At 41.9% G+C, this 72,089-nt stretch overlaps 1 protein-coding gene across 1 annotated transcript; it reads right to left on the bottom strand.

The window, feature by feature from the left end:
• Positions 1-29,943: 29,943 nt before the first annotated feature.
• LOC129720126 (uncharacterized) lies at positions 29,944-30,642 on the bottom strand. The gene has a single exon (XM_055671561.1). It carries the CDS (start codon positions 30,640-30,642, stop codon positions 29,944-29,946), a length of 699 nt encoding a protein of 232 aa, XP_055527536.1.
• Between the last annotated feature and the right edge of the window lie 41,447 nt (positions 30,643-72,089).

Genomic DNA, 72,089 nt, shown 5'->3' on the forward strand with positions numbered 1-72,089 from the left:
GTCCACAAGAGATCCCTAAGATTTTTTCAAATAAGTTTAAACATGTGAGTTGTGATAAAATGTTTTATACTGACGGATCTAATCTAGATGAGTCCACTGGCTTCGGTGTTTTCCACGAAAAAAAATTTTACCGCCTCCTACAAACTCGATGCTCCTGCTTCCGTGTACGTCGCAGAACTTGCTGCTATTCAGTACTCTCTTGGGGTCATCGAAACCCTGCCCATAGACCACTACTTCATCTTTACAAGTAGTCTCAGTGCCATTGAGGCTCTGCGATCGAAGAAGTCGGTAAAGCACTCCCCGTATTTCTTGGGGAAAATACGGCGGTTTTCAAGTGCTTTAACAGATAAAAATTATCAGGTTACCTTAGCGTGGGTCCCTTCTCATTGTTCCATTCCGGGCAATGAGAAGGCTGACTCTTTAGCTAAGGTGGGTGCGATTGATGGCGATATTTATGATAGACCAAATGCTTACGATGAATTTTATAGTATTTTACGTCAGAGAAAACTCCGTAGTTGGCAATTATCATGGAATTCAGATGAACTGGGACGGTGGCTACATTCCATTTTTCCTAAGGTATCGACGAAAGCATGGTTCAAGGGGTTGGATGTAGGTCGGGACTTCATTCGCGTGATGTACAGACTTATGTCCAATCACTACACGTTAAACACGCACCTCTTTCGTATAGGGCTTGTAGACAGTAATCACTGCGTTTGTGGCGATGGCTACCAAGACATCGAGCATGTTGTTTGGTCGTGTGCCGAATTCTGTGATGCTAGGTCCGAGCTCATTGATTCCCTCCGGGCCCGAGGAAAACAACCGAACGTTCCCGTTAGAGACATTCTGGGAAGCGGTGATCTCCATTAAATGACACAATTGTATTGTTATTTGAAAAATGCTGACATTAAAATCTAGAATTTTTTAGTCTATTTGATAGAATACCCGTATACGACGCTGGAGACACGAACACGAACACGAAAAGCCTACATCTATGTTTGAAAAACAAAAAGAACACCAGTTGAAACACAAATAGATATATCTTAATTAGTTTCAAGCAAGAATTGTATCTCCCCTCCTCTCACCTTTAATCACCACTAGCTCGTAGTCGGCCGCGAGAAATGAAAAAAGTGCCTCCCTCCTTTTCCTGCTAATCTTGAATTAATAAAAAGTGTACTTGGCTCAGTTAAACATAAAATTGTATCGTGCCGTGTCAAATAAACCATAATAAATCAAGCCTTTCTTTGCCGGAACCGATGGACTTATCGGAGCGTAGTCCAATAAAAACGAACGCACCGGGCAGAACGAAGGAGATGGAGCATGAGAATGATTTCAACCTCGACAGCGAATCGCTGGTTGGAGGACCCTCTGCTTCATCCTTAATCCTACGTTCTCCACAAGGGAATGACGAAAGTCAAATGGACTTAGTTCCCGGTCCAGAGACAAGGCCCGATGATGAAGGGAAACCCGAATCATCGGCACCCCTTGTCTAGCGACATTCAAATGCGCAAAGGCGGCGACTGAGCAAAAATCTTCGCTCCGGTCTCTCGTACGAAGAAGCCAGGAAGCTGGCCCTCCTTCCGACAGAGCAGCTTGCTCAAACAAACCAAGTCCCCATCAAGCGTCACCAAACACCAGTACTAAGTGTCCACAGCCTAAAAAACTGCGGATCGGCACTGGTTTGGGGTCATCGGGTCCGAAACCGCTCCCGGCGGCCACTTTTAGGGACATGGCGGGAGCTATTAGCCTCGCGGTTACTTCTGCTACCCACCCCAGCTCTCTACTCACAACGGATCAGCTTCAGACTATCCGGACCTTCATCCTCGATCACATAGCTGACCAGGAGAATCCAACCACCAAGCCCAGGTTTAACGGTTGTCATCTAAAAAATGGCTTCCTGCAACTTGCGTGTGCCTACACCGACACAGTGCAGTGGTTGGAAAGGGAGGTACCTTCCCTCATACCGTGGGAAGGAGCACAGCTTCGTGTATACCACATGAAGGATCTGCCGAAGGCCAGACGCTATTTCGGTTACTTCGCGGACAGTGCGAACTCACCGGACGAGAAGATCCTTCGTTCACTCCCGAATCAGAACGACCATCTCTCTACCAAAATGTAGCGAGTCTGTAACCGCAAATTGGTAAAGACATTGGTCGAGCTAGTTCTGGATATTGACGAAGAATCGGCCAAACTCATCGAAAATGGAAACCATGAACTGCACTACGGTTTCGGCAAAGCACGCATCCGAAAGGTAAGCGGAAGGTCGAACGTCACAGGCAGGAAAGACTCCGTCGCAATTCCAGGGAAGGTACGTGCGAGCAACTCCTCCGGGAGTACCCTGCCACCACCCAGACAAAGCGATCCTGCGAATGGGCTAAAGGTTCGCGTAGGAAACTCCTCCGGGAGTGCCCCACAACCACCCAAACGCAACCCTGCAGCTGGGATGGTACGCACAGGATGCTCCCTCGAGAGTGCCCTGTCATCACCCAAACAACGCAACCCCGCGGCTGCTCGGACGGTTCCGCCGAAGACTCGCAAGAGTGTGAAGCATCAACCACCGAACAGTCGCCCCTCCCGGAGTCAAAAACCGCCACAGCGTGCGCGACGACCTTCTGTTGCCAATCGACTGCTGCAACCGAAGAACAGTGAGGAAGAACAACTTTCATCAAACAAATTTTTAAAATTTAAAATTTATTTATTTCGTCAATCAGGGTAGACAACATACAGTTTTACTTACATAATTGATAAAATTGTTAATTTTGTCTTCTGTTCAAAGTTTTCCTTATTGCTGCCCTGGACATAGTTACATCAATGTGTACACAATATTGATTATATGTGTTCATCATTTAGTTCATAGGTCTATTAGTTGCATACATTGCCTCAACGAACAGCCAGTTGAAACAAACTTCTGGTTCTAAGTATGCGTGAGGGTACATAAAAGTTCAAGTTTTCTAGTAGGTTTTCTGATTTCACACGATGAGAGATTATATCGTTGATAAAAGAGACCCTAGCGATTTCTCTTCGTTTTACAAGCGTTTCAATGTTAATTAGCATGCACCGTGATTCATATGATGGGAGGATCAGATAGCTCCAACCTAGCTTCCTGAGTGCATACAACAAAAACTGTTTTTGAACTGATTCTATTTTTGCTACATGTGTTGGTAGATATGGGCTCCAAACTAAACTACAATACTCGAGAACAGATCTTACATACGAAACATAAAGTGTTTTAATGGTATAGGGGTCTTTAAAATTGTAGCTGAACCTTTTGATGAATCCTAACATACTGAAAGCTTTATTGATCAATGTATTATAGTGTTCCACAAATGTTAGTTTTGAGTCAAGTATTACGCTTAGGTCTCTAAACTTGTAACTCCTTTGAATCAACTGGTTTCCTAAAGTGAAACTGAAATCATGATTGGTGCGTTTTTTTCGAGTAGGATATAATGTTGTATGTTGTTGGTTGGTAAACGGCTGGGCAATGCGTACCAGCAGTACACCCGTACTAGTTGACATAAAATAGACCCCAGTGTGGTCCATAGCATAACGCCCAGCAACTCCTATCTCTACCTCCACGTGGTACCGACTGGGATACGAGCAACCAAGGGAAGATCGGTGAACCGGTGGGAGCTTGGTCGTATGCTAACAGGGAAGGGGGAGTTGTTCTCCTTGGAGAGCAGCTTGCCTGAGCGTCTGTTCCCCAGGTCAGGGGCGGCTCAAACAGCGACTGATCCGGAGCGGACGGCTGAACTATGAAATGCGGTGTCTCACCAGCTACACCCAAGACGGCAGCTCCGTCGCGGGACTAGGCATCGCAGCCCTAGTAAGGCAGCATGCTGAAAATAAACATACTACGAACAATCCAGAGAATGATACGAATCGGAACAATCGGTATAGACCTAAGCAAACGAAAAAGGACAACGATTGGAAACTTGGTACTTGGAATGTTAGGACTCTGCTCGAACCGGCACGCGTGGGCATCTTGGCCAGAGAGCTACAGAAGGCAAAAGTGGAGGTAGCAGCCATACAAGAGATGCGTTGGCCTAAAACCGGGGAACGTGAATTCCGGGCGGTCGATCCAACCGCGGGCACTTCTTTCAAGTATCACATCTACTACAGTGGCGGCGATAGAGCGGAACGGGGCGTCGGTTTCGTACTACTTGGAAACCAAATGAAGCGTGTTATTAGGTGGAGGCCTATTAATGACCGTCTATGCGTATTGAGGATCAAGGGCAGATTTTTCAATTATAGCCTTATCAACGTGTACGCGCCGACAAACGATAAAACCGATGACGTAAAAGAAGAGTTCTATGAGCTCCTCGAGAAAACGTATGGAGAATGCCCACAACACGATAAAAATATCGTCATCGGAGATACTAACGCACAAGTCGGACGAGAGAAATTCTTTCGTCCCGTTATTGGTAGGGAAAGCCTTCACTCTACCACCAACGACAACGGCTTGAGGCTAGTGAACTTCGCCGCGGCCAGGGGAATGGCCATCTGTAGCACCCATTTTGCACGTCTGAACATTCGGAAGCACACCTGGAGACACCCCAATGGAGAGGCCTGCTCCCAGATCGACCACATGCTGATCGACGGCCGGCACTTTTCAGACGTCATAGATGTGCGGTCCTTTCGAGGGCCAAACATCGACTCGGATCACTATCTCGTGGTAGGCAAGATTCTTGCCCGGTTGTCCAATGTATTTAAATCGAGATCGGCGAGGAAGATACATCTGGACATCCAGAGGTTATCAGCGGAAAGAGTTGCTGCAGAGTATACTCAGAAAGTTGATAGACCAGCTAGAGTGGACCTGAACGAGCAGTGGAAGCACATCCATGATGCGGTCAGCGAAACAGCGCGAGAAGTGATAGGCATGACAACGGGAACCACGCGTAGTGGGTGGTTCGATGCTGAGTGCCTAGAGGTGACGGAGGAGAAGAATCGAGCCTACACCAACACGTTAGTAGCAGCTAATCGTGTAACGCGTCAGATGCGGGAGAAATACCGGGAGGCAAGAGCTGCCGAAAAGAGGCTTCATCGCCGTAAGAAACGTGAGCACTACGATCGCGTCCTCGCGGAGGCGGAGAATTGCTTCACCAGGCACGACACGAGGAGCTTCTATAGAACGATCAACAGAATCAGGAACCGGACCGTGCCAGCACCTGCCATGTGCAATGACAGGGAAGGGAACCTGATTACCGATAAATCGCAGGTGGCCAGGCGTTCGAAGCAACATTTCGAAGTTTGTTGAACGGCGAGGAAGGGAGGAGAGTCGTCGAGGGGAATAGGATAGAAATTGGGGAGGACGGACAAGCTGTGGACCCACCAACATTGGACGAGGTGGAGAATGCTTGCAAAGAGCTAAAAAACCACAAAGCCGCTGGGATGGACGGCTTACCAGCTGAACTTTTCAAAGTTGGGAGCGAGCGGCTGTGTAGTGCAATTCACCAGATTATCCTAAGGGTATGGTCTGAGGTACAACTACCTACGGACTGGTTGGAAGGACTCATATGCCCTATCTATAAGAAGGGACATAGACTCGAGTGTAGTAATTATCGAGGCGTAACCCTCCTTAATTCCGCTTACAAAATTCTCTCCCGTATCCTGTTCCAGCGACTGAGGCCGTTGCAGGAAGCCTTTGTTGGAGAATACCAATGTGGTTTTCGAGTGGGGCGAACTACAACGGACCAGATGTTCACCTTGAGACAGATCCTCGACAAGTTTCGAGAACACAACTTGCAGACACATCATCTGTTTATAGACTTTCGAGCGGCGTACGATACAGTGAAACGCAACGAGCTGTGGCAAATAATGCTAGAACATGGTTTCCCAACTAAACTGATTAAACTGATACGTGCGACGCTCGACGGTTTCACATCATGCGTCAGGACAGCGGGCGAATTTTCGGACGCGTTTGTGACGTTAGATGGTCTGAAGCAAGGTGACGGGCTCTCGAACTTGCTGTTCAACATAGCTTTGGAAGGTGCGATACGAAGGGAAGGTGTGCAGAGGAGCGGCACCATCATCACTAAGTCTCACATGCTTCTGGGCTTTGCGGACGACATTGATATAATTGGTGTTAACCGTAGAGCAGTTGAGGAGGCCTTTACGGCTCTCAAAAGGAAGCTGCGAGAATTGGACTCACCATAAACACTGCCAAAATGAAGTACATGGTGGCTGGCAGAGAGCGTGGTAGTTCTACGGGTGTTGGTGCTGCGGTGGAGATGGATGGGGATACTTTCAAAGTGGTCGACGAATTTATTAATCCAAGATAAATAAATTCGTCGACCACTTTGAAAGTATCCCCATCCATCTCCACCGCAGCACCAACACCCGTAGAACTACCACGCTCTCTGCCAGCCACCATGTACTTCATTTTGGCAGTGTTCTCGTGACATGTGACAACGAGGTGAGCCGCGAGGTGAAGAGGCGGATTGCGGCGGCGAATAGGGCTTATTACGGATTGCGTAGCCAGCTTAGGTCCCGTAGCCTACAGATCCGTACGAAATTTGCGCTCTATAGGACTCTGATCCTCCCGGTGGTGCTCTACGGACATGAATCGTGGACGTGGAAGGAGGCCGATCGACGAGCGCTTGGGGTCTTCGAGCGTAGAATCCTGCGATCAATACTCGGAGGCAAACTAGAGAACGGGGTGTGGCGCAGGCGCATGAATCACGAGCTGTAGATTAGAAGCTGATATTGTCAAGCTGATGAAACGCGGCAGGTTACAGTGGGCTGGCAATGTAGCACGGATGGCGGATGAGCGACCGGCAAAGATAATATTTGGTAGAGAACCGGATAGAGGCCGACGACTTCGAGGCAGACCGCGCACGCGCTGGATGTGTGCTGTCGACGAGGATGCCAGAGCAGCGGGTGTAAGGGGAGACTGGAGAGTAGCAGCCCAAGACCGAGTTTTGTGGAGACGTTTTCTGGATTCGGCATAGGATCTTAATGATCTGTTGCCATAAAAGTAAAGTAAGTAAGTATAATGTTGCATTTTTTAATATTAAGATCCGGTAGGCTTTTGGTACACCAATTGAAGAAAACGTTGATTTCATCCTGAAAATGTTGCAGATCTACGCTGTTACGTATCTCCAGGTACAATTTCATGTCGTCTGCATAGATGAGTACTTTGGCGCATTTCAATACAAGACTGACATCGTCGACAAACATAATAAATAATAAAGGACCCAAGTGGGAACCCTGTGGAACACCAAAAGTGACTTTAATTGCTGTCGAAGTTTTACCTTTAAAACGAATAAACTGCGTTCTATTCGTCAGGTACGATTCGATCCATGTTAGCAGTGTCGCTCTTAATCCCATACAAAATCCCATAAAAAGCAACAGCCGAATATCAACTCTATCGAACGCCTTACTTAAGTCAGTGTATAAAGTTTCAATGAAGTTATTCCTGTCCAACGCCCCTAAAGAAAAGTTCACATATTCTAATAGGTTTGTAGAGGTAGATCTACCTTTGAAAAACCCGTCTTGGTTATTGGAAATACTATTTTTGACTTGACAGAACATTTTTTGATTTACGATTGCCTCAAACATCTTGGGAATCGACGAGATGATTGCAATTCCTCGATAGTTCTTGATATCTGACCGCTTACCAGACTTAAATATTGGGATCAAAAATGATTCTTTCCAGGCTAGCGGAAAAACGCCTGACTTAAGAGACAGGTTGAAAAGCCAAAAAAGGGGTTTAACAAATGAAGTTGCAAATGTTTTAAGTAATGATGGCGGTATCTGATCGGGACCCGGTCCTTTATTGGCATCAAGGCCTTCAAGCGACATTAGGATTTCTTGAACAGTAATATTGTCAACTGATACGTCATTTTCTTGTTCTTCTAGGTAGGAAAAATAGTTTATGTCTGGAGTATCCTCTGATGTTTTATAATTGTTTTGAAAAAATCGCACATACTGGTTACAAATATCACCACTATTAGTTCCATTAAAGTCTTCAAATTGCATGCGGGATGGATAATTAGAAGTTTTCATTTTTTCGTTCGCGAAGCTAAAGAACACTTTCGGATCGGATTTAATGTTGGCTTCTACTTTTGCATTAAAACTCTCATATGCTAAGGATATTTCTACGTCAAGTGCTCTACAAATCTAAACATATAAAAATGCAGCTCTGTCTGTCTGTCTGTCTGATTCATATAGGCTTGGAAACTACCGAACCGATCGGCGTGAAATTTTGTATATAAGGCTTTTAGGGGCCGGGAGAGGTGACTAAGATATTTCAAGACCCCTCCCCCTTCTGCGAGGGAGGGGTCCCATACAAATGAAACACAAATTCCTGCACATCTCGAAAACTAACCAAGCAAATGGAACCAAATTTGGCATGTAGATGTTTTTAGGAGTAAAAAATATGTCCATGTTGATTCGACACCCTTTCCTTTTCTGGAAGGGAGGGGTCCCATACAAATGAAACACAAACTTCTGCACATCTCGAAAACTAACCAAGCAAATGGAACCAAATTTGGCATGTGGATGTTTTTAGGAGTAACAAATATGTCCATGTTGGTTCGACACCCTACCCTCCTCTGGAAGGGAGGGGTCCCATACAAATGAAACACCATTTTCTGCACATCTCGAGAACTAACCAAGTAAATGGAACTAAATTTGGCATGTGGATGTTTTTAGGAGTAGCAAATATGTCCGTGTTGATTCGACACCCTTCCCTCCTCTGGAAGGGAGGGGTCCCATACAAATGAAACACAAATTTCTGCACATCTCGAGTACTAACCAAGTAAATAGAACCAAATTTGGCAAGTGGATGTTTTTAGAGGTAACATATATAAACATAATGGTTTGATACCCCTCTCCTTCTGCAAGGGAGGGGTCATACACAAATGAAATACGAATTTCGCACAGCTCGAGAACCAATCAACCAAATACAACCAAATTTGATATGTGAATTTTTTTAGAGGTGACAAGTATGTCCATAGTGGTTCGACTCCCCTCCCTCTTCTGTGAGGGACGGGCTCATAACAAATGAAACACAAATTTCTGCTTATCTCGAGAACTAACCAACTAAATGGAACCAAATTTGGCGGGTGATTGTTTTTAGGGGTAACAAAAATAGTGGTTAGACACCCCTCTCTCTACTATAAGAGAGGGGGTCCCATACAAATGAAACTCAAATTACGCACAGCTCGAGAACCAATCAAGCAAGTATAACCAAATTTAGCAGGTGAATGTTTTTAGGTGTAACAGACATGTCCATAATGTTTCGACATCCTTCCTTCTTCTGGCATGTCTCCAAATACCATTTCGAAATCCAAGATGGCGACTTTTCGTTTCTGAAAAATAGTGGCAAATGATCTTATACCACCCAACATGGGTATTTCCGGAATTGTTATGATGCACTGAAGCCACAAATCGACCTCAGACAACATTTCGAATTGTAAGATGGCGACTTCCGGTGTCTGGAAAACAGCCGAAAATGACCAAATACAACCCAATATGAGTGTTTCTTTAACCAGATTGACGCTCAGAGGCCAGAAATTGTTTACAAATGCCATTTTTAAATCCAAGATGGCGACTTCCGGTTTCTGAAAAATAGCGGCAAATGACCAAATACCATCCAATATGGGTATTTCCGGGATTGTTATGATGCACTGAAGCCACAAATCGACCTCAAATAACATTTTGAATTGTAAGATGGCGACTTCCGGTGTCTGGAAAACAGCCGAAAATTACCAAATACCACCCAATATGAATGTTTCTTCAACCAGAATGACGCTCAGAGGCCAAAAATTGTCTCCTAATGCCAATGTAAAATCCAAGATGGCGACTTTCGGTTTCTGAAAATCAGCGGCAAATGACCAAATATCACCCAATATGGGAATTTCTGGGATTGTTATGATACACTGAAGCCACAAATCGACCTCAAACAACAATTTGAATTGTAAGATGGTAGCTTTCGGTGTCTGGAAAACAGCCGAAAATGACCAAATACCACCCAATATAAATGTTTCTTCAACTAGATCGACGCTCAGAGGCCACAATTGTCTCCTAATGCCATTCTGAAATCCAAAATGGCGACTTCCGGTTTCTGAGAACAGCGGAAAATGACCAAATACCACCCAATATGGGTATTTCTGGGATTGTTATGATGCACTGAAGCCACAAATCGACCTCAGACATTTCGAATTGTAACATGGTAACTTCCGGTGTCTGGAAAACAGCCGAAAATGATCAGATACCACTCAATATGAGCGTTTCATTAATCAGATTGACGCACGGAGGCTAGAAATTGTTCCCAAATGCCATTTTGAAATCCAAGATGGCGACTTCCGGTTTCCGAAAAACAGCGGCAAATGACCATATACCACCTAATATGGGTATTTCCGGAATTGTTATGATGCCCTGAAGCCACAAATCGACCTCAGACAACATTTTTAATTGTAAGATGGCGATTTCCGGTGTCTGGAAAACAGCCGAAAATGATCAAATACCACCCATTATGGGTATTTGCATGATTGTTATGATGCACTGAAGCCACAAATCGACCTAAGACCAGAACCAGACCATTTCAACCAGAATGACGCTCAGAGGCCAAAAATTGCCTGATGCCATTCTGAAATCCAAGATGGCGACTTCCGGTTTCTGTAAAACAGCGGAAAATGACCAAATACCACCCAATAGGCTTCGCACACAAATCACGTAACGCATGAAGGGGGGGGAGGGGGGATAAGTTTGCGTTACTTATTGCTACGTAGGGTGGAGGGGGGGTAGTTGAGCCCATTACGTAACTGAGATGTTTGCTCAAAATTGCAAATTTGGAGGGGGGGACAGGTTGTCCAGCGTTACGTAACTTTAGGGGGGGCAGTCATATCTAACTTAGAGGGGGGAGAGGGTCTGAAATCTAGGTTTTTAGCGTTACGTAATTTGTGTACGACGCCATAAGGGTATTTCCGGGATTGTTATGATGCACTGAAGCCACAAATCGACCTCAGACAATATTTTAAATTGTAAGATGGCGACTTCCGGTGTCTGGAAACAGCCTTAAGTACCACCCAATATGAGTATCTCTGGAACGAGAATGAAGCTGAAAATTGACCTCAGACACCATTATGAATTGTAAGATGGCTATTTCCGGTTTTTAAAAAACAGCCAAAAATGGCCGATTTCCATACAAAATGAGTATCTTCGGAACCAGATTGATACACAGGAGCTAGCACCATTTTAAATTCGAAGATGGTGACATCCGGTTTCTGGAGAACAGCCTAAAATGACCAAATAATACCCAATATGGGTGTTTCTTAAACCAGAATGGCGCTCAGGGGCCAGAAATTGTTTCCAAGTGCCATTTTTAATTCCAAGATGGCGACTTACGGTTCGGGATCACCGGATCCAGAATGATGCAAGGAGCTATAAATTGACCTTAGACAACAGTTTGGATTGAAAAATGGCAACTTCTGGAAAACAGCCGAAAATAACCTAATACTACTACATATGGATAAGTCCGTAATCTAAATGATGTAAAGAAGCCAAGCATTGACCCTGGACACCATTTTGAATTAGAAGATGACGACTTCCAGTTTCTGGAAAACAACGAAAATAACTGAAATGCACCCAATATATATCCGGAATAGAGGTCATGTACAAAAGCCAAAAGTTGAGGATTTGCCATTCCGATAAAACCAATTATTTTTAAACGATATAATCCAATCGCAAGGAATCAATAAATTTGAAATGTTTAAAATTATTAATTTAAACACTAAAATAGGCAAGACGAAGTTTGCCGGGTCAGCTAGTTTCTACATAATTATTTAGGTTCTGAGAATTTTTGTCTTTCTTATAAGCTTTATGTGCCTTTTGTTTTCTGTTTTTGAGATTTCTAATTTCTCGTGTGTACCATACCGGATATTTATAGTTTGCCGGTATCCTTTTCTTTCTCTTGGGCACGAGTTCATTGATAATTGAATAAAGGCTGTTACTAAATATGCCGACAGCTTTGTTTATGTCTTTTTCATTTTTCAGTAAATTTTGCCAGTTTACATCGTTTAGTCTCCTATGAAATTCTTGATAATTAAGGTTTTGAAAATTGTGAACAAGCACATAGTCGGTATCTTCAGGGCGCTGTCTGTGAGAGTCAGTGAACAATGAATACTCGATGGCAGTATGACATGTTTCGTTTCTCCATAATGGATCTCCGGCGGCATTAATACACAAGTCTTCAGTGCAGTTGGTGAATAAAAGATCCAAAAAGCAGTTAAGTTGGTTACGAGCATGGTTGATTTGATAAAGTCCAAGTTCGCTGATTTTATCGAAAATAAGGTGTAGTGTATCATTTTCACCTAAGACAGGCTGCAGAAGATATCCGTTATCGACATCCTGAGTAAAATCAATAGTGTTTTGATTAAAATCACCATAAATATGAATTTTAGTTTCAGGTTCTAAACAATCAATAATAAGTTGTGCTGTTTCGAAAAACTTTTCATACGAAGCTTTTTTTGCCATCTCGGGAGGAAAGTAAACGGAAACAAACAGATGTTTTTCATTGAAACTTTTACCCAAACGTCTTCAAATTCAGCGTGTTTATCAGTAGGAAGTAGTTATGATGGTAAAGTAGCACTAACAGCAATAAGTACTCCACCACCAGATTCTTTTATTGTTAGTTTCAAATTGCGATCACTTCGAAAAACATTAAACCTACTACCAAAGACTTCTTCACTTTTGATATCTTCTTTCCAGTTTATTTCAGTAGCTATAATGACATCATAATGACAGCCATTTACTTTTTTGAAGATATGCTGCATTTTGCTCGCACCTCTCATTCGATTAAAATTTTGACAATACACTACTGTTTCACTAACACTAATTACCTCTCATTGCGAGGATGTCGTCAATTCTGTATTTATGTTGTCCTCCAAGGGGTCCGTCAGTTTCTGGCAAAACACGAATGCCTACATGTACACGCAAACGAGAGGCTCCGGGGTAAGTGTGATGAAACGGAAGATGATAAATATGAAGCTGAAGTGGATGCTGTACTGCTCGTCAAATCGGAACGCTCTATCGCAGAAACCAGGTTTACTTGTGGAAGTTGACAATCTGCTGGATATGGAGTCAGTACTTCACCACGTTGGAACCTAATACCATGCTGTGTTTGTACCGGAGGCTTTGAAAATGTTGTTTTCGCAGCTGCTAGTAGCTCTTTATCCGGGAGAGAATTGTTTACATGTTTATGGTTGGTCTGATTGATCCTCGTACTGTCGCTATTTTGGTAACTACATGAAGGTACGTTGTGGTTTATGTTGCTGTTGTCAATATTTTTGGTATTGTTGTAGTTGTAATAGCTGTGTGTGGGAAGATCATTCCGGTTGTTGTTACTTGTGCGGTTACGTGTAATGTTGGATTTGTTATTCAGATTCCAATACTTTTTATTGGCTTTTCTTTGCTTTATGGCTTTATCTTTAACCTTTTGCTGCTGAACGCGGCGCAACTTACGTTTGTCGTAATCTGTCCAGTCCGCACGCCACACTTTTTTTGATCCGAGCAGTCGCCAACCTTCTGTTAATTTTGCTGATTGATCAAGTAACTCTTCCATCAAGCTAGGAGGAGACTCTGATTGCGATCGAGTATTTTTAATGTTTTCTTCCAGACTACAAATCGCATTGCTGAGTGATTAAATCAATTAAAACATCACCGCTAACTTTATCTAGAGCCTCCTTTGTGGAGCGGGATTGAACAGAACTGTTTTCGTTACAGTGCGCTTTCATGTCCTTCGTGAGGCTACCTAGGTTTTCTAAATTACTAAGGTAAAGTAGGTAAAGCCATTGACCCCGACCATATGCTAATGACCCCGTTCGTACAGCCACAAGGCTGAGCACTCTCACCCACAGCCGAACGAGCGAGAGCAGGACAGCGAAAGACGCAACGCGTACTGTTCTTCCCCAGGACGAACCCTTTTCCGGCAGCCGTTCCATCGCGCGGGACAATCGCAGATCGCTACAAATCTGCCCACGTGACCAGCATCGGACAGACAAAAGTCCTCCGATGAGGCTAGTGGCCGTTTCCGGTCGAGGTATCCCGGAAAGCGGTGCTATGCAGTAAATGATTTTCGTCATTAAAATCGGCGTGTGCCGATCGACCGCGTTGGCCTAATGTGATCGCCAGCAGCAGCAGTTTAACCCGCCAACGACCAACATCAGCAGCAGCAGCAGCACACAGCAATCTATTGGTGAGTCGTTACAATTTACTTTCGAGAGCGGTGGGCACATCCATGAAGGACCCCACAATTTAATTGTGATATTCGAATAATCGACTATTAGTCGCACTGGCCGGTATCGAAACCGCGCCCATGATTTTCGCTCGTTGAATGGAGGCCGAAATAGCATGCACGCGTTTCAGAATCTTTGAGCGCCTCACTGAACAAATCTAAATCCCGGGTAGCTAGCCAATTGCTCGCACCGCAGGACGTCACTGCATATATCCATTCTGGAGCAGCTGATCGAAACTTGGAAAATACATGGGTCAATGAGCACTAGAGATAGGGAGAGAATATAACGCACACAATAGGAGCTTAGTCTAGACGATAAGTTACACACATACAATGAAAATTATAATATAAAAGCATGCTTGCTAGTTTTATATATTCTTTGGAACGACCCTTTAAGGGAGTCTCAACCGGGCAAAACTAAACTTGGTGGGCAGTCTCCGTTTCGGAGTGGCGCTTAAGCTGCCTGCAAGCTAGGGATCGACCAGGGCCGGCTACAGACTCTCTTCCCAATAGGTTTTTTTCTAGCGAGCCAGCTATTTTCACTCTAAAAGAAAACTATTTCAAACTTTATCGGCTAACAATTTCACCACATGGTGGATACCTTTCTACAGTATAATCGCGGCGCGCACAAGATAACTAAAACCACTGCGGACTATTCCACGGTCTAGAACAAAGTGGCAGAGTAGCAGTTAGAAATCCCTCAGACAAACTGGCATTGTAAAATCCTCGGCCCTCGATTTCCGGCGTTCGCTGTTCGGACTCAGCCGAACCGACTCCTTTGAACTCAGAAACAAACGATTTACAGATCTAACTTCACGAGAGAAGTTATCTCATCCCATGGACAACGTCACCATCCGCTACCCCTGGAGTTTTCCCCGACCCATCGGTGGTTTCGGCAAGTGAGCTACCCACACAATACTCGGGTTCTCGGGATCTTGAGTGTCTAACGCTACTTCTCCTTAAACTCTTGCGGCCAATGGAGAGGATATCTTTGCTGCGAGCTTTCGGTTGGTCGTCTATATTCAAGGGGTCAACCGTTTTAAATTTACTTGATTTTCGTACTGCTACATCATTCCCTTGTGGGTTTTCGAAAATTTGATTGGTGGTTAGAAAAGATACACCAATCGAATTTTCGAAGCTAACATTGAACAGCTCCGTGTTTTTTTCCTTTGTTGTCAGACTGACTCATCCTCTGCTTGCAGAACAACATCTGTAACTAACCATCATCGTTGTTAAACTCCAACAAGGAAGTAAAATGACACTGAAGATGACCATGTTCTACCCCTCAAATCTAAAGCCATTCTTTCAACGGCTCACTTGACCATTACAAGCAGACAGCCTTTAGATCATCAATCATCAAACTATTTTCTCACACCTGGTTTTATCATCTTAAAATAAATTTTCTCTATCTCCAAAAATACGAATTGTAGGCCCATAGCTCAGTATAACAACTGATAGAGGCACTACCCGATCAAACGATTATAACAAACGGGTAACAAAAATATATCTAAACCTAAACGAAATAACAAAGCCTGTACAGTGATCGCGCAGCTGTCGTGGAGCACAGACGTGCATTGTTTGTTGCCTATCTGCAAAATAATAGACCACCGCTCTGTGGAAGCAGTCGATCCACGTGTTATCGCAATTTGTTTTTAGCGCTGAAATAGAACAAACCAAGTACAATTGAAGAGATTTATCTGCTACTTATAGTTGTACCTCGTAGCCACTAAGTTATCAAACACTTGAAACTCAGGTTCAGGCCACTGCGTTCGATATAAAAGTGAAGTGAGGTGAAACCTCGTGAGTGAAACTAACAAGATGGCGGGAAGAGGACCAGGGCCTCCGACAAGAGATAAGTTTCATTTCCCGGAGCTAAATGCAGTTCGATCGACTTTCTTGAAAGAAGAGCCGCGTTTTGTCAAAATCAAAGGAATCATGGAAAGATCACTGAAAGATGTATCCCCTTTTCTGATAGCAAAGATGGTGGAAGCGGTCGCAGGTAAATGCTTGCAGTCTTGGATGGAACGAAAGTCTGGTCATATGTGCGTGCCAGTGAAAAACGCAGTAGCTGCTGTGCGACTTTTTCGGATCAAATGCTTACAGGATGGCTAGATGGACGGAATCCCCATAGACATCGTAAATTGTGAATACCTGAATCAATCCAAAGTAATGATATACTGTGAAAACGTAATTAACGAAACGGAAAATACTATCATGGAGGAACTAGAAGAACAAAAGGTTATTGCAGTACGACGAATCACAAAGCTCATAGATGGAAAGCAAACGAATACGCCTTTATTGATTCTTACCATCGACTCTACTGAACCACCTGAGTACATTAAAATAGGACTTCTGCGGATAAAAACACGAACTTATTATCCTAAGCCGATGCGATGCTTTAACTGTCTTCAGTTTGGACACATAAAAGATAAATGCAAGGAAGGTAAGAGTTGTCAAAATTGTGCTGGTCCATACCATGGTGAAGAATGCGTAGAGCAACCCACGTGTGCTTGCTGCGGTAAACAACACGGGGCGCTTAGTCGAAATTGTCTTATTACGCAAGAACAGGAAGCAATTTGTAAAATTAAAACCAATCAACGAGTCTCCTTCCCGGAAGCACGGCGCATATACAAGTCGTCTCATATCAGCGGAACATATGCTGAAGCTACAAAATTTGACCTTGAAAAACTGAAGAAAAGAATGGAAGATCTCGAAAAAATCGTGAGTGAACAATCGAAAAAGTAAGCTGGAAAAGATTTTGTAATAGCGAAACAGGCAAGTGAAATTGAAAAATTGTCGCATAAGTTAAATGTGAAAATACAAGAAAATCCACAAAGGAATCGTTAGTCAGAAATACCAATGACCTATCAAGTAGTGTATGGATGAAGACTGAGTTAGCTAGTGAATTAGGAAGTGATAAAAAGGACTTTGTTGGTAACGAAATTAATTCACAAAAGAGCAAAGCTCATAACAGTGATCAAGAACATGAAGAAAGTGATGGCAAACAAGATAGACAGATCAAGTACCAAAATAAAATACTGCGGTCACCCGACAAAAATACCCAGGAATATGTTAGAGCAAGTAGAAGTAAGATCACGAAAACAGAGAGTCACAACCATAGAGGCTCTCGGGGTGGAGGACCTTCAAATAAATCAAATAGGAAATAATGGCTTCGATACTCCAATGGAACATTCGTGGTTTCGGTCCTCGCAGAAACAAAATACGTCAACTGATAAACGAGGTAGGTCCAACAGTGTTAGCTCTACAAGAAACCTTTTCACCATCTTTTGGTATTCATAAAATTCCTGGTTTTAAGACTTTTGAGTATGTCCATTCAGGGGTTAATAATTATCCTTGCGGAGGTGTTTCTATTTTGGTCAAAGATAATATACGATGTTCCCAACTTACTTTAAATACCTCGTTACAGGCAGTGGCAGTGACTGTAGAAATTCCTAGGAAGATAACCATATGTTCACTGTACTTACCCCACCCGACTTGGAATAAAAATCAAATAAATGACCTAATCGAAAAACTACAGCCCCCATACCTCATTCTTTGTGACTCAAACTCCCATCATCAATTATGGGGACACCAGTTCACAGATAACCAAGGTAAAACACTACATGAAATAATTATACAAAAAAATCTGTATCTGTTCAATGATGGGTCTCCAACGTACATGTCGCCAGCAACTGGCTCTGTGTCTGCAATCAATATCTCGTTTGGATCAGTAGAATTAGCGCCATGGTTCAAATGGAAAGTTGATTCAGATCTTCGAGGAAGCGACCACTATCCGATATTTCTTCTCCCTCCGCAGGCTTCTCCGCCGTTGAGAACCTGGCCACGATGGAAGCTTGAAGACTTGGATTGGGAACCATTTAGAAAACATGTACAAAATTCGATTCGCGAAGGCGAAATCAACTCTCCGGAAACGTTTAGTACAAAAGTTCAAGAAGCGGCTAGATTGTATATCCCTCGAACTAGCGGTACTATCCATCCACATCCAGTTCCTTGGTGGAATGAAAGTGTGAAGTCAGCGATAAAGGCATCAAGAAAAGCATTACGAAAACTTCGTAGAACAACAGATAGTGACTTATCGAGAGAAAATCTATTACAAGCCTACCGTTTGGCCAACGCCGAAGCCAAAAAAATAATATCAACAGCAAAACAAGAATCTTGGCGAAAGTTCATTGGTGGTGTATCCTCTTTTACATTGCCAACTGAGGTGTGGAGAAGAATAAGAGCTCTAAAAGGAGGTAGAAATGCTGTGAACAAGCAAATGATTGAAAAAAAACGATCAGGTGTACGACGATCCGGTTGCTGTGGCAGAAATATTAGCAGATCATTTCGCAGAAACGACCTCAGACGATCTGTATAATTTGCACTTCCGTAGAAAAAAAAAACAAGCAATGGAAAGTAAAATAGATCCCCCGCCTCTTACATCTATTCCTTCCATAAAAAAAGATTTTTCAATCGGAGAAATGATATTTCAACTGGATCGTCTCAAAGGCAGCTCCCCTGGCCCTGACGATATTCACAACAAAATGCTTCAGAATTTACCAGCTTGTGCGAAATTGAAATTACTGGATATTTTTAACGAATGCTGGCACAATGGAACATTTCCAGACATTTGGAAAAATGGGTATGCAGTAGCAATTCCTGAACCTGGTAAAGACACCCTCAATCTAGAAAATCAAAGAATAATCGTTTTGAACAATACCACTGGAAAACTGCTCGAGAGAAAGATTTCCAGAAGACTCATAGAACTTTTAGAAGAGCGAAAGCTTCTGGACCCGCGCCAATTCGCATTTCGACGTGGAAAGTCTACTACAGACCACCTGACACTAATGGAAGATATAATCCGAAAAGCATGGAAAAATAAAGAACATGTAGAAGCTGCATTTGTAGATATAAGCAAAGCTTATGATAGAACGTATAGACGTCTTATATTGAACCAACTGCGCGAATGGAAAATAGGTGGAAAGATATTTGAATTTCTTGAAGACTTTATGAGTAATCGTACTGTTCGAGTTAGGGTAGGAGACCATGTGTCATCTCCCAGGACACTAGAAAACGGTGTTGTACAAGGATCAGTTCTAAGCGTGCAACTGTTTCTAATTGCTATCTCCTCAATATTTAAACAGTTTGATGACAGATTCGAGGTATTAGTATTTGCTGATGTCATTGTAATTCTAGTATCGCACAAAGACCCAGTGCGTACGAGAAAGCTTTTGAAAAAAGCTTTTAAAGCTCTGAACAGATGGTCAAAAGAAACAGGCTTTGAAATCTCACGGAATAAAACGAAGGCTATGCATCTTTGTAGATCTAAGGATCATGTCTCATTTGGCTCACCGGTTAAATTTCATGGAAGCCAAATAGAGTTTGTTAACCAGCAAAAAATTCTAGGTGTTACTATAGACAGGAAACTAACATTCCGAGCTCATGCGGAAGCACTAGACTAAACTAGACTGCTTAAAAAGGCTTAACATTGTACGATGGTGCGGAGGTGTGAGACACGGTGGAGAGCAAAAAACGGTTATACGAATTTATAATGCATTAGTGAACTCGAAACTGAAATATGCTTTTCCAGCCTGGAGCAGTATATCTAAGACCATGATGAAAAAGCTCATTACGATACAATTGCAAGGTATTCGATTAGCGACAGGAGCATTCAGATCCAGTCCTATAGAGAGTATTTTAGTAGATGCTGGCGAGCTTCCCTTAAGAATCCAAATGGAAACTGAACTAATATACTATGCTATAAAAATGAAAGCCTCTTCGACAACCTTCTTCAACACAGCTGCGATACAAAGAGCGGAAGAACTAGCTAGAAAACGAGGGATTAGAATAGATAGGGTCGCTACTAGGTGCCTGTTAGATAATTTTTGGCAACTTCCTGCTGTCAAAGTTTGCCTGGACCTCCAGACAAACGGGAGTAAACAATCTACTACACCAGTAATAAGAATGCAATTCAACGAATTAAGACACACTAAATTTAAAAACCACATAGCATATTACACCGATGGTTCAAAATCAAGAGAACGAACAGGTTGCAGTGTGGTATTGTCAACGTGGAGCAAAAGCGTATATAAGCAAAACTGCCTGAGGAGTTTTTAGTTTTTTCGACGGAAGCCCAAGCTATACTTCGGGCAGCTGAAAAAGCAAACGAATGCAACTCGAAAGCTGTAATATTTTCTGATTCAATGAGCGTATTACAGGCTGTACAGAACGAAAGACCAGAACACCCTTTAATTAAAAAAATTGCCAACATTTGTCGGCGGAATAGCAATATAGCGTTATGCTGGGTACCCGCACATACGGGAATCACCGGGAACGAATTTGCTGATCAAGAAGCAAAAACTGCCGCTGCAGTCGACGATATTTTACATGTGGAAATTCCACTAGAAGATTTGTACAAACATATAAAATGGATAGTCCGTACAGATTGGGAAACAGAGTGGCAGAATAGTGAACAGAAATTACGTAGAATAAAAACATCCGCAACCAGATGGATTTCATCCAATCGATTGAAGCGCTTTGAAGAGGTTGTAGTTACCCGTCTCCGAATAGGTCATACACGGTTAACACATGGTCATTTAATGGGAGGTACTAGCAACCCAATGTGTGAGGAATGCAATGTTCCATTATCGGTACAACACATACTTATCGACTGTATCAGGCATAAAGAAAAAAGAGAGAAACACTTTTTTTTTGTTCATCTATAATTTATTTGACACGGCACAGATACAATTTAATGTTTAACGGCGCCAATTATATCTGGTAGCTTACTTTCTAAAGTATCTTAATAACTAAAAGCAAATTTTTTATCCTCGCTGCCGACTACGAGCTGAAACTAAATGTAACTTAAGGCTATCATATTTTGCATTAAAAGCACTGGTTTACTGTATGATGTTTTTATTGCCATAGGTAAGCACATGTTCCGCTGCTGGGCCAAGATATTACGGACTGGCATATTGGGTTGTCTCCCTCGGGCCTTGAAAGTATCGTGCGAGTCTGATTGCTGTTTCCGGATCCGGGGTCTTAACGTGTTCTTGTCGTTAGGCTGGATGTAGGCGGAAGGGGGTAGGACTAAACTGGGGCGTGGATGGATTTCAGGAAAACGTATATAAGGGACATGTAGGATAGGTCACGGCTCGCCAAGACATCACGAACAAGAACAGCCGACTGCCTACCTTCGGCCTGCAGGGAAGCTATTAATTTAGACCTGGCGTCACGGTGTACAGGGCATGACCAAACAACGTGCTCTATGTCGTGATAACCTTCACCACAGGCACAGATACCACTTTCCCCGAGCCCAACACGACGGAGATGCGCGTCAAATCTATAGTGATTGGACATAAGCCGGGACATCACGCAAATGAACCTACATCCAACCCCTTGAACCACGGGTTCGTCGACACCTTGGGGATTATGGAATGTAACCACCTTCCCAGTTCCCCTCTGGTCCAAGCATTTTGCCAACTGATGATCGTATTCTGACGTACAAATGAGAAAAATTCATTACAGGCAATTGGTCTTTCATAAATTCCACCGTTTGTTGCGCCCACCAAAGAGTCCGCTTTCTCATTGCCCGGTATCGAGCAGTGAGAAGGGACCCACGCTAAGGTAATCTGATACGATTTTTCGGATAAAGCACTCAGATGTTCCCGTATTTTCCCCAGGAAATACGGAGAGTGCTTAACATCTTTCATCGATTGGTGAGCCTCAATGGAACTGAGACTGTCCGTAAAGATGAAATAATGGTCCGTGGGCATTTTTTCGATAATCCCTAGGGTGTACTGAATTGCAGCCAATTCTGCGACGTAAACAGAAGCAAGATTATCAAGCTTATGGGAGACGGTTAAATTGTTATTGAAAATACCGAAGCCAGTGGATCCATCAAGAAGTGATCCGTCAGTGTAGAACATATTGTCGCAGTTGATGTTTCGATATTTATTGGAAAAAATTTTGGGGATCTGCTGCACGCGTAAATGATCCGGGATTCCACGAGTTTCTTCTGTCATGGATGTATCGAAAAACACAGTAGAATCAGAAGTATTTGATAAGTCGACACGATTGGGAATATTCGAAGAAGGGTTAATATTATGGGACATGTGATTGAAATACAATGTCATAAAACGGGTTTGAGAATTAAGTTCGATTAACCTTTCAAAATTTTCAATCACTGAACGGTTCAAGACCTCACATTTGATAAGTATACGAGAAGACAGGCTCCAGAAGCGGTTTTTCAATGGTAGTACTCCAGCTAAGACCTCCAAACTCATCGTATGGGTCGACTGCATGCAACCCAAGGCGATACGCAAACAACGATATTGTATTCGCTCAAGTTTGATCAAATGTGTGTTTGCTGCGGAGCGGAAGCAGAAACACCCGTACTCAATGACAGACAATATCGTTGTTTGGTAAAGCCTTATAAGGTCTCCTGGGTGGGCTCCCCACCATTGTCCGGTTATTGTACGAAGAAAATTCACTCTTTGTTGACATTTTTTCATCAGATACCTAACGTGACAACCCCAGGTGCCTTTAGAGTCGAACCAGACACCAAGATATTTGTGTACCAAAACCTGAGAAATCGTTTTACCCATTAATTGTGTTTGAAGCTGAGCAGGTTCATGCTTCCTAGAAAAAACTACTATCTCAGTCTTCTCCGGAGAGAATTCGATACCTAGCTGTAAAGCCCAAGCAGACAAATTGTCCAAGGTATCTTGCAATGGTCCTTGCAAATCGGCAGCTTTGGCTCCTGTAACAGAGATTACACTGTCGTCTGCAAGTTGTCTTATCGTGCATGAATTTGCCAGACATTCGTCGATGTTATTTACATAAAAGTTGTAAAGAAGGGGGCTTAAACATGAGCCCTGGGGAAGACCTATGTAGCTAATGCGAAAAGTTACCAAATCGCCGTGCGTAAAATGCATGTGCTTTTCAGACAACAAATTGTGCAAAAAATTGTTCAAAATTGGAGAAAATCCTTGTCGGTGAAGTTTACCCGAAAGAATGTCAATAGAAACGGAATCAAAAGCCCCCTTAATGTCCAAGAATGCAGACGCCATTTGTTCTTTGCGAGCATACGCCAGCTGAATATCTGTTGAAAGCAACGCAAGACAATCATTCGTCTCTTTGGCACGGTGGAAGCCAAATTGAGTATCTGATAGTAGACCATTTGATTCGACCCAGTGGTCTAAACGACGGAGTATCATTTTTTCCATCAATTTCCGGATACAGGATAGCATTGCAATCGGCCTATAAGAGTTGTGATCAGAAGCTGGTTTCCCTGGTTTTTGGATGGCGATCACCTTCACTTGCCTCCAATCCTGCGGTACAATGTTTTGCTCCAGGAACTTATTGAACAAGTTCAACAAGCGCCTCTTGGCATTGCCGGGTAGATTCTTCAACAAGTTGAATTTGATTCTATCTAACCCAGGCGCGTTATTGTTACAGGACAGGAGGGCAACTGAAAATTCTGCCATCGTAAAAGGTGATTCTATCGCGTCGTGACCCGGAGACGTATCGCGAACAAAGTTTTGCGCAGGAACAGAGTCCGGACATATTTTCCTGGCAAAATCAAATATCCACCGACTTGAAGACTCCTCGCTCTCGTTGACCGTTACGCGATTCCGCATTCTTCGGGCTGTGTTCCAAAGAGTGCTCATCGATGTCTCCCTCGACGTCTCGTTCACGAACCGACGCCAATATCCGCGTTTCTTTGCCTTAGCCAGGCTTTTAAGCTTGGTATTAAGCTCCGAATACCGTATATAATCGTCGGGTATACCTCCCTTCTGGAAGGCCAAAAACGCGTCGGATCTTTGCGTGTAGGCATCGGAGCACTCTTTGTCCCACCACGGAGTGGGAGGCGGTTCTTTGATCGTTACGCCAGGGTATTTCTTCGTTTGGGCTTGCAACGCGGCGTCGAGAATCAAGCCCGCGAGGAGGATGTATTCTTCAAGCGGTGGATGATGTTGAATCGAATCGACCGTTTTTGAAATCATTTCCTCGTATAACTTCCAATCGACATTCCGTGTGAGGTCACACGGAATATCAATTGGTCGCATGCGAGTTGAACCGTTAGTAATTTAAATGGTCGCTACCGTAAATGGCAAATGGTCGCTACCGTGAGGATCGAGGATTACCTTCCATGTGCAATCCAACCGTAGCGACGTCGAACATAAGGATATTTCCAAAGCGCTTGGGCGCGCTGGAGGTTTCGGGATACGTGTCATTTCACCGTTGTTCAAAATAGTCATGTCGAAGTCATCGCAAAGGTTATAGATCAAAGAGGAGCGGTGATCATTGTAAGGGGAACCCCAAGTCACACCATGAGAGTTGAAGTCTCCCAAAATCAAACGTGGCGAGGGAAGAAGTTCTATTAAATCAAAGAGCAGCCGTTGCCCAATCTGTGCTCTGGGAGGAATATATATTGAGGCAATACAAAGCTCTTTACCTTGTATTGTCATTTGACATGCGATAACTTCGATGCCTGGAATCGAGGGGAGGTTAATACGATAGAAAGAATAGCACTTTTTAATCCCTAAAAGTCCTCCTCCATATGGGGTGTCTCGATCAAGGCGAATAATATTAAAATCATGGAAGTTGAGATCAATATTTGAAGTAAGCCAAGTTTCACAAAGGGAAAATGCATCGCATTTGTTTCTATTTATCAAAATTTTAAATGAATCCATTTTTGGTAAAATACTTCTACAATTCCACTGTAAGACAGAGATAGAATCCTTCGTATACGCAGATGAATTAGGCATCGAAGGATACAATCGCTGCAAGGAGGGGCCATTGGGCAGTCAACTGCTTCAAAAATGATCTAACTGTTGGGAGGAATGCTGTAAGAAAAATTTTAATTGGATCGGGTACATTGAAAGTTTCAAAAGTTCAGTCCACAATGTCAGAAAATTTCACTAATCCAGAGTTTTTTTCATCAACTGGGAGTGCAAAAGGAACAACTGGGGTTTTAGATGTTCCTGGCAGTGCTGGGAACTCCTTCTGGGACTTTAAATCTGCAAGTCCAGGAGGAGTTTGCTTCGGTTTTTCCGCAGCACTGTTTGGTTTGTTTGTAACTTTCATTTCACTTTGGGAAATCTAAGGACCTTTTGGGGGAAGTTTAGGAGAAGAAACATTTTTCCTCTTTCTAGACGCCCCAGGATTGGCATAAGATGTTCCCGCTGGTGAATCGTCAGAATCGGTTTCATCAGAGGACAACAGATCAAAGGGGTTCGATGCTATGGTAGAAGTGGTCACGGTCTTCTTCAGCATCTTAGCGTAAGATCGCTTTGAACGCTCCTTAAGTGACCGCTTGATTTTATCTCTGCGCTGCATGTACACCGGGCATGTTGAGAGCTCATGCTGATTTTCTCCGCAGTGAATACATTTTTCAGCATTTACACTGCAAGAATCGTCCGCATGAGTTTCTCCACACTTGCTACATCGTGCCTTATTGCAGCAGTAGGCGGCTGTGTGGCCTAGCTGCTTGCAATTGGTGCAATTCATAACACGGGGTACATACAATCGCACAGGCAGACGAACCCGATCGATCGAGACGTGGCTAGGGAGAGCAGATCTGGCAAACGTAACACGAAACGAGTCTGACGGAGTGTACACTTTTGTGCCGTTGACAAGAGACACAGACCGCAATTGCTTGCAATCTATGATCTTTACTTTTACGTCGTGACACAAAGCATTTTTGAAGCAGCCAAAACCGCTTGCCAAGATACACTCGACCGACAGACTCGAATCGGTTATGACACCGTCGATCTCCACGTCTCGTGCGGGTATATAAACGCGATACTCGCTTGTGAAAAGCTCGGAGCGAGCAATAGCGTTGGCCTGTTCCAGGTCGCTGACCACGACACGGAGCTTGTTGGGTCTGACCTTGGAGATTTTGGTCACGGCCTTGTACCCCTCCGTCAGGTCTTTCGAAATCTGCAGGATGTTTAACGGTTTCGATTTCGGTCCTGCTTTTGGCCGAAAGAAAACAGTAAAGCTGCCCTGAGATCCGTCCGGGTAAAGCCTGGGGCGAGGGGGGACTGGAGAATTAACAGAGGAAGGGTTGGCAGGAGGGACAGGGTCGGAGGGGTTCGGGGATGGTCTCACGGGAGGCGAGGGATCTACATCCATCGCGCTAAATCTAGCGCACTAGCGCCGACAAAACACGTACCTCTTTACTTCTCCTTTCAGCAGGGTTGGTTGTCCGAACGGTCGAAGCTGCAGCCGTTACAGCCAGCAGCACCAATACAGCAGCTCCAAACAGCCACCAGCAGTGAGCCGGGTGTGTGATCACTCAGCACAGCGACACAACTCGCTGTCAACTGTTGGCTTCTTCTTTTTCCTCCTTTGTGTAGAGATTCTCGTCCACACAAAGGCGGGCAACCTTGAACCTTCACTCGACCAGGCAAACAATGCCAACACTTGCTCACGCGTCTTTTGTTTTATATTCCATCGGAGCGATCACCAAACACGTCCGATACTGATGCGTGTTCGGCACAGGATGAGAGAGAAACACTTTGTTAACCCTTTAATAGAGGACATACTAGGTGATGATGAATATAAAATAGCTAAACTGTTGGACTACCTTAGAGACATAAATATTTTGTATGAAATATAGTATAAGAGTAAATAACAGGGTATCAGTGGTAATAGGTTAGTAAGACATAAATTAAAATATTGAAAATGTAAATTTGAGTTAAGACGTGAATAACAACTTAGTAGTTAAAACGTCTCTAATAAAAAAAAAAAAAACAAAGCCTGTAATATTCTTGTTATGCCAGAATGATAAAAAGTACATAATTATATCAAATTCAGTTCATCTTGCACTTGAATGTTCAAAAGTGTGTTTTTAAAGCATATTTATAACAAAATTTGTTATTAAATTAACAAATATTATACATTCTAATCAATTCTGATCTTCTTCTGCCAAAAACCTTACAAAATTTGCTATAACGAGACCATGTTTTGAACACAAATTGATACAAAAGTTCGTAACAAAATATCGAGATTTGTTATAATCCTGGTATTTTTGACTGATCGGGATTTATCAAGATCCTCCCCCTAGATAAGAATCTAAGAATATAATGCTTTCCAAAATTCACCAAAAAAAAAACATTTGTCCGAACACTTTCATCACCCTGAATTTTCCTCAAGTTCTATGAAATGTTATCTAGACAGTTTTTTCCCTCCAAACTTTCAAAGTTGGAATAAACTTGTATCTTTCCGAGAAAATTACTTTAATTGATTTCATTGGTGTTTATTCATTCTCCTCAGAGTCGACTTGCACTCCGTTCACTAACAGCTTGGCCAATTATCTGAGCTAGATTCCGTCTAGTTGGTCCTACCGGGCTTCAAAAAGCTGAAGTGGTTGTTTATAAGACACCACCGAAGAGTTAACGTAGAATACAACAGCCTGTCTTATGTCAATGTATTTCTTGGAATAGGTTTGGGAATACACACAATTGGGGTTAATTAATTTAATGTCTCTCTGCTCCAGTTGACGTTTACCTCTATAGCCGGCACTGGTAACGACAATGAACAACAGCAGATGCTATGTGCAGCTATGCGGTTTCACTTGCTGACGTATCAAAAACAAGAATAAAATCGAATTGTTTTGAGGCTATCTTTTGTGTCAAGTTGCACTAAGATATTTTAATTTAGGCATTGGCTACGAAGAGGCTATAGACGAGGGCAATGCCCTCATCTATAATCGCTATACTACTAGCCACACACGCTATATAGTAAGTCACACACGCTATATAACAAGCCACGCACGCTATATAGCAAGTCACGCACGCTAGCAACACGCTATATAGCAAACCAAACGCTGTATAGCAAGCCACGCACGCTATATAACAAGCCACGCACGCTATATAACAAGCCACGCACGCTATATAGCAAGCCACGCACGCTAGCCACACGTAATATAACAAGCCACACACGCTGTATAACAAGCCACTCACGCTATATAGCAAGTCACGCACGCTATATAGCAAGCCACGCACGCTAGCCACACACCTTATATAGCTAGCGACGAACGTTATAGATAATCACACACGTTATGTGCACACCTATATATACATATACGCTGGATGATGGTGGCTTCTCAAACCACCTGGCGGTGCGAGTCTCTTTCAGTTTCGGGTTGTATTCACCCAACGATATCTGAATTGGATTACCGCTGGTGGAATCCAACTCAGATCGAAGAGGAGCCGAACTGAAAGAGGTAGGAACTGCAGCTAACGACTACCTCCGCCGCTGTTGCCCGCTGCTGATCCACTTCGCCTACTGCCATCGGTGTTGATGTCCGCTGCTGCTGCCTGTTGCTAGTGAACTGATGTGCTTGAGGAGAAATAGTCTCTTATATAGCCCAAAGAGTGCATTCCCGGCTAACTAGGTACTCCATTCTGTCGTCCTTTTCAGGGAAAGGCAGCAAGCGACCAATCAAAAGTCGACATTTGTGTTTCGACAATGTTCAACAATTTTCAATAGTACAATAGTTCGAACAATCAGATTACAATTTTCTGCATTTGGACGGATGCTTAAATGATTTTCCAATCGATTGCTGCAAAAACGACAGAAATCGTTTGAAAACTGACTGAGTTTAAAACGTTTGAAATTGGACAATTTTCGTGACGCTCCCGATGTTTTCGGTTTTGAAATTGGGTCCCTGTATAGGTTGCCGTAAGACGTATTCTACGTCAAAAAAAAAAAAACGCCGGAGGGAGCGTTGGCAATCTCATCAACGTTTGAACCGACACCTGTTTGATGAAATTTGACAAATCTCCTTACTTTTTCACAGATTTTTGTTTTCCTAACCAAATTGACTTATCCTACTTACTTCCTAACTCTTATTTCAAACTTGCCTTGTCTAAAAGGCTCGTGAATAATGCATTTGTTTAATATTGTCTTTTTCTTACTCGTCCTAGCAATCATCAACCTCAGTAAGTTTCAATGGAAGTTCCCGTATTCAAATAGCAGCCCGCTCCTCTCTCTTCGCAAATTCGCAAGCCGTGGAACTCACCGATAGGCTCGCTTTATGCTTCATAATATTACATTACTACTTTGAACAGGTCATCGCCCTGTTTCGTTCCGGGCAACCGAACCGCTGTACTATCTCGATTCTTCGCGGTCCGCTATTCTGTTCGAAAATTCCAATCGAAACTGTCTTCGGTCGATGGTACTGGTTATCTTTAAAACAACTTTTCCTCTTAATCCTCGCAGGTTTTTTTTTATTCACTAAGGCCGTTACAAATTTTATTTTCCTTTTATGTCACCTCCCTCTTCAAAAATCTTGAATATTGGAAGGGGAAGAAAAAAAAAGCCCAAACCGTTTTGTTCATTTTATTGGTTTACCGACAGCATAAATGCTTTATTTAGCAACAAACAAGTCCAGTGATTTGTGTGAACAAAAAAAAGTCCAGTGACAGCGAGAGTGTCGTCAAAAGGCAAGCGAAATAAATAATAATAATAATTAAGTGTTATTTTTCAACATTTATTTGAGTGCAAGTTACAAACGTCATAACTTGCACACAAACTTTGATCAAAGATATCTCTTTTTTTTTCGTCTCGGTGTTATTTATTTTTTGCCACCCCCTTTGCTAACTTTGATAACCTTGGACATAAAAAGAATTCGAAATTTGTCTCAGCCTAATTACTATTTATTTGTTACATAGCTGAACGTCTATCCACATTAGCGCCTAGGTGCGGTGCTGGGTAAAACTTTTTAGTTGATCGGCGAAAAATACTCCTATTCTTTTACCGGATGTGTTTTCTAGCTCGTATGTGTGAGAACCGAGCACCTTTCTCAACACGCAGGGCTCAAACTTAGGCGCAAGTTTCTTACAGAATCCCTTTGCTTTGTCTGAGAGATCGAAACATTTTTTTAACACGGTTTCTACCTCGACACATCGCGGACAGCTAGAATTGGAGCGTAAGTTGTAACTTTTCTCGTGACGTTGATATGCCTTCTGCAGGTTTTTCCTCACCTCTTCGTATAATTCCGTTCTCTTGCTTTCAATCTCGTTCTGTGTTTCTGCTTGGGGGGTGTGATTATCCCGAATGCTTGCGTACTCTCTTCCATCAGACACCTGATTTCTGCGAAACAGTACGAAGTACGGGGTATATTTTGTCGATTCGTTAACTGCGGTGCGAATGGCGTTTGCTACCGTTTGTATGTCATCCGCCCAATGTTTGAGATTTTTCCTCAGCGTCGCTCTAATAATGGTGGTTATTACCCGGTTAACGCGTTCGGTGTTGTTAATCTGTGGGTGATACGCTGGGGTTAACCAGTGGTTAACGTGGTAGGCTTGCAACAAATCTTTGAAACTTTTGGAGACGAATTGCGTGCCATTGTCTGTCAAGATTATCTCCGGTACTCCAAACAACTGAAAAATCATGTTCTCTACAAACTCACACAGGAGTCCAGCCTTCCCTTCTCGAAGCGGCTGCACGAGAACGAATTTGCTGAACACGTCCGTTGCAACAAGTAGACAAGTGCACCGGTTCCGACCTGATGCTGGTAGCGGTCCAATGAAGTCCAGTGTCACAAACTGTCACGGGTATTCAACTGGTTTTTGGGACGCCATCGGAGGGGTGACGTTTTTATTCCCGGCTTTGTTGATTTGGCAGCGGTAACATTCGCGGCAGTATTTTCTTATTTGCTCGTTCATCTTTGGCCAGACGTGCTTTTCATTAATAGCGGCCAAAGTTTTCTCGAACCCAAAGTGGGCTTTGTCGTGTATTTTTCGAATCAGTTCATCTCTTTCACCTGGTTCGGGAAACTGTTTCCACGTAAAGCATGGGTCCGTTTGTCTAACAGGGCTTCGAACATATTTCCAAATTCTCCCATCAATTACTCGATAGTCCGCATATTTCACCGGGTCGGTGAGTATTCGCCCCGCCAATTCGTCATAATTTTGTCCGGTTGCACGACCTTTACGACTTCGATCGACCGGGAAAGGCAATCAGCAGTGATGTTGTTTTTGCCTTTCTGGTACTCCAATTCAATGTCGTGAGATTGCAGGCGCAAAGCCCACCGGAGCAGCTTGGCATTCCCGGATTCGGCCCCAATCTTGAAAAGCCATGGCAGGCTTTTCGCGTCCATCACCACTTTAAATCTCGTCCCTTCCACGTAGTGTCGGAAGTTATCGACTGCCAACAAGACCGCCAAACATTTCTTTTCCACCGCTGAATATTTGCGTTGCGTGTTTTAGGAAGTTTTTTGTTAAAAAATCCAGCCACTCTCGTTTCGCCGTTCTGTTCCTGCACTAAGGCTGCCCCTACTGCATTTTCCGAAGCATCCGATTCGATGACAAATGGTTTTTTAAAATCCGGGTTCGCTAAGACCGGGGCCGACGTCAAGACTGATTTCAGTTCAGTAAACGAGGATTCAGCCTCTTCGGTCCAAACGATCTTTTTCTTCCCTTTTTTCAAGAGGTCGGTAATGGGGCTTGTGATTCTGCTGTATTCGGCAATGAATCGTTGGTAGAATCCAACCAACCCCATTAAGCGCCGAATGTCCTTAACTGTTTTTGGCCGAGCATAATTGAGAATTGGCTGAATTCGAGATTGGTCGATGGAGACTCCTCTATCGGTTAATAAATATCCGAGATACATAACATGTTTCCTACAGAACCTAGATTTTTCCAGAGAGATCGTTAACCCTGCCTTTTTTATCCTTTCTGCCACGATTCTTAGCAGACGTAAATGCTCTTCAAATGTCTCCGTTGCAATCACTATATCGTCGAGATACACGAACACAAATGGCTGAAGATCGAACCTAATCACTTTGTTCATGAGGCGACACATAGTGAACGGGGCATTTGTTAGTCCGAAGGGACATATATTGAATCGGAATAGTCCTCTCGATGTGCGAAAAGCTGTATAGTTCCTGCTTTCTTCCTTTAGCGGTATTTGGAAGTATGCGTCCTTCAAGTCTATTATCGAATAGTACTTAGCGTGGCCCAAGCGGTGAAATATATCCTGTATGTTTTGCATGGGATACGCATCCTTTACGGTCATGGCATTGATTCGTCTGGAGTCCAAACACACTCGAATATTTCCGGAACTAACGGGTTCGTCCACTCACTGTAGCATTCCTCTATGGCATCCAAAGTTTTGAATCGTTCTATTTCGGCATCGATCTCCTGCTGGATGTAGGGTGAGCACTTGTAGACGGGCTGGTTCCTAGGTTTAGCGTCACCCTTCAGTATTATCTCATGTTCGATCAGATTTGTTCGCCCAACTTGCCTGGGCGGGTGAACTCCATTTCCTTAATTGTTGTGATTAATTCTTTGCGTTGGCTTTCCGTTAGGGCGTGCTCTGTTTCTACGTCTTCCGGGGCTGGCTCTGCAGGCACGTCAATTGTCGGGACATCTAGTGTGTCATCGGTCTCTTTTTCGTCTACTTTCGATGACTCTCCGGTCGGTTTAACGTTGAGACAGAGAATAACGTTCACATTGGCCCTCGTTGTCTCGAATTTCTCCGGCCCGTTGCCTGTACCGATCATCGGCGCAATTCGAAACTGCTCCCAAAAGTCGGTACCGAGAATTAATGGCCGGGACAGTTGTGGTACAATAATGGTGGGCACTACCCTAGTACGCTGTCTATACATGAATGGAAGATTCAGATATCCCAAGCATTTATATTCGGTTCCATCCGCAGTACTTACACGAACGGCTGCCGGGAGGATCTGAAGTCCATACTGCTGTGCGAGGTCTGTCGAGTTCACCACATTAACCCCTGCCCCGGAGTCTAATAGGGCTTCTATCTTTGTGTCAAACACTATTACTCTGATGAGTGGACATTTTCCCACGCTGATTCTTATCTGGTGTACTTTTAGTAAGGGGTCAAATTTGCTGCTTTGTTATATTGTTTTGGGAATTAATTTAGTATTTGGGACGGTTATATTCCCGTTTTTCCATCCCGCTATTAGTTTCCCTGTTAGTTACTGGTAGATGGACGATGGGTGGTGGCACAACGTCCACAAACGCGAATCGTTCTCCCCAGATTACCACATCCATAGCAAAATACAACCTTTAGTTTCGTGCAGACGCTCCAACTATGTCCCTCCTTATGACAGTTCCAGCAGGTTCGCGATCAATTCCGCTGCTCGTTGCTTCCCTGCCATCCCAGGTGGCAGTTTGTTTTCGCTACCATCGGCAGTTGCCCCGATGCATTCGTAGGTCCGAGCTGTTTTTTCCGTGCCTCTCTAGGCTGTAATTCAACGGCGTTAATGCCAGACGGCTCCTCGTTATCGGCATCGCTTTCCAGAATCTCAACGTTATTCACCATTCGCCTGGGTTGCGTCTCCAACATTTGCTGTAAGCTGGGGTCAGCTGCGTGGATCCGATAATTTATCCTCATCAAATGTTGCAGATCCTTTACCTCGACAATAGATATATTTGTCCGGTAATTTAACCTCATATTGTCCCAGATTAGCTCAAACTTTCGGTTTCTGGATAAGGGCTTCGACAGCATTCTATTCAGTTTTTCGATCTCGGTTACGAACGCTATGATGGACTCTCCTCGGTGTTGCTTCCTCTCCTGCATCTTTTGGCGAATCCCTTGATCCTGATTGGGATTCCCGAACCGATATTTGATTAATCTCTCGAAGTCAGCCCAGGTGTCAAATTTGTCCACAAAAGTGAAGAACCAGTCAGATGCTGGCCCATCTAGCAGTAGGTGTACATCTCTCAGTAGCCGTCTTCCAGTCACTCCCTCTCGTTGGGCGATTGTGTTTACCTTATAAAGGAAATTCTCCACGCTTGTTGATTTTTGCTCTCCTGTAAATTTCAATTTCCACTTCTCAACCCGGTAATGTCGATCTCTCGCTCCGCGGGATCGCTGCCGCTCCGTATGGCGCGTATGCTGCCTTGCCCCGGCATTCCCATTACTGGGACTATAGGAAACATCACTGTTCGCTCCGTGATCATCAGTATCACTTTCGCTATATTCGCCCCTTTCCACGGGGCGGATCCACCTACGATCTCTTCTGCTGTGCCTTTCAGTACTTGAGTAAGACTGATTTTCCTCGCTAGTGGTTACATTTCCGCATTGTGATTCTCCCCATCTTCGATCGTTCCGTGCGCTACCTTCGGTAACCATCAGCAATAAACTAGTCATCATTCTTTCCAGATGGTTCATTTTCGTCTCCATATTCGATCCCTCCTTCGATTGAGGGGTACTCGTTGGTACCTCGGTCCGGTTTGGAGTTGCCCCAGTCTCCTGCTGTGTTCTCATTGAGTCCACATGACAATCGTCGCGCCGCGTGCTATTTCCTGCTACTCCTTCTGTGCCGTTTAACATTTCGTTGATGCGTTCCTTTATCATGGTTGACGGTAGGAAAATCTTGTTTTCCCTCATGCAATCTTCAATTCGACGAACTAACTCTCTCTTCATCTTCTTCTGATCTTCGGTGTTTGTTTGGCACCTTTTTGCCCGGTACCAGTAGTGTATCATACGCGATTCAAATCTCGGTTCAACACCTATTCGGTTTAGCGACCTCGATAAGTCTACTATCCACCTAAAAATGAAAGAGAATTCTTCCGAAATTGTATACGGTGAAGGATGGTTTTTCCTATCTTTTAGGTCTGCCTTAAATAAGGTTCTTAATAGCCTTTGTTTGCCGGCAAGGTCAAGCTCATAACTGATCCATTCAAGTATCCCCGTGTGTCAAATTCATAATCAACCTCTTCAGAGTTTAAATGCTCAGCGTAAGGAAACCTCTCCATTTTCGCGTAATAGTTAAGAAAAATAATCAATTGACTTAAACAAACTTAGGTTGAGGATGGGTTCTACCTATTATGAGGGCAGGCAATCAACACTCGCAAAAATCGTTCCAGTGTTTACGGTGAAAAATATTTACAACTACAATATAACTTTAGGTATATTCACTTTTGATAATGATAAAAATCTAGGTATATATCTTCAATTCATGAAACAATAAATTATGGTTGTGGGTCCCACGTTGGGCGCCAATTGTAACCATGACCAGATGCACCCGAAACCGACGTCAAAATTTAGCGGATGGCTTAAACGCCACTCCCGAAGGAGGTCATTCGCCTTCCTCTGTTGCCCAGCTGATGAGACCCCTCTTACGGGCGGGTATGGATTGTTTCTGAGTTTCGGTTCGAGAACGGCTCGTCTGAGTCAGAATCCACGTCAGCAAGTCTCCACGCGACCAAGAAAATTAACCATACCAAAAAATCTATTCAATCGGATTTGCCGATTAACATCACGTGGACTGTTCTCGGTCCACTTTGTCTATGAACGCTTTAGATACCATCAGAGGAGGCTGCAGAGTATAAGCCAGCCCTACTTGCAACTACAAAAAAGAAATGGAAACGATAGCGACCTAAACGGCGATTCTTGTTAAACCAAATATAAAATCCGAAAAAGTTCCTTAATTAGAGAATTTAATTTAGCTCCTATTCACGTTTACGTCGAACACTAGCACACATTTTTATTATTTAACTTTGTATTTATAAACAATTTTGAACCGACCACGCGATAAACGCGCATCAGCTTTTTAAGTAGTTTAATCTTTTTTTGTGCTACGTTTCGTATACTTATTTACGACGCGAGTGGAACAGTGAAATTGTTCAATGAAGTGTGGAATATAAAACTGTGCCCAAAGCGACAGCCACTTCCTCTGGCGTTGCCATGGAACTTGCAACCGCACTTTCCATGCTGCGTGCATAGGTGCCCGGAGGAACCACGAGGAAATCCTCCGCACCTTTATGCTGCCGCTGTGTCAAGACTGTCAGAAAAGATTCGTGACGGAGCTCAACCTGAAGGCATTAACAGCGCAACTTAAAAACATTACAGAAAATATTGGCAAATCGATGGAAACAAACCATAAATTGCTCACAAATAATCAAACACTCAGCAAGACCCACGTCGACTCGCTAGAGGAAATAGAAAAAACCCTAATTGCAATCAAACATAACATTTCTATTGCCGCAAGTAACAACAATGCCAGGGCCACAGAAATAAAAAATCAATTATCTTCGCTTCTCGACGCACCTACGGACGCCACAGCGGCAGTCGGAACGCATGCAGAAAAAATGCTTAATGAAATAAACCAAAGCATTTCTAACATTGCCAGCAGCAACGAAGCCAGTACAGCTGAAATTAAAAATACATTGTCATCACTTTTCGACACACCTTCGGACACCACATCAGCTGTTGAAGCGGTGGCCAAATCGGCAGCAACAGCAGCAGTAGCAACAATAGCATCAACTACAATTGCAACGACAGACTCACTCAATTAATTACTTACTACCCTAAAAAATGACCTAGCTGAATCTCGTGCTGCCCTTACGCTTACTTAACGTCTCACATGGAAGAAATGGCAAAAAGAATACCTATACCCGTCAATATCCCGCTGGAAACGCACTCATCGTCTATCCCAGCGCAAGCTCATCAGAACTTCGTCCGCAATAAGGAATCAACTTCTGGCTGGCGCTTCATTGGAAGTAAAAAAATATGGAAATGTGACTGGACACAATAGGACGCAAAGCAGCGTTTACGTCGTCTACAAGAAAAAAAAAAGAAGACAAAGCCAAGCAAAGGTGAAAGCAACGGAAGCAGCAAAACCATAGTACCAACAACAGCAATAACATTACTAGTAGCAGGAACAACAGTAACATCCGCTTAAATAACAACAACAGTAGCAACAACAACATCATCAACCACAGTAACAGCAACAGCAACGGAATTGGAACCATCACGTAGCGCAACACACCACCTTCACTTTTACCTCTTGATAAGGAATTATTGGCCGCAGCACGCATACATTTCTCTGGACAACAAAACAAGGACATTAGAACAAAATTCATCAATTTCCAAAAAGGCGAAACTATCAACCCGTACAGAACTGAAAAGGTTCGCACTGAAAATGTAAACAACAATAACAGCGACATCAGCAACAACAACTCAACGTCAACATCCACACCTCCACACGACAGCCTTGTCGAACTGGACCCAATGCGGCCTCCTATCCTCGCTCAACGCAGTTGTCAACAAACGGCGATGGGCGCTTTTTAAAGGCTAGACTTCGTGACCCGAATATAATGAAAATCGTCCGCCTGTACCTGACGTTCATGAACGACCAGCAACCAACATTATGTGTAGATGGTTACAGATCAACTAGTATCCGAACGCTGTTAGCTTCCGAAGGACTACCAGTAAGCACCGAACATCTGCTGCGCATTTTCCAGGAAGTCTACCAGGAATACGTGCTTTCACCCTCGGAAGCAAAAGCTAACCTACAGACGTACAGGACCTTTCTACTTAGCGAACGGACACATCGGCTGCAGCAATTGCGCGTAAGTCACGTAAATTTTCACAAGTGAAGACGCCCAATTTGGAAAGTAATAGTGTAAGTTTACATAGACAATTTTCACATTCCACACAGAATGCAATAATTACACCCTCTTTGTAGGAAGAAAGTAATTATTTAATTGAAAATATTTTACATTCCGAACAGAATGCTAAAACGACACCCTCTCTCGAGGAAGAGAATACTATTTCAAGTCAAACTATTTTTCCAAAAACTTCTTCGAACGGGCAACAGAATGTGACTGAAATACTGGTATACTGCCAAAATTTCAACCGCATGTAAAGTCCAGCCAAAATTAAGGAAATTAATCAAAATCTATTATCATCCACCTTCAAAGTAATTCTAGGAACTGAAACTAGCTGGGACGAAAGCGTAAGAAGCGAAGGCGTGTTTGGAAACAATTATAATGTATTCCGGCACGATCGGAATTTGTCTACCAGTAAAAAAAAGTCAGGCGGTGGAGTCCTCATTGCCATTAATGTAGACTTTACTTCTGAAGAAATAATATCCGACAAATATAAAGAATTCGAACACGTATGGGCCAAAGCATTTATTGCTGGCGAAGAACATATTTTCTGTTCCGTGTACTTTCCACCGGAGCATGCTCATAAACATTCATATGAATTATTTTTCAAAACTTTAGAATCTATTATGTCTAATATGAAACCAGAAGTAAAACTGCATGTCTATGGCGATTTCAACCAACGTAATGCAGACCTTATCGTAGACATTGAAAATGAATCTATCTTACTCCCAGTCGTAGGCGAAAACGAAACACTGCAGTATCTTTGTGGCGAATCCTCAGAACTCGGTCTATATCAAATCAATCATGTCAAAAACAAACAAAATGCATATTTAGACCTATTATTCACAAACTGCACTGAAGACTTCTCTGTAGATGCATCATTGACTCCCATCTGGAAAAATGAAGCATTTCACACAGCAATTGAATATTCAATAGTAATGAATAACAGTTCGTATCCTAGCGACTGCGAGTACGAGGATGTACTGGAATACCACAACACTGACTTCGAACAAGTCAAACGTAGACTACGCATAATAAATTGGCGTAGTACTATTTGTAAAGAAGGAAATGTCAACGAAAAATTATTAAAATTTTATGAAATAATTAATCAAATTATATCAGAAAATGTACCACTAAGAAAAAGAAGACGAACGAACACCAACAAATATCCAGTGTGGTTTATTCCACAAATGAAGAACCTAAAAAATAGAAAACAAAAAGCACATAAAATATACAAAAAAGACAACAATAGCGAATACCAAGAAATTACCAAGTTGACGGCAAACTTGACGCAGCCATTAAAATTGCGCATGAGGAGCATAACCGTAAAGCCGAACATCAAACCAAGTCCTGCCCTAAGAACTTCTTCAATTACGTAAAAACCAAACTTAAAAGCAGCAACTTTCCATCACGAATGCATCTTGACAGTAAATTAGGACAAACTAATAATGAAATATGTAGTCTTTTTGCCACTTTTTTTTCAAGAAATATACACCACATTTGAAGAAACAGATCGCGACCGCGAATATTTCTCGTTTTTTCCTGAATTTTCAAATTCTTTATCTGTCAATCAAATATCTGAATTCGAAATTCAGAACGCACTTAGACGCTACGAAAGATCCTGCTCTTAGACAGTGTGGAATTGAATTGCTCTTAGACAGTGTGGAATTGACACGGCTTCTGGCGTAGGTGGCGGTTAGAGTTGCAGTGTTTCGGCATCTGCTGCGGTATCACCTGCGCTGGAACGAAAGAACAGCCAACATGCAATGTTGAAATTAGCTACCGCACTTGCCAGATATGAGGCACTCTACCTTATAATCGCATTTTCTATTCACGACTCTCTTCCCGATAGGTTTCTTTTCTAGCGAGCCAGCTATTTTCACTTTAAAAGAAAACTATTTCAAACTTTATCGGCTAACAATTTCACCACATGGTGGATACCTTTCTACAGTATAATCGCGGCGCGCACAAGATAACTAAAACCACTGCGGACTCTTCCACGGTCTAGAAAAAAGTGGCAGAGTAGTAGTTAGAAACCGAACCGACTCCTTTGAACTCAAAAACAAACGATTTACAGATCTAACTTTACGAGAGAAGTTATCTCATCCCATGGGCAACGTCACCATCCGCTACCCCTGGAGTTTTCCCCGACCCATCGGTGGTTTCGGCAAGTGAGCTACCCACACAATACTCGGGTTCCCGGGATCTTGAGTGTCTAACGCTACTTCTCCTCAAACTCTTGCGGCCAATGGAGAGGATATCTTTTCTGCGAGCTTTCGGTTGGTCGTCCATATTCAAGGATCAACCGTTTTAAATTTACTTGATTTTCGTAATGCTACATAGTAGGCCATGATCAAAAATTTTCTTATCAACATTTCCGTTATATTTTTGTGAACAATTCTTATGAACATTGTCTTTGGCTAACATCAACACAAAAGAATTAAGTTCGTCAAATTACCTTTTCCGACCACTGTGGTCGGGTTCGGGTTTCGACCGAAAAACAAAGTTTGGGTTCGGGTTCGGGTCCGGTACGGGTTTGAAATACCTCAAACCCGATCATCTTTATTTGTCTCTTACACCCATCTGGGAGATAATCCATTCGAGCGAACGTAAATGCTGCTCAAGGAGGCATCTATCATTTACGCGATCTGGTTGAATGTACACGATACAAATAAAATGCGTAACGCTGGAGATCGCCACCCACAGATGTTCAATGTTGATCCCCCGGGAGGATGCAATATGCGAGACTTGTAGCAGGACCTTACAGCCAGTCGAACACCGCCACCTGAGCGCATATACTATTGATGGATGATTGATCTTGACTGTAGACCGACCGAATGAATGAGTCATCAAAAAGTTGAGTGGAGATTGTGTTGTCGTTGATCCATGTTTCTGTGAATGCATAGATGTTGTAGCACGCATCGTTACACGCCAGTTGGTAGTCTATCAAGCGAGAAGAGGTCTCCATAGTGCTTTCTACGGTGCGTCGCGGCAAACTTGCTGAATATATGCGTCCTGGGGTGCAGCTTATTCGCCCATTGCTGCAACGTCTGAACTCAGAAAACTCGCGGTAAACAATTCTCCTAGGCCAAGTGGAAGTTGATAGAGCTTTTGTCTTTAACTAAGCGTTCATGAGTATTTTGAAAGAAACAAAGGAAAGAGTGTTGAAATCTCTTCCTTTCGCCACTAGCCGAGCAACAAGAATGTCCTCCGTTTCAAGAAGTTTCCTGGCTAGAGCGATCACTTGTTCCGCAGAAACCTCGCGAGCGATCCGCGAAAGGTATAGGCAAAATTTTGGTCTAGCTGCAGGGACAACTGCAATTTTGGTGGAGGCAGGAGGCGTGCTGCCCGTGCCGTGCAATAAAGGTGGTTCATTGGACCGGTTGGTATCGGCATTAAACAGTCAACGAGGTTTTGAAAATCGGGAATCCGTAGCGGTGCGTCTTATCGATCGTGGCGTAAACGAATTCGAATATTCATCAACATGGCGAAGTTGGTTCTAATCTCATTTTTTAGTTCGTTCAATATTTCAGCCTTGAGATTCTCCATAATGCCACTATGGGTGTTTTATGCTTCTTCCAAACCGCTTCGTGAGCAAAGCGAGCAGCATTCCTCACTCGAATGTCCTTCATCAACGATGTACAGGAGACATCCTGTACTCGATTCAAAATAACACTCCCAGCACGAGACAACCAAACGTAGAGAAACTATAGATGAATTTAGTGCAAAAGTACGGTAGCAGAGTGCAGTGAGGCTAGTGATCGCGCAAAGGACCTGATGTAAACAAACACAACACCGTCAAAGTCGATCTGCAGAGCAATAATTCTTATAAAATCGTAGGAATAATCACTAGGTAATCGTTATTAACCACTGCGTGTAGAGACACCGGACACACGTACTTGAAATAACACCGGACACAATTTTCCCAAAACTTGAATGCGTTAGAAGTAAACCAGCCTAAATGACCGTACACCGTTGTAACCGCCGTAGACCAGTAACAATTAAATGCCACCGTAAGCTAGTTTTCGCATAAAACTGCACTGTATGCAAATAGCTGGTACTCAGATATTCACTTTGGCACGAAATAAGCTGCATATAATAAATTGTTCACTAGCAATTTGATCAAATGAACGGAGCGAAAATGCGGCGATGTAAACAAACTTTAGCAAAGTTGTTAAAGGTCTCTCCTTGCACCCGCTGCTCTGGCATCCTCATCGACAGCACACATCCAGCGCGTGCGAGGTCTGCCTGAAAGTTGTCGGCCTCAATCCGGCTCTCTGCTAATACTATCTTCGCGGGTCGCTCATCCGCCATCCGTGCTTCGTGGCCAGCCCAGAAAATATCAGCGTGTTTGTATACTTCGTACAGCTCCTGATTAATGCGCCTGCGCCCATTTTCTAGTTTGCCACCGAGTATCAATCGTAGGATTCTACGCTCGAAGACCCCAAGCGCTCGTCGATCGGCGTTCTTCCACGTCCACGATTCATGTTCGCAGAGTGCCACCGGGAGCGCAAGCGCAAAGCGCCAATTTTGTACGGATCTGTAGGCTTCGGGACCTAAGCTGGCTACGCAATTTGTAATATGCCTTATTCGATGCCGCAATCCGTCTCTTCACCTCACGGCTCACCTCTTTGTACCTCGTACCAAAATAAAATAAACTCGTCGATCCCTTCGAAAGTATTCCCATTCACCTCCACCGCAGCACCAACACCCGCAGAACTACCACGCACTCTGCCAGCCACCATGTCCAATGCTCGCCGTAAAGGCCTACTCAACTGCTATACGATTAACACCAATTATATTAATGTCGTCCGCGAAGCCTGGAAGCATGTGGAACTTCGTGATGAAGGTACCGCTCCTCTGCACACCTGTCCTTCGTATTGCACCTTCTAAAACTATGTTGAACAACAAGTTTAGACCATCTAACGCAGTGGTTCCCAACCGGAGGTTCGCGGCCGGCAAGGGGGCCGCCAAACCAAAAAGGTTGGGAACCACTGATCTAACCTCACAAAAGCGTCCGAAAATTTACCCGCTGTCCTGACGCGTTGAGAAAATTCACATAACTCTTATCTTCAAGCATCTATAGTTCTGAAAAGAACCGATTCCATAATCTTCAATTAGAAATTCGTGCTACAGAACGCTGATGATCGCACCACCACCGGTAGTATTGAATATTTTGTTAGCCGCGCATAATAAAATTTGCTTTCCGCTGTGCCTTCCAGTAGCTATGCCAGCTAAATATTCTGCAGCGTACGATGGTAACTGTTGCTGCCGTATGCAAAAAAAGGTAACATGTTCCGCAGTGCCTGAAAGATGACTTGTATGCAGCTTCCGTTTCTCAATGTCGCGTACCTCTAACAGCTAGATTTTTGCCATTAGGGTGTAGCCACGCAGCTTAGAAAAAGACAAACAAACCAAAACATGAGCGGAGGCCTAGTGTGGTTGGTAACGTCTCCGCCAACCATGCTCGACGCCTGGGTTCGAATTTCACCGCCGACATAGGTGTCGATGGTTGTGAGCTGGCGTGATCCACTCCCAACCAACCCAACTGATCTAGATCCAATCCTAGCCGGCACCGGGAGATTTTCTGAGGCGAAAAATCTCTGGGATCACGCCTTCCATCGTATGAGGAAGTAAAGCCGTTGGCACCGGTCCGTTAATAAACGGGTCGTAAGTTAGGGTCCTGGGTGGAGTCTCCTCCCTGGGCGTCGGTAATTGGCACAACAACAGTGGCGGAACTAGACCGACGGAAAATAAGCGAGAATAAAAAAAAAACCAAAACACCTTCGATACTATCGAGTGATTTTCATAAGCATCAAAAGAAAGTTTTTGCTTTCCCGATGCAAAAATCACTCTGGTTCTTAGATTAACTAATTTTCGTTACTAATATTTGACTTATAACGGTGATCGAGTAGGCACAAACAAACAATTAAACCGGAAAATCACTCAATTCAGCAGTGAAAATTCTTGAAATGAGGGTTATATCTTGTTGTGATAAACTATTCATAGGCAACACTACCGTTTATCTTTGGTGCGCCCTGGTCGTTGTTGTAAAAATGATTATTGAGAAAAAGATGAACATTTCACACTAGTAGTAGTTGTAAAAACTCTCATAACTCTTATCTGCAAACATTTATAGTTCTGAAAAGAACTGATTCCATAATCTTCAGCTTGGATGTGTGCTACAGAACGCTGATGATCGCACCACCACCGGTATCATTGAATATTTTGTTGGCCGCGCATAAAATTTGTGCATGTTGCTGCCGTATGCAAAATAAAACCGAACCGATTCCATAATCTTCACGTGTGCTACAGAACGCTGATGATTGCACCAACGGTAGCTTTGAATATTTTTCTTGACCGCGCATAATAAAATTTGCACTCCTCTGTGCCCTACAGTAGCTGTGCCAGCAAAATATCCTGCAGCGTACGATGGTAACTGTTACTGCCGTATGAAAAATAAAGGTAACATGCTCCGCAGTGCCTGGAAGTTGACTCATATGCAGCTCTCGTTCCTCAATGTCGCGTACCTCTAACAGCTATACTCCACTCGCTTTTGTGTGAAAAACTAGACTGAAGCTGAATTTTCGACACGCAGTCTTTTGTATCGAGTTCAGAGTAGATTTTTGCCATGAGGGCGTGGCCACGCAGCTTAGAGAAAAACAAACAAACCAAAACACTTTGTTGAGTCAAAATATGTAGGCAGTGGAATTTATTCCGTCCATATTATTGTTATCCGTGCTCGGGAAGCAAGCCAATAGAGAGAGAAATGTATGGGAAAGCTTGACCTTGGAACTTTTCACTTTTTTTCACCATTAAGCAGTAAAGCAACAATGTTAAACATTATATTTTCATTTGGTTTCCGAGTAGCACGACACTCCCCGTTCCGCTCTGTCGTGGTACTTGAAAGAAGTGCCTGCGGTCGGATCAACTCCACGGAATTCACGTTCTCCGATTTTGGGCCAACGCACCTCTTGTATAGCTGCTACCTCCACTTTTGCCTTTCGTAACCCTCTGGCCAAGATGCCCGCGCGTGCTAGTTCAAGCAGAGTCCTTATATTCTAAGTGCCAAGTTCCCAATCGTTGTCCTTTTTCGTTTGCCTAAGTATATACCGATTGTGGATTATTCGTAGTATATTTATTCCAGCATGCTGCCTTACTAGGGCTGCGATGCCTAGTCTCGCGACGGGGCTGCCTGCTTGGGTTTAGCTGGCGAGACATCGCATTTCATAGTTCAGTCGTCCGATCCGGATCAGTCGCCGTTTGAGCCGCCCTATCCTGGGGAACAAACGCTCAGATAAACTGCTCTCCAAGGAGAACAACTCCCCCTTCCCTGTCGGCATACGACCAAGTTCTCACCGGTTGGTACCACGTGGAGGTACGGATAGAAGTTGCTCGGCATTATGCTATGGACCACACTGGGGCCTATTTTATGTCAACTAGTACTGGTGTACTGGTGGTACATACAGCCGTTTATCAATCATTTGCATTCAAATTATTTTAACAGATTCAGACAGTCATTGTATATCAACAAGTTCTGTTAGTTAACATTCTAAATATTTTTGAGTACATACCAACATATCTCCAACATAACTCTTGTTGGAGACCTAAGCTGTATGGTAAAATCTGAAAGTGTTTCAGATTTTACCATACAGCTTAGGTCTCCAACAAGAGTTATGTTCCCGAGTACACTTTAAACAGTCAAAATTCTCAAATCTTGCGAAAAACTTTAATTTTGAAAAAATGCATTTGAAATTGAATTAATCTCTTAACTCTTAACAGCATCTGATGTGTACTTGGAATTGACATTTCAACAGCAGGAGTTTCAATGAAAGCTTTTAGCACTTGATCCTCACAGATTTTATCAAATTTTTTGTTGATTTCTTGAAATAATACACAACCGATTTGAACAATATTGATATCAGATGAACGGGCTAGTCAAGGGTTAACTGATGAAATATGATTGAACAAGAGGTTTCATAATTCGGCTGCTCTATACGTTCCCATTTCATTCGATTATAATCGAACTTAAGCAACCGTTATGGATTAAATTGAAATAACAACGAAAGTCAATTATCTCAAAAATTACACGACTTATTTAACATAACTCGTTAACCTTTCAAATAACTTCATAACAACTTGATATGTTGTTCAAAAGTTATGGAACGAAAAGAAATTAAAAACTATTTAAAACTATACCTGCTTTGATCGATATACGTGGGCTCAACATAATTTAAATGTACTATCGTACTATTTGTACGTTCCCGGTATCGCTCGTGATGAAATTGTTCGATATTAAAAGTCATTTCTCTTATTTCGCTATTTCTTAAGCACTAACATTACGTCAAATTTCATATTTAATACTTCAATTACAACATCAATATTTTAGAACCCAAAGAGTGAATATACATTTATTGAATTCAAGCATTCATGTAAATTTATTCTTACAAATAATAAATTTGAATGAGATAGGCTGAGTCATCAAAATACACAAAATACACAAAAAAATATATAAAGAAACCAATGTACAAAAAAGTCGTTTTTTGTTGCACTGTGTTATTCAATTTTAAACAAAAATTATGAAATCACGTTTTGCTCAAAAAATACACTCTTTTACCTGATATATACAAACCAGAAATTCATGAGTAGCTAAACAGCCCAATTACAATTTCATCATTGAAAAATGGACTGCAAGAGTAAAATGAATTATTTGTATAAATATTTTAATTCTTTCGAAAAAAAAGCAATTTTTTTGTAGCACTTCCGGAATTTTCTATCCGATGCTATATTTCCTGATTTCTTCGGATAATACAGAGGCGACATATTCGCAAAACTGCGGTGCATTTGCAATACCTGATATTTTTCAGTATTTATCGCAGCAACCGTGTGCATTTTTTTTTTTCTTAACTGTTTGGTACCAAATTTTCCCAAGGACTATAGAAATTCAAGTCACCGGTATAATGACAAAGTTAGAAATGAGCTATAATTATTGAATATTTCGCTGTTAGTGTGGCTTTTATGCAGCTATACTTTTAGTTTAGGCATCGTTGGTTTGACTCTGTTTTTCGTTGACGATATTGCATATGTTTGATGATTTGGGTTTACATTAGAGAAATTAAAAAAAAGCAAAATATTTTAAGTCCATTTCTGTATTGTTCATTTATTTATTTATTTATTTATTTGCTCTCAACCAACAGACATATATTGTCCAAATGGTGACTAATTAACTACACGAAACATTAATACAACAATTGTATATAAAAAACATAGCAACAAATTTAGAACGAAGCACTTCAATCGACAGATGAAAATCAAACATTGACGAAACTTTGTTGAACGCTCGTTGAAGGCCAATGATTGCACTATTGAAGCTGTAGTTTGTACGACGAAAAGGTAGGTGCATTGCAGGTACTCTCCGCAGGGTTCTGGATGGAGCATTTATCTTGATCTGGCGAAGAATGTCAGGGCAATCGATCCGTGCTGTCAGCACGTTAGACACTGTCATAGCACGAGCAGTTTCACGCCGAACTTGGAGGGTGTCAATATGGAGAAGTTGACAACGATCCTCATAAGGAGTGCTCCACATTGACTGTCTCCATGGCAAGAGGCGAAGTGCGTAGCGGACGAACCGGCGCTGGATGCTTTCGAGGCGTTGAACAGCGTTGTTGTAGTGTGGTGTCCAAACCGTGGAGCTGTGACAAATTGCAAATTCGAGCTGTGACCGAACAAGCGAGCAATATAATGCGGTCAGACAACTTATGTCTCTAAAGTCGCGTGTCATTCTAAAATTTAATCCCAACTGTCTGGATGCTTTGGCGATAATAAAAGAAACATGTTGCTTGAAGGTAAGTTTAACATCGAGAAGTACACCAAAATCATTGACAACATCGACACGTTGAATCGATTGATTGTTGAGGCTGTAATCGAAAAGTATCGGATGCGTTTTTCGAGTGAAGGTTATAACCGAGCATTTGGAGGGGTTCAGCGTCATACGATTAATTGCACACCAATTCCCAAATAAATTTAATTGCTGCTGAAGAGAGGATGCGTCTGAGGTGTTAACAATTTTGAAAAAAAAAATTCAAGTCTTCTGCGAATGAGAGGCGTGGGCCTCGTAGCGAATTATTAACGTCGTTGAAATACAGCAGAAAGATCAGTGGTCCCAAGTGACTACCTTGAGCGACTCCAGATGTTGCAGGGAAGAAATTGGAGAGCTCGTCTCCAATCTTAACGCTGATTGCTCGACCCGTTAAATAGGATTCTATCCAGCTCAATAGACTGCCGCTGAAGCCATAGCGTTCCAACTTAGCGACAGTAATCTGATGATTAACTTTATCGAAAGCAGCGGAAAGATCGGTATAAATCGCGTCTGTCTGCGACCGTTCGTTGAAGCTCTCGACCACGTAACTGGTAAAACAAATTAAATTTGTGGCGGTAGAGCGTTTTGGTAGAAAACCGTGCTGATCATCTGATATGGCGTGCTGACAATGTGAGAAGATAGGCTTATGATGACCAGCTCAAGCAATTTCGATACAGCACAAAGAGCTGATATCCCTCTGTAATTTTCCACGTTCGACCTGTCGCCCTTTTTGTACAAGGAAAACATATAAGCCTGCTTCCAGCCGCTTGGGAAATTACCACTCGCCAGTGATAAGCGAAACAGATGTGACAGGGGCACGAGAAGAGGTAAAATACAGTTTTTTAACAAAGTGGCAGGAATTCCGTCGGACCAAGGAGAGCTCGAGTGTTTAAGCTTCCGAGCAGCGGTAAGAATTGCATTTTCGTCGAAGTAAATAGATGCGATGCAACTGTTTGTAATAGGATCGTTGCTTCCGGCTGCCGAGATTTGTTCAGCGGTAAGTGATTCACTGGAGAATACTGAAGAAAATTTGTTTGCAAATAAGTTACAAATAGCGGCAGCATTGTCAGCAGTCTCTTTGGCTGACACCATAATCGACGGTAATCCTGTTTCGTTGCGTTGTTCGCTGATGAAGTTCCAAAATTTTGTGGGATCGTATTTTAGTTTGTCTTCCATACGCCGTCGGTGCGCAGAAAAACATCTTCGGTTTAGTGTTTTATAAGAGTTATTAATCCGGCGAAAGTAGTCGCGTAAGGGTAGGGTACGACATTTAGAAAATTTCCTGAATGCAGCGTTTTTAGCCCTATTTAATCGACGCAACTCCGGAGTTTGCCCGGGCAGTTTTTTTGCATTCTTGCAGACCATTTTTGGAACAAATTGTTCGATTAGTCCTGAGATTATGGAGGAAAATTTGGATACGGCTATGTCGACGTCGGTTTCATTAGAATTGATACTCCAATCAATGTTATCAAGTGCTCGAATCATCTCACTGTAATTAGCTTTTCGAAAGTCGTAGCGGCTTAGACAAGATACTTGCTGATATTCGCTGCTGTTTTTAGTTTCTAGAGCGAGAGTGAGGGCCGGATGATGACGTACGATTTTAACTAGAGGTGCCGGGGCGTAGGTTAATATGGGGGCGATGTCGCGGCAACTAACGAAACACAGGTCGAGACAACGTTCGTTTTCGTTAGTATTGTCGTTGATTTGCTGAAGGGTGGCTGTGCAGTAGCCATCAAGCAATTCTAGAGTACAAGAATTAAACGTGGAGTGAGCCGGATCGGGGTAGAGAAAGCCGTCGTGTGATGAGCGCCAGCATAAATTTGAAAAGTTAAAATCACCGAAGATAATAATTTCGTCACACGGTTTTGCTCGACTGGCGATTTATGAGACCGATTGAACATGGATATCGATAATTTCTTTGTCACGCGTTCTATCAGGTGGAAGATAAATGACGCAGATAAAAACATTTCTATCGGCCAATTCTATCGACACCCACACTTGCTCAAGATTGCTCCAGGTAGTGTCGTCGATTCGATGGGCCTTAAGATTTCGACGAACTGCGATGAGCACACCTCCTTCAGTCGATTTTCGGCTATTGTGAGGGCCGCGATCGAAACGAAAACCGTTATATTCATTCCCAAGCACGTAAGAAGATTGGGTGCGGTTGTCCAACCAAGTTTCGGTAAGCGCGATGATGTCGTAGCATCCTCCAGAAAAAGCAAGCATGTAATCGTCAATAGTAAAGTTCATACCGCATACGTTTTGGTAGTATAGGTGAATGGATGAGTCATGTCCGCTGGCAGAAGTCGATTTCGGAACAGCTGACACCCGACAGGTTGATGAAGAAGAAGGAGCGTCAAGTCTAAAATTTACGGGACATCTATCGGGACGGGACGGCTATCGTCAGGGACATAAAATGGGAGGTACTTAACTTTGGCGGGAGTCTGATGACATTTTAATTTTAATAAAATTCAATCAATTGCTTACAATTGTTTTATTTCGCTTTCGGACACAAGAGCTATCGAATGTATAGAGGTATAGAGCGCTCCAACAAGAAATATTCTAGCCCCCTACAATTTCCTATAAAATGATTGTATTCAAAATATATCTATTTCAAACTTCTTCTCAAGGTGCGCAGAGTGGCTATCCAGCAATACAGCGATTTGAAACGTGGCTAAGTGAGGTCAACACGTGGGATCGATTCTCATGTGAGCAATTCTCGCTGAAACCGTCCCACTGGTGATACGAGGTCTTTCTAAAAGGGAGGATATTCACATCAATGGTGCCCTCTGGGTCCAATCATGTGAACTAACCAAAATGGTTTCTAATTTTTTCACTATTTAAATCTTTGAAAATATTTTTTTCGAAAGATCTCGTGTCACCAGTGGGACGATTTTAGCGAGAATTGATCAGTTTTGCCGATTTAGGATGGCATTGACTCTTTGGTTAAGATTAGGAATTCATTAGTTCAGAGATTCAATCCCGACAAATCCGGAGAAAATTACTAACATGTCCTGACATATTCAGCAATGCTTTACAGTGATGCTGTCCGCCGGTTGGTTCATGTGGAACGCTGAGTTCGAGTTCGCCTGCTCAGCCTTGTTGCGCTAAAATCAGCTGCTGCTCTGCCAGCTCAACAACTTTACATTTTTCTATAGTACAATGACACAAAATCACAATTTACCGCATCTTGGTGGACGCATGAATATTTTTCCAAGGGATTGCTTCAAGAATAAAGATAATCCTTTGGAAACTAAGTTTCAAGCGTTCAAATCTGGGCAATTTTCATTTTTCGTTTTTTCAATTTGCACCTCTTATATAATGTCGTAAGACGTTATTCTACGTCAAAATTCAAAGAATATCAGTAAGAGAAAAACTTTACTGATAGTTTGTGATGCTTTTCCTTACTGGTTACTATCAGTAGTTACTGATAGTTTTCCCATCCCTACCAGGAACTCATCTGGACTGGCAAGAACTTTTTTATATAAATCTGAGTACCATGCGTCATCTTTAGTTTCCAATACAGTCAGGTTTTTTTTACGCGGGGGATACGTACCTCGTAAAAAAACCGCGTAAAAAACGCGTTAATTCGAAAATCCGCGTGAAAAAAACCGCGCTAAGTCAAAAATCCGCATAAAAAACCGCGTTAATTAAAAAATCCGCGTAAAAAAACACTTTTTTTAAAAAATCCGCGTAAAGTAGTCCAGCAAGAAGGGCTTTAGAAAAAGCCCGAGACACTCTAGAATCAGTATTTAATACAGTATTGAATTGTCCTCTTTGACGGTCATTCCGTACCTTTCGGTGGGCGGAGGATATTTTTTGGACTATGTCTTTTACCAGATAAACACTTAAACGTTTCTGGTTCCAAACCCACGTTAATTCGGAAATACGTGAAATTTTTTTTGAATTAGCGCGGTATCGCGTAAAAAAACCGCGTTAATTCAAAAACCTGCGTAAAAAAAACCGCGTAAAAAAACCTGACTGTACTGACATTTCTATTGACCGGGATAGCGCATCGGGGATGATATCTTATCTCCAAATCATAACTTTGTAGTTCTATTCTCCACCTGCTCAATCTACATGACGTACGCCACTTCCCTTTCATTATATGCGTGAGAGCGGAAGCGTCCGTCACGTCAATGAAATGTGTCCCTTCAATGAATGGGTGAAATTTCTCAATGGCTGACAGAACCGCTAGTCCCTCTTTCTCAGAAGCGGCGTATGCCTGCTGAGCTGGAGAGAGTTTTGAGAGAAATAGGCAACAACTTTCTCTCCTGTACCGTGCTGCTGCGTTAAAATTGCTACGATTGCGCTATCGCTTGCATCAGTCTGAATTTGGAAGGGCAGATAAAAGTTCCGATTGGCAAGCACGGGTGCGGCAATCAAGCTTTCTTTAACCTTCATTGAACCCTTGTGTGGAAAACCACACAAATGAATTTTGTTTTGATGATTTTTCGAAAACTTCTCGATCGATTTTGAAGAAACTTCTTGACAATTCCTAAACAATCAATCTTACACAAAATACATTTTCTCCAAGGGAAAAATATTTTTGGTTGATGAGATATTTAAAAACTTACGTTGTTTACCCTGGTGTGTGGATTTCCACACATACAACATTCGAATTTATTTTGGACAAGAAAAAACTTAACTTTGCCCCAAACATATTTTTTTCATTGAGTGCTTTCATACCTGAAGCTATAGGTACCAATTAATCCTGTTTCAAAAATCGAATAAGGTGTGTATGTGTGCGGAAGTATGTGTATATTAGGGTGGGACAAAAAATAAACATTAGCTCCCATGCACTTTTCGTGTTCCTTATGGGTCCTGTAACAACTGTGTAACTTTTCACATCGATCGGTGGAACCCCTGATTTGACGATTTTTATATGGGAACGATACGATTTTATATGGGAAAATTCACTTTTTCAAAACTTATCCTCTAGAAATTTCCAGTTGGCTCCTAAAAATATACTAATACATGATATTTGTAGAAAATTTTCCTGGGAATAATTCTTCTGAAGACTGTAAGGCGCTACAAAATTTGTAGAAAAAGTTATTCACCTTAAACTGATCGAATGTCTGACGAACGGCTCAACATTGAATTTTTCCAGCAACACTGCTGCAGCAAACTCAACAACGTGATGAGAAACAGTTTCGTGTAGAACTAAGCTTGAAAGCGTGATTTTTTCTCATAGTATCTTCGGAGAAAATGCTTAGAATATCAATCCCTATATTTTGATAGTATTCGTTGTGTGATTTATACCCCTAAAAGTGAGAAATCAGCTTTCTAAACACCCCTACGTAGTGAAAAACATTTTCGTGTAGGCCTAAGTTTGAAGATAAAATATTTTGCTCACGTTATCTTCATTATCGGAGAGCTTGCTTAAAATATTAACTATCAAGTTTTAATGTAGATTTATTACTCCCCCTGAAAGAGGGAAAGAAGCTTCCTAAACACCCACGTCGTGTGACAACTTGCCAATTTAATAGATCATACCCTGGTGTCTTTCATAAAGGAGTTTGGTAGAAACATAGCTACAATTTGCGCAGATACATGGCCAGCAGGTCACTACGAACCAATGAGGTATATGCAGGTGAGGAAGAAGAAGACATTCGTCTGTTCTAGTAGCTAAAAAAGGTAAACAGAAGCAGGTGTGGATTGTGACGTAGATCTCGGTCAACGAGCAAATGCCATTTGAAACCAGGCATGTCCAAACCCACTGCGTGTGTGTTTTAAGCGATGCCACGGAGAGTATTTTCATTACCCTTCAGTGCTTATACAAAACGAAAAGCCACAGTGTTCTAAAGAAAACAGTCCTTCAGATTTCAGAAGCTTATGCTAACACAGGCCCGAGTGTTCCCGACTTCGTGAGCCCTCGGGAGCCCGCTTGCTGACACATGTTTTTTCAAACGCTTCATTTTTACAAAAGTAAATATGAAAAAATATTGCAGGTGGTTGAATGCGATGACTACCGTCAAGCTACCCATCATTATATCATTGTCGATTTCGTCGTGGCGACCAATGCTTGTGTGTTCCCCGAAACTGCAGGCCCTCGATTGCTTCCTGTACCGAAGTTAATTAAGTTAAAAAACGAATAGCTCTCCGGTGTTTTGTCTTTAGCTAGCGACGGAGGGTAATACGAATATCCCTGCGTGGTGTGTTTGATGGCAGAATTATCAGTAATAAAAAATTAAGTTTGAGCCAAAGATGTTTATATTTTCAACAGACAGCGGTTTGCAATCAACACGGGGAGCTAAAGAAAAACTTCGGAAAACTACCCTTTTCCAGTTGTTTCGGATCTTTCAGCGGCCCACCTTGATGCCCCCAACATCCCGTTCAAAGATCAATACTCTCTTTTTCTCTTTTTCAATAGACTTCATTTACGGTGGTTTGTAGTGACCTGCTGGCCATGTATCAGCACAAATTGTAGCTATGTATCTACCAAACTCCTTTCTGAAAGACACCAGGGTATGATCTATTGAATTGGCACCAGAACCCAAATTGTCATCTAACGTGGGTGTTTAGAAAGCTTATTTCCCTCTTTCAGGGGGAGTAATCAATCTACATTAGAACTTGATAGTTAAAATTTAAAGCAAGCTCTCCGATAATGAAGATAACGTGAGCAACATAACCTTCAAACTTAGTCCTACACGAAAATGTTTTTCACTACGTAGGGGTGTTCAGAGAGCTGATTTCTCACTTTTAGGGGTATAAATCACACAACGAATACTATCAAAATATAGGGATTGATATTCTAAGCATTTTCTCCGAAGATACTATGAGCAAAAAATCACGCTTTCAAGCTTAGTTCTACGCGAAACTGTTTCTCAACACGTTGTTGAGTTTGCAACAGCAGCATGCTGCAGCAGTGTTGCTGGAAAATTCAATGTTGAGCCGTTCGTCAGACATTCGATCAGTTTAAGGTGAATAACTTTTTCTACAAATTTTGTAGCGCCTTACAGTCTTCAGAAGAATTATTTCCAGGAAATTTTCCTACAAATATCATGTATTGATATATTTTTAGGAGCCAACTGGAAATTTCTAGAGGATAAGTTTTGAAAAAACGGATTTTCCCATATAAAATCGTATGCAAACTTTAAAAATCGGGCGCAAATCAAGGGTTCTACCGATCGGTCTGAAAAGTTACACAGTTGTTACAGGACCCATAAGGAACACGAAAAGTGCATGGGATCGAAAAAATTACACCAACGCATTTTTCCCATACAACTGTGTCCCAGTCTAGCGTATATGTGTTTATTTTCATTCTTACGACCAGTATATCTCGATTTTCTCAGCAACGGCTGAACCGATTCGATTGTTCTTAGTCGCGTTTGAAAGAGCTTAAAGTCTAGTTAGTTGATGGAAAATATCGTTTTGATCCGAAGGTTCATTCAAAAATTACGTAATAAAAGGTGATCAATTTACATGGGAACTGATAAACTAATTGATTTTTTTTATCAACGGTTTAACTGACTTTAGAAATGTATAAAGGTGCATTCTTGTAACTCGCATCAAAATAAAATCAATCAAAAGGCTACGTGGGACATGTGTAAAAGTGTGTGTTTATTTGTTTCATCCCAGTGTGAGAATTTTCACACATATGGGTTACGAATACGCTAATGCTAAAAGTACCTATTTAGTGTTTGCACAGCCTGGTTGAGCAGTGTTCAATATTTACACAGTTTTATGTCTACAAGTGTACTCGCACTTTTAGGTATATTGAAATAAATTTAGGATGGATCTCCCAAGATGGTGTAACAAGCCAGTCGTCGTGGGTTCGAGTCTCGGCTCGGGAGAAACTGTTAGTGTTAGTAGGATCGTAGCGCTAGCCCCGCAATTGTCCTTTACACTAAACATTTGACTGCGAAATCTGTGTATAATGAACGAATCGGAATGTAGCACCAAGGATTTGCTTACTTTGCTTAGCGTAGATTTCAGAATATTCCTACGAACATTCCTAGCACCAAATTGCTTCATTTTGTCAAACCGATGTTAGGATTTTTTTTTTTTTTCAATTGCTATAATAGCATGTTTAATTTGTCTCATATCATGTAAACACGTTTTGTTTTGTAACATTTGCATGAACCATCGGATCAAACAAATGTCCGATGATGACCTAATGGCCTTCAAGCACTTCCAATTGCAGCCAAGGAAATCAAATCAATACATCCATTGCTGAGATAATCCAAATGTATTTTTCCAGATTGTTTTTGTACACTACGCATAATATCATTCAATTGGTTACCTCCAAACTACTGCAATGTACTAGGCGTTTCCACAAGTTTTGTTTTGTTTTTTTTTTTCAACGTACCTTTGGAAAATATCATTTAATTTTAAGTATATTTTTGAATATAAATCTACCTTCCAAATCCTAACAAACGCAAAAGCAAAGCAAAGCCTTGGTGCTACATTCCGATTCGGAATTTGACCTTCTGTTTACTATACACAGACTTCACAGCCAACTGTTGAGTGTACAGGACAATTGCGGGGCTAGCGCTACGATCCTACTGACACTAACAGTCTCTCCCGAGCCGAGACTCGAACCTACGACAACTGGCTTGTTAGGCCAGCATCGTACCTCGAGACCAGCTGGGGAGGACAAACACAACACAACAAACGCATCTAGCACCAAAAGGACAAATCAGTCAAACCGCTGAAAGAAAAAATCGGTTAGTTCATCAGTTCCTATATAAGCTGACCACATTTCGTTACGTCATTTCTGAATGAACCTTCGGATCAAAACGATATTTTTCGTCAAATAACTAAACTTTTAGCTCTTTCAAACGCGACTAAGAACAATCGAATCGGTTCAGCCGATGCTGAGAAAATCGAGATATAATGGTCGTAAAAATGAAAATATACACACATACACATACATACCTCATCCGATTTTCGAAACAGGATTATTTGGTACCTATAGCTTCAGGTATGTATGCGCTCAATGAAAAAAATAAGTTTGGTGCAAAATTAAGTTGGTTCTTGTCCAAAACAAATTAAAATGTTGTATGTGTGGAAAACCACACACCAGGGTAAACAACGTAAGTTTTTTTTAGAATGCAATGAAGGTTAAGCTGCAGGAATGATTGCTCAGCTGTTTGTGTCCAATTTAGTGTCTTGGGTTTCTTTCGCAGAAGATCAGTGAGGGGAGCGGACATTGTACTGAAATTGGGCTTTAACAGAATTACTTGGCATAGCCCCTACCCAAGTAATACTAATGAAACAAAAATCACGAGGCGATAACAGTCAGCGAACTGGAATTTCCCTTGTTAATTTTTTAATTAATTTTAACCGCAATGAGGTTAACAACTTAAATTTTTTTGAAAAAGCACATGCTTTGTATAATGTGCGTGTAAAGTAGGAAATTTATAGGAAGTATGGCGGAGGTGAAAAGCATATCACCCAATGCCGTACTTGCCAACGTTATGGCCATGGTTCCAAATTCTGTAAAGCCTGTATCAGACTAACCGTTGCAGCGGTCAACCGCTACCGTTCCGTTCTTTTTCGACCAATCAGAACACAGCGGTCGACCGTCGCTTGTTGTTGTTGCAAAAAAATTGAATTATTTCTATTTTTGCCGCCAACCGTTCCCAACGGTTGGCGACTGCTTTCATTGTCATGGCGAAGGCAAACGTGCCTCTTCACACCTATACAAATTCACATTTAGAGACATGTCAAATAAAAATGTGTGCTTCTCTTTTTGGCACACACGACAGCCAGTCAAAACATTGCTAGCACCGGCAACGCTGGTTGGCGATGTCAAATTTCGACCAACGCACACTGGCAAAAATGAACCCAAATTTCCACTAATTAAAAGCCACTGGGCTGGATACCTTAAATCACAGATAACAGATATCCAAGCTAACTTTGCTTTATGTGTAAAAAGACGCAGCGGCTTTTTAGCATGTCGCAATTCGCAGTATGGTGGCGCTAAGAACACTTAGTGATCAATGATTCGATAAAATCGATAGTTTTCCAGCTTTTATCGATATTATCGCAATGATAATGGTTGCCGTTTTTAAATGTAGAAATTTTGAGCAGTCGTAATGTGTACATTATCGACTTCTTTATTCAATCCCTCTGTATAAGAAATCGTTCGAAATATTTTATAATCGGCGATTTTAACGCTAAACATCGTTCATGGAATAATTCTCAAAGTAATTCCAATGGCAAAATTTTATTCAATGATTGTTCTTCAGGATACTATTCAATTTTGTCTCCGAATAGTCCTACATGCTTTCCTTCTGTAAGAAACCCTTCAACAATTGATTTGGTGCTAACAGATCAAAGTCATGTATGTAGTGATTTGATCACACATGCTGACTTTGATTCTGACCATCTTCCAATAACTTTTTCTTTATCACATGAATCAGTTTTATACCCTATGAGCTCTGTTTTTAATTATAACAAGGCTAATTGGGAAAGATACAAAACTCATTTTGAGAGAAATTTCAATAATGAGCTTGATTTGCAAAACGAAGTGAATGTAGATTCCGCTTTGGAAGCATTACAATGTGCAATTGTTGATGCCAGGAATTAATCTGTTCCAAAGGCTCAAGTGAAATTTGATTCACTAATAATTGACGAAAATCTTCAACTTCTAATTCGTTTGAAAAATGCCCGCAGACGTCAATATCTACGTTCTCGTGACCCTGCTTTTAAAACTATTTATAAAGATTTACAGAAAGAGATTAAACATAGATTTACTCTTCTGAGAAATCAAAATTTTGAGACTAAAGTTGAAAAGTTGGAACAGTATTCAAAACCTTTTTGGAAGCTGTCGAAGATTCTTAAGAAACTTTCAAAGCCTATTCCAGTTTTAAAAGATGGTGAACGTTTTCTTGTATCCAATGAACAAAAGGCTCGAAGACTTGCTCAGCAGTTTGAGAGTGTTCATAACTCAAATTTGAATTTTGTGAGTCCAATTGAAAATGAAGTCACACGTCAATTTGATTTAATTTCTTCCCAGAATTTTTTACCTGCAGAAATAATTGAAACTAACTTGAATGAGATTAAATCAATTATTAAAAATTTCAAAAATATGAAAGCACCTGGTGACAATGGAATCTTTAATATACTAATCAAACATCTCAATGAGCACAATGGAATTTTTAGTGAAAATTTTCAATTGCTGCTTCAAAATTGCATATTTTCCCAAATTATGGAAAAATGCAAAAATTACTCCAATTTTAAAACCGGATAAGAACCTAGCAGAAGTTTCAAGCTATCGACCAATCAGTTTGCTTTCTTCAATAAGTAAACTGTTTGAGAGAATTATTCTTAACAGAATGATGTCACACATCAACGAAAATTCAATTTTTGCAAATGAACAGTTTGGATGTCGCCATGGGCATTCCACAACTCATCAATTGCTCAGAGTTACTAATATGATACGAGCTAACAAATCTGAAGGTTATTCCACTGGAGCTGCTCTTTTAGACATAGAAAAAGCATTCGACAGTGTTTGGCATAAAGGTTTGATTGCGAAATTGCACCCTTTTTTTTTTGGGGGGGGGGTTCGGATTTGTTAGTAGCTTAAGTATTTATGATAACTATTAGTAAATAAAGAGTATGTGTGTCCAATCACAAATGGTGACTTCTCAACACTGTTAGAAATTTCTAATTTTAATTGTTAGGATTTGTTTGCTTTCGCAATTAGGACTTATCATTCGTAGGGATTTAAACCTACTTGTCAGTAAAGGCGAAATAAACTTACAACTAACTTAATTGCTAACTTATTGGCTATAAAGAGAGCTTATCGTAGCAATTGAGGATTGCAACGATTTTTGTCGAAAATTGTTAATAATTTTATTTGACATAGCTTCTAATGGTTTAACACCAGTAAGTCTATGTAATTCGAGTGTACCAAACCAAGGAGGGACGCTTCAAGATCATTTTCAGAATTTTATTCTGAATCCTTTGGAGCGTTTTCTTCCTTGCTGAGCAGCAACTTGACCAGATCGGTACAGCATAAAGCATTGCTGGTCTTAAAATTTGTTTGTAAATCAAAAGTTTGTTCTTTAAACAAAGTTTAGAATTCCTGTTAATGAGAGGATATAAACATCTCGTATATCTGATGCACTTGGCTTGTATACTCTCAATTTGCTCTTTGAAAATAAGTTTTTTTATCGTAAATTAGTCCCAAGTACTTAACCTTGTCAGACCAACGTAAAATAACCCCATTCATCTTGACAACGTGATTATTGTTTGGCTTAAGGAAAGAAGCCCTAGGCTTATGCGGAAAAATTATCATTTGAGTTTTAGAACCATTGGGAGAGATTTTCCACTTTTGCAAGTAGGAAGAAAAAATATCTAAACTTTTCTGCAATCGACTGCATATGACACGAAGACTTTTTCCTTTTGCGGAAATGCTTGTGTCATCGTAGAACAATGACTTTGTGCATTCTGGAGGCAAATCAGGAAGATCTGAAGTGAATATGTTGTACAGGACTGGATCCAAGACTGAACCTTGAGGTACACCTGCTCTGACAGGAAATCTATCAGATTTTGAATTCTGATAGACAACCTGCAGAGTTCGATCAGTAAGATAATTTTTTTAAATTTTGATTAGGAAAATTGGAAAATTAAATTTAATTGCTTTGGTACACTCGAATTACATAGACTTACTGGTGTTAGACAATAAGATCCAATCGAGTGCGCCGCCGTACAAAGTTGAAACTGTACAAAACACTAGTAAGACCGGTATGGGCTAGAGATGACAACACTGCTCTCAGCGGACCTCAACGCCCTTGGAGTTTTCGAACGGAAGGTGCTGCGAGCCATCTACGGTGGAGTACAGACTGAAGACGGAGAATGGCGTAGACGCATGAACCATGAGCTGCACGCGCTGCTAGGAGAGATCCTCATTGCACATCTGATCAAAGTTAACAGATTGCGATGGGCCGGACACGTCGCAAGAATGCCGGACGACAACCCGGTTAAAACGACCCGTTTCAGTAACCCCTCCGGCACCAGAAACAGAGGAGCACAGCGTACACGATGGCTTGATCAGATTGAAAGTGACCTACGAGTGATAAGACGCCTGGGAGCATGGCGCCATGCAGCCCAGAACCGAGTTGAATGGAGACGACTTCTTGATACAGCACGTGCCACCCCGGTCTAGCCTGCTAGGTAAGTAAGTACTGTTGTTGACCCATTAGAAGCTATGTCAAATAAAATTATTAACAATTTTCGACAAAAATCGTTGCAATCCTCAATTGCTACGATAAGCTCTCTTTATAGCCAATAAGTTAGCAATTAAGTTAGTTGTAAGTTTACTTCCCCTTTTCTGACAAGTAGGTTTAAATCCCTACGAATGATAAGTCCTAATTGCGAAAGCAAACAAATCCTAACAATTAAAATTAAAAATTTCTAACTGGAGTGCCGTTTCTGCTTTCGTGGCGAATAGACGTTGTTTTTTCAGTCAGCTACGACTCGCACTTAACAATAAACCACACGAAATACTGTACGGTGCTTTTTTTCGGTTCGTTTTGTGCTGTGGTGACAATAGCCTGCACATTAGAAGCAGTTCAACTTCCCCGCAGCGGCGGGTGCTGGATACCCCGCTACCAGCACCGAGAAGCAGCTGCTGACACCGATAGCAGCAGAAGCAAATCCCCTCTCCTCACCGCCGGGATCTGGCTACCCCGCTAGCAGTACGGATCAGCTACTGGATAGTGATCATCCTCTGACATCCACAAGGTTGCGTGTAGGACACGGCAGCTGAAAAATAAAACCGACCTGGATATTCGGTGAAGTATTCTGTTTTTATTATTTTTATTCATTTTTTCTTTGCCCATTTATACGAGTGACTTTTTTTAAATTTTAATTCATCTTACTTGGACAAATTGTTTTTTCATTTAATCACTTCAACTTAGTACCCCATTTATACACGGTTGTTTACCGTTAGTGTGCGGTAGAGCATATTGCTCCCGCAAACATGAACGATATGGACAACATGCAGGTGGAATTGTTCCTAGAAGTTGAAACGAATGGAGATGTGATTGAAATATCACCCCGCAGCTCCCCGCTTCCATCTCCACTGCCATCCCCTGCACCTAGTCCACCAAATCCGAACGTGTTAGCTAACGTTCGTATAAAAGCTTACCCGGATGAATTTAAGGGCCCGTACGCTGTCTACTTCCGGCCCATAAAGAAACCATTGAATGTTTTGCGCATTGGCAAGGACCTGACAGAACGGTTTTCGGACGTAACCGAAATCACCAAGGTGAGGCCGAACAAACTGCGAGTTGTCGTGAATAGCTTGAAGCAAGCAAACGCAATTGCTTGCTGCGAGCTCTTCACGAGAGAGTATCGCGTGTACATCCCTCCAATGGATGTAGAGATCGACGGTGTTGTGACCGAAGGGAATCTCACTGTCGATGACATTTTGCGTCATGGGGTTGGCTGTTTCAAGAACCCAATGATGCAAGATGTAAAGATATTGGATGTCAAGCAATTGCATTCAGTGTCCATCGATGAAGGAAAGAAGAAATTCTTTCCTTCGGATTCCTTTCGGGTAACATTTGCCGGATCTGCACTGCCGAACTACATTCTTTTGCATAAGGTTCGTCTACCTGTACGCCTGTTTGTGCCGCGGGTCATGCACTGCCATAACTGCAAGCAGTTAGGTCACACAGCCACCTACTGTTGCAACAAGGCACGCTGCAGCAAGTGCGGAGGCAATCATGCTGAGACCACTTGCAGTGAGGATACTGAAAAGTGTCTTTACTGCGAGGGAACTCGGCATGACCTTTCGGAATGTCCCGCGTACAAACAGCGCGAGGAGAAAATAAAGCGTTCCCTTAAGGAACGATCAAAGCGCTCTTTTGCAGAAATGCTTAAGAGGGCTGAGCCACCCTCGACAGGAAACATCTTTTCCTTTTTGCCAACCGATGAGGGTACATCTGACGATCCCGTCGAAGGGTGTTCTTATGCCATGCCAGAAGGATCTAGGAAGAGGAGAATAGTAAACTCTCCTAATCTTTCTCGCAAAGGTCGTAAGATAACCCCTAGCGGAACGACCAATATACCTACGCAAAAAAGAAGCGGTGAAGAAAAACCGAAGCAAGTACCTCCCGGTTTTAATTTCAAATCTAACCAGGAGTACCCACCGCTTCCTGGGACACCTAAAACCCCTCGTGCACCCATTTCTCGATCAGAGGACAAAAAAGAAACAGGGTTTATAAATTCCTCTGATATTGTGGACTGGATATTCAAAACATTCAACATAACAGATCCCCTTAGAAACATTCTTCTTGCCCTTCTCCCTACAGTGAAAACATTTTTGAAACAACTAGCAGCAACTTGGCCCCTCATTTCAGCTATCATATCTTTCGATGACTAAGACGGCGAAAGAGGCTAGGAGTTTTATCACTGTATTACAGTGGAATTGCAGAAGTATCATCCCCAAACTCGATTTATTTTCGCATTTAATAAACACTTATAATGAAACTTTCCTAAATTCAAATAATCAACCCAATTTCCACGATTTTAAAATAATCCGTCGAGACCGAGACTCACATGGTGGAGGGGTACTTTTAGGGTTCAGAAAGTGCTACTCCTTTTTTAGAATCAACCTCCCTCGGATCTCGAACATTGAAGTCGTTGCCATTCAAACAAATATGAATGGAAAAGACCTTTGCATTGCTTCGATATATATTCCTCCATCCGTGCGGATTGAACAGAGGCAACTTTCTGACATAGCAGAATTGCTTCCCGCACCTTTTTTGATTTTGGGAGATTTTAACTCCCACTGTCTGCAATGGGGATCGCAATACGACGACGCCCGATCTTCTTTAATTTGTAACTTGATCGACGACTTCAATATGACACTTTTGAATACCGGGGAAGCGACACGTGTACCTAATCCTCCAGCACGTGAAAGCGTGCTAGACCTATCCCTTTGCTCGACATCACTAGCGTTAGATTGCCAGTGGAAAGTAATCAATGATCCTCACGGTAGTGATCATCTTCCAATCGTTATTTCAATTGCTAATGGTTCAACTCCCGCGAATCCAATCAATATGTCATACGACCTCACACGTAACATTGATTGGAAGCGTTATGAGACTTTCATAGCGGAAAATCTCGAGACTCACGAGGAACTTCCTCCGGAGGAAGAATACGCGTTCCTTTCTGGCTTGATCATCGACGCCGCGACTCGAGCTCAGACGAAACCAATACCCGGGATAACAATTAGACGGCGTCCTCCTACCAAGCGGTGAAGAGCTTAATGAAAGCGAAAAAACGCGGATACTGGCGGCGGTTCGTGAACGCGTTATCGAGGGAAACAGCGATGAGCACTCTTTGGGATACCGCCAGGCGCATGCGGAATCGTAACGTTTCGAATGAGAGAGAGGAGTATTCAGATCGCTGGATAATCGATTTTGCCAAAAAGGTCTGCCCAGACTCTGTTCCGGAACAGAAGATTTTTCGCGACGCGTTTTCAGTAACTACGGAAGAGCCCCCATTTTCGATGTTGGAATTTTCGATGGCTCTCCTTTCGTGCAACAATAAAGCTCCAGGGTTGGATAGAATAAAATTCAACTTGTTGAAGAATCTACCCGATTCTGCAAAAAGACGCTTGTTGAACTTGTTCAACAAGTTTCTTGAGCTAAACATTGTTCCGCACGACTGGAGGGAGATAAAAGTCATTGCTATTCAAAAACCCGGAAAACCTGCCTCTGATCACAATTCTTATAGGCCGATTGCTATGCTCTCTTGCCTCCGGAAATTAATGGAGAAAATGATCCTCTTACGGTTAGACAAATGGGTCGAAACAAACGGTTTACTTTCAGATACTCAATTTGGCTTTCGCCGGGGCAAAGGAACGAATGATTGCCTAGCGTTGCTTTCTACTGAAATTCAACTCGCCTTTGCTCGAAAAGAGCAAATGGCTTCTGCATTCTTGGACATTAAGGGGGCTTTTGACTCTGTCTCTGTAGAAGTTTTACCGAGAAACTTCATTCGCAGGGACTTTCACCAAATTTAAATAATTTTTTGCTCAATTTGTTGTCAGAAAAGCATATGTATTTCTCACATGGTGATTCGACAACTTCCCGAATTAGTTACATGGGTCTTCCCCAGGGCTCATGTTTAAGCCCTCTCTTATATAATTTTTACGTTAATGACATCGATGAATGTAACGGGTAAAACGATCACTCAGGTTTTGGTCGCTAAATATCTCGGGGTCTGGTTCGACTCTAAATGCACCTGGGCTTGTCATATTAGGTATCTGACACAAAAATGCCAACAGAGGATTAATTTTCTTCGTACGATTACCGGAACCTGGTGGGGTGCCCACCCAGGAGACCTTCTAAGGTTATACCAAACAACGATACTGTCAGTTCTTGAATACGGTTGTTTCTGCTTTCGCTCCGCTGCGAAAACACACATTATAAAACTAGAAAGAATACAATATTGTTGTTTGCGTATTGCCTTGGGCTGCATGCAGTCGACCCATACGATGAGTCTTGAAGTGCTAGCGGGTATTCTTCCGTTGAAACATCGCTTTCGGAATCTCTCTTACCGGTTACTTATTCGATGCACGATCATGAACCCATTAGTAATTGAAAATTTCGAGAGGTTGGTCGACCTTCAATCTCAATCCAGATTTATGACTTTATATTTTGACTATATGGCTCAAAATATTAATCCTTCTTCATACGATTCCTCTAATGTCGCACCTTTAAATACTTCAAATAATGCTATATTCTTCGACACCACCATGAAAGAAGACATTATTGGTATCCCGGATCAATTACGACCGCAAGAGATCCCTAAGATTTTTTCCAATAAGTTCAAACATGTTAGTTGTGATAAAAGGTTTGAGTCCACTGGCTTCGGTGTTTTCCACGAAAATTTTACCGCCTCCTACAAACTCGATGCTCCTGCTTCCGTGTATACCGCAGAACTTGCTGCTATTCAGTACTCCCTTGGGATCATCGAAACCCTACCCATAGACCACTACTTCATCTTCACAGACAGTCTCAGTGCCATAGAGGCTCTGCGATCGATGAAGACTGTGAAGCACACCCCGTATTTCCTGGGGAAAATACGACGGTTCTTAAGTGCTTTAACAGATAAAAATTACCGGGTTACCTTAGCGTGGGTCCCTTCTCATTGTTCCATTCCGGGCAATGAGAAGGCTGACTCTTTAGCTAAGGTGGGTGCTATTGATGGCGATATTTATGAAAGACCAACTGCTTACGATGAATTTTACAGCATTTTGCGTCAGAGAACACTCAATAGCTGGCATTCATTATGGAACTCAGATGAACTGGAACGGTGGCTACATTCCATTTTTTCTAAGGTATCGACGAAAGCATGGTTCAAGGGGTTGGATGTAGGTCGGGACTTCATTCGCGTGATGTCCAGACTTATGTCCACGTTAAACACGCATCTCTTTCGTATAGGGCTTGTAAACAGTAATCACTGTGTTTGTGGTGATGGCTACCACGACATTGAGCATGTTGTTTGGTCGTGTTCCGAATTCTGTGATGTTAGGTCCAAGCTAACAGATTCCCTTCGGGCCCGAGGAAGACAGCTAAACGTTCCCGTTAGAGACATCCTGGCAAGCGGAGATTTCCAGTATATGTCAGAGCTTTACAGCTTTCTGAAAAACGCCGACATCAAAATTTAAACTCTTTTATCTAATTGTTAGATTTATCATCCCACTACACGAAAATTTATGGCCATACCTTATACTGAAGACACAAAAACGACAACCTGATTCGACTTTAGCGGTACCCGTAGAGGAAAAATTTCCAGATTCAAACAAACGGAATACGCAGTGCAATAATAATAAAAGAAATAATAGTTTACTAGCTAGCAATACTAGTAGCAATAATATTAAAAGAAATAATAGTTACTAGCAATAAGATATCAGTCGATAACAATAATTAAGTTATAAACAAACTCAACTCCCAACCCAAATATCCCTCACCAGAAAAATTGTATACATACTAACCCCAGTAAATCGGGCGTAACGATCACTCTCACTAACAAAGTTTGTTCTTTTTTTAAAAGCAAAATTGATGGTGAACACTGCTCCGTTAAGCTACCGCAGATGAGCTAGAAAATAAACAACTTTAAAACTAAAAAAAAGAAATTTCTAACAGTGTTGAGAAGTCACCATTTGTGATTGGACACACATACTCATTATTTACTAATATTTATCATAAATACTTAAGCTACTAACAAATGCCCCCCTAAAAAAAAATACTGAAATAGGGGAAAAGCGGCGGTAATAATTCGCCATACCCAAAAAGCGACGAAGAGCGCGTAATGAAGCAGGGCGCTCAAAATTTACAATCGCTTCCACTCTCTCGGGATTCGGTCGTAGTCCCTCTGGCGAAAGAATATGTCCTAGATATGTAAGCTCGCTCACGCAAAACTTAGATTTATCAATATTTATCGATAAGTTTGCTGCCTTTAGTCGTCCAGCTACTTCCGAGAGAGTTTGAAGGTGAGCTTTGAATCTGTCACTCACGACGACGATGTCGTCGAGATGCACGAATACGTTCGGTTTCAATTCACCATACCCCAGTACTTGGTCCATTAGTCGAGCCAAAGTGGCTGGACTGTTGACCAACCCGAAAAGTAGTCTGGTGAACTGAAACAATGCTCTTCCCAGCACTGAAAATGCCGTATACTTGCGCGAGTCTTGGTGGAGTGAAATTTGCAAAAATGTTCAGCCGTCTGGCATCCGCGCATAAGCGAACCTCACCTGTCGGTTTAATAACAGGCACTGTGCTTAGAGACCAGTCACTTCTACTTGCCTCAATAACTTTCTGCTTTATCATTTCATCCAACTCAATGTTAATTTTCTTCTGTATTTCAGGTGATGTGGGTTAAGGGTTGATTCTGATGGGTGGTTAGTTCTTGCTGCTGTTTTGAAGCTCTATTTTGTGAGTAATGCGAGAAGTAACTCCGAGCGCTTCTCCGTCTATTTTTTTTTTTTTTTTTTTGTAAAATTTGTTATGTTTATTAACACTTATAAATAATAGTACTTATATGTTATTTTCTAGTGAAAACTCCAAAGCAATAATATCTACATTATATCGCTACTTTCATTGATAAATTTCACGTAATTTGCTATTAACTGTAATAGTTTCGTTTTTATTCTTCGTGGTATTCCGTTTAACGTTGGTGTGACTGCGTCGTCGAATTCAAGTCTGCGCCATCCAGGAAGTTGCCGTGCAATCACGCGAAGCAGTAGTGTCCATGCCGGTCTCACTCTAGGGCACTCAGAAAATTTGTGTATGAGCGTTTCGACAGGTGAAGCGCAATGTGTACAATCTTCACCGTCCGAACGATGCATAACATACATTAGCCGACGGTGTTCTGCTTTTTGGTTCACGAATAGGAAAAGCAGGGTTTTTTGGTGTGACGATAACCCTCGTGTCCCATGAAGGTTCTTCCAAACTCGTCTCCAGTCTGTGTTTGGATTTTCTCTCTCTATCTTGAGTATCTCTGTTTGCTCGATGTAGAACCTATGTATTAAATCGGAAGAGACTTGTTGAGTTACTTGCGTTGTTATGATCGCCAGTTGTTGTTTGATCAGTTTCAAGCAAGGACAGCCTGTGGGCAGCACTGTGAGGTTAGAATTTTCCGGGTACAGGTAGGATTTATAGAATGGCATCGTTTCAATTTCTTTTATATGACGAGTGACGATTAACGCTTTACATTTTAGAGCTGGCAACTGGAGTTTCAGACCACCTTGATGTAGATCTCGTGCTAATTGTTGCATCGGTATTCGTGCGGAAACGCCACGCCACAGGTACGTACCCACGGCAGACGTCAACTTGGCTGTATGGACACTGAGAGGCGGAAGGATAGATGCAAGGTACCATATTTCTGAGGTAACAAAAGTATTCAACAGCGTTATTTTTTGTAAAAGCGTTAACGTACGCATTGAATGTAGATATACGATTTGAGAAAACCTCCCCACAGCTGCATCCCAATTTTGTTTGATCATTGAGCGAATTGAGTTTGCATAAATTGCCACTTTAAATTGCATTTTTACTTTTTCGAGCTGACGAATTTGGACGCCAGTTAGTAGAACTGTGCCCTCTTCGTTCCCCTTTGCAACTAGCTCATCTACTTGCCGTTCTTCTGCGTCCAATGTCATTTCAGTTCGCGACGCCTGCACTGCTCGCTCGATTCGAAACGCATTCCAGAAGTCATCGTACCCTAATATCAATTATCTTTTTAAAGTGGGTGCAACCAGAGCAGGTATAATTTTGTTTTGTTCCTTGAAGGCTATAGGTAAATGCACATAGCCTTCAACCTCAACCGGTGTCCCTGAGGCAGTCTTAATAGACACATCAGTTGGAAACACTTTTAATTTCATTGAATTTATTAAGTTCTTACAACCAATACCTAGTACTATTTTTTGCGCTCCACTATCTAATAATCCTAGCATCTCTCTCCCCATTACAAACACTCTAGCGAACGGTCGATTATTTTCATCGAGTCGCACTAAAATTTCTTCTACCTCGTTTTCTGAGTGGTATTCATTTCCAGAGTAGGGTTCGAATCCATTCATCAGCAACTGATCATATGTTGTCGATTTTTTTAAGGGGGGATTTGGGGATGGTAATTCAGCTTGCCTCCTCATGCTGAACTCTGCGTGTTTTTTGCTTTTATCCTAGAAAGGTATAGCAATCACTTGCAAAACCGATAGTATAAAAGTGCTCCAAAGGGCCGAATGGCATATATCACTCGACTCAGCTCGACGAGCTGAGCATTTTCTGTGTGTGTGTGTGTGTGTGTGTGTGTGTGTGTGTGTGTGTGTGTGTGTGTGTGTGTGTGTGTGTGTGTGTGTGTGTGTGTGTGGGTGTATGTCTGTGTGTGTGCCTGTGTGTATGCGCCTTTGTGTATGTGTGTATGTGTGTGTGTGTGTGTGTGTGTGTGTGTGTGTTTGTGTGTGTAAGTGTTTGTGTGTGTGTAAGTGTAAGTGTTTGTGTGTGTAAGTGTTTGTGTGTGTGTTTGAGTGTGTGTGTGTGTGTGCGTATGTGTGTGTGTATGTGCAGATTTTTATTCTCACTCACTTTTCTCAGGGATGGCTGAACCAAGCTCAGGAGAATGGCTGGAGAGCGACATTATACTGACGACTTTTCTCTCTTTTCAATCTAACAGCCTCATGCATGAGCTGTTCATGAGAGCTCACATACAGCTACAGCTTAACAAGGCAAAGAAACTGTCTTGTGTTGCGTACGACAGGTCATTCTTGCGCATGTATTTTATTCTTTCGGACATGACAGCCTAGTTTGCTCAGTGTGACAGTCTGCTGATCGGCTGCGGCTGTCATCGACTCGCATTTTTTTCGTTTCTTTTTTTTAACAGGCCGGTGGCATATTGAATACAAAGCAAACCGTTTCCATTGTTGATATTATTCCCCACGTAAGAAAAAACGTGCTTGGCACCATCTCTCTTTCATTCTTTCATCGGCCTTACTGTCGTGTATCATAATCACCTGACATCCCGCTCGGATTCGTGCTGAAGGATGTCGGAAGATTATAGGCTGTCATTTACGACAGCTTGGAATAACCAACAAACATAAGGAGATGAAAACTAACAGCCCGTATGGAGTTGCATGTGTGCTGTCGTCAGTTGCTGTCGGACTGTTTACCGAACGTATGGGAAACAGAGAGAGCTGTGCAATACAATGAGAACCGGATCAGTTAAAAATTTGCTGTCATTGTCTTGCAGTCATTTTCATAACAGTGGGCTGAACCGATTTTCAGCAAATTATTTGCAAATGCCAGGTATTGTTGTCCCAAAAGACTTTATTCAATTTTTTTGTAATCGGATTTATAGTTTAGAAGTTATGTGTCAAAATGTAAAAATCATGAAACATCATTATCTCAAAAACTACATAACCGATTTGAACAAAATTGATTTCAAATCAACGGGCTACCTGAAATACCCTTCACTTATGAATTTTATAAAGCTCGAACTTGTGGTTCAAAAGTTATGAAAAGAAACGTGTTCTGAAGACTGTCTAATCTCACTCATGTTTCTCAAAGATGGCTGGACCGATTTCCAATAAATTAGTATCAAATGGAAGGTGCAGTTGCCCCATGAGACCCTATTTATTTTTTTGCAATCGGACTATTACTTTGCCTGTTATGTTTAAAAATGTAAAATCCAGCTATAAAAAGTAACATATTCCGACGACTACTTGGACTCACTCACTTTTCTCAGAGATGACTGACCTGATTTCAACAAAATTATTGTCAATTAATATGTCTAGCTGCCTCATGACACCCTATTGAATTTTACTGTAATCGAGCTGTAACTTCGTCTGTAAAGTACCGAAATGTGAAAATCACGATACTTTATTATCTCAGAAACTACACAACCGATTTGATCAATATTATTATCAGATAAGCGGGCTAGTTAAGAGTTAACTGATGAATTATGAATGAACACGTGGTTTCAAAGTTTGGCTGCCTTATACGTTCCCATTTCATTTGATTATAATCGAAGTTAAGCTACCGTTATGTATCAAATTGTTAATAAAACAACGAAAGTCTATTATCTTAAAGATTACATGACTTATTTGAACATAACTAGTGTCATACGAACGAGTCATCTCTCGAACTTACAAATAACAAATTTCATAACAATTTCATATGTGGCTCAAAAGTTATGGAAAAAAAAGAAAAACAGAGACTATTTGAAACTATACCTGCTTTGATCGATATATGTGGCCTCAACATAATTCAAATGTGGTATCGTACTATTTGAACGTTCCAAATTCATTGATCCTTGCGATGTTTTCAAAGTCTGCAAATGCACGACGAATCGGCCATAGGATATGATCAAAGTCAAATAACAAATCGTTTGAAATAATTGGTTTTATAGAAATGACAACATCCTCGACACTTGGCTTCTGTACATCGCCTTAATCCTGAATATATCATATTGGATGGTATTCGGTCATTTTCAGCAGACTTTCTGGCATGAATATGACACCGGAAATATCCATATTGGAAGGTATTTAGTTATTTTGGTTGTTTTCCAGAAACTAAAAGTGGTCGTCTTTAAATTCAAAATGGTGTCCAGGGTCAATGTTTGGTTTTTATGCATCATCTCGATTACGAAAATATCCATTTAGAGTATTATTCGGTCATTTGCAACTGTTTCCTAGAAGTTGCCATATAGCCATTTAAAATAGTGCCTAAGGTTAATTGTTAGCCCATTGCATCATTCTGGTTCCAGAGATACTTATATTGGATGCACAGTAAAGAAAAGTTACATTACTTTAAATGCACATAAATGGAGTATTGGAAACCACGTAATATTCCGTGTGGCATTATATTCACATGCAAAGTAAATGAATATATTGTAAATTTGTATGCATATTTATATTCGAAGCTTTAAGTTTATATCAATTAACGTACAAATTTACATGTCTTAAAACGATTATGTATTGTACATTATTTACGGTGTAAAATTGTATATGTTTTTCACTTTATGTGCTAGAAATCGTTATGTGCTTTCATTTGTATTAGTTGTAAATTTCATTTTTGGTACTGTGTGGTATTTGGTTATTTTATGCTGTTTTTCACAAACCGGAAGTCGCCATCTTGGATTTCAAAATGGTATT

This window comes from Wyeomyia smithii, chromosome 2 (genome assembly GCF_029784165.1).
Source record: "Wyeomyia smithii strain HCP4-BCI-WySm-NY-G18 chromosome 2, ASM2978416v1, whole genome shotgun sequence".
Classification (NCBI taxonomy): Eukaryota; Metazoa; Arthropoda; class Insecta; order Diptera; family Culicidae; genus Wyeomyia; species Wyeomyia smithii.

Coding starts and splice junctions, on each gene's coding strand:
- LOC129720126 (XM_055671561.1), bottom strand. CDS start 30,642: ATGATTTTTCAGTTGTTTGGAGTACCGGAGATAATCTTGACAGACAAT.